The sequence below is a fragment of the Teleopsis dalmanni genome, chromosome X (assembly GCF_002237135.1).
Source record: "Teleopsis dalmanni isolate 2A chromosome X, ASM223713v2, whole genome shotgun sequence".
NCBI classification, from domain to species: domain Eukaryota; kingdom Metazoa; phylum Arthropoda; class Insecta; order Diptera; family Diopsidae; genus Teleopsis; species Teleopsis dalmanni.
The window spans coordinates 48,104,137-48,174,331 of record NC_051848.1 but is presented as its reverse complement, the minus strand read 5'-3'; the positions used below and the strand labels follow the sequence as shown (position 1 = coordinate 48,174,331).

At 29.6% G+C, this 70,195-nt stretch overlaps 1 protein-coding gene across 3 annotated transcripts; it reads left to right on the top strand.

Annotated features, from left to right (window-relative positions):
- The first annotated feature begins 10,210 nt into the window (after positions 1-10,210).
- Positions 10,211-63,798, top strand: LOC119687336 (probable phospholipid-transporting ATPase VA). 3 transcript variants are annotated; one of them, XM_038101618.1, is made up of 17 exons: positions 10,211-10,257; positions 21,529-22,698; positions 55,172-55,352; positions 55,449-55,628; positions 56,818-56,942; positions 57,012-57,694; positions 57,752-58,139; positions 58,240-58,562; positions 58,661-59,033; positions 59,122-59,280; positions 59,348-59,516; positions 60,915-61,085; positions 61,159-61,344; positions 61,517-61,717; positions 61,775-61,962; positions 62,120-62,260; positions 63,395-63,798. In XM_038101618.1, exons 2-17 carry the CDS (start codon positions 21,641-21,643, stop codon positions 63,441-63,443), a joined length of 4,575 nt encoding a protein of 1,524 aa, XP_037957546.1. In that variant the 5' UTR covers positions 10,211-10,257; positions 21,529-21,640; the 3' UTR covers positions 63,444-63,798. The 3 variants fall into 3 exon arrangements, with proteins under 3 accessions (XP_037957546.1, XP_037957548.1, XP_037957549.1); XM_038101620.1 differs by having other exon boundaries at positions 57,785-58,139; positions 63,395-63,796; XM_038101621.1 differs by having other exon boundaries at positions 62,120-62,205; positions 63,395-63,796.
- The last annotated feature ends 6,397 nt before the right edge of the window (positions 63,799-70,195 follow it).

Sequence of the window (70,195 nt, the reverse complement as noted above, 5' to 3'; positions counted from 1 at the left end):
TTATTTATTATTATTATTATTGAGTAAGGGATCGTGCATTGCGACCTAAAAGATCTATTGTGTCCCTTTGTCGGGTTAGAGTATTTTTCCAAGTCCGATTTCTTTAATGAAAGACAGTATGGATCCTATCTTCCCCAGTCTTGAATCCTTATGATCCATGAAATACCCTCCTAGGTGTTTCTTTCGCTTATGCATCAGTGCCGGGCACTCCCCAAGCACATGGTATGCCGTTTCTCTCTCTTTCCTGCAGTATCTGCAATCTGAGTTGGATTGAATTCCTAACTTCGATAGGTGATTATTCAATCTGCAGTGACCGTTCAGTAATCCCGTAATAATTCTTATGTTAGTTTTTGATTGTACTATGCAATCTTTAAAGCGTTTTAGGTTGTAAGTCCCTAAAAGCATTTTAGATTGTGAGAGTCTTGGTAGCATTAACCAATAGAGTTCTCTCTCTTTTTTCTCTGCGTCATTCATGATAATGGATAGAGCTCCTTTGCCAAGACCACAGAATGGTTCTGGGCCTATCATTCTTGATGCCGCGCCTCTTCTTGCAAGTTTGTCTGCTATTTCATTACCTTGGATACCAGTATGTCCCGGAATCCATAAAAGGTGCACCTGATTGATCCCACCGAGTGTGTTCAGCTTGTCAATGCATTCCCATACCAGTTTGGATGTTACCTGGTAAGATATGAGTGCCATTATAGCTGCCTGGCTGTCAGTCAGTATTGCAATTTTACGGTTCCGGTAGTTACGTTCAATATTGAAACTGGCGCATCTATCTATCGCGTATATTTCCGCTTGAAAGATGGTTGTATTGTTTCCTAATGCTTCCCAGTATTTTTTGCCTGGTCCATAAACACCAGCTCCAGCTCCCTCATTGGTGAGAGAGCCGTCTGTATACCATGTTATCATGGTTTCTTTTATTTTTGGGATGTTAGATAAACCTTCCCAGTTCTTTTTGTTGCCAAGTTCAGTTTTGAAGTTTTTTGTAAAGTTATGCTTTACAATCATCCTGTCCATTGGCATTTCAATTTCTGGGATTTGTGCAGCCAAAATATCAAGTTTTTTGCTATTGGCTTCAAGACCAGTCACCTTATTTGTATTTACTCTTAGAGCAGCCCTCTTCGCCTGTGATTGCACATAGATATGAAGAGGAGTAAGTTCCAGGAGTACTTCAATTGATGACGTGGGACATGTTCTCATTGCTCCTGTTATGCTTACACATGCAAGTCGTTGTACCTTGTTGAGTGTGTTGATAACGCTTTGTTGATTTGTGCAGTTCTGCCAGACTATTGATCAGTAGGTGATCATTGGTCTGATTACTGCTGTGTATATCCATCGCAGTGACTTTGGTGTACATCCCCAATTCTTACCTGCGATGGATCTACATGTCATAAAGGCTTTGGTTGCCTTTTTTGTCACTTCTTGGATATGAGATTTCCATGTTAATTTTTGGTCTAAAATTATACCCAAAAATTTTACCTCCTTTTGTAGTTTTATTTCAAACCCATCTAAGCGGATGGGTTTAAGGTTTTTTATTTTGTATTTCTTAGTGAATAGCACAATGGTTGTTTTTGCTGGATTTATTTTCAGCCCAACCGAATTGCACCATTCTTTAGTTAGTTTTAAGCCTAACTGGATTCTTTCGCACAGAGTATTTTCAAATTTTCCTCTGCAGATAATTACCACATATGGAAGCCATTCCTGTCCAGTTTTACTAATAATTCATCCACTACCATACTCCACATTAGGGGTGATAATACTCCACCTTGTGGGCACCCTCGCGAAGTATTTGCAAAAATATTACCATTACTGGTCGGAATTTCTACTCTCCTGGTGCGAAGCATATTGCTCATCCAGCGTGAGAGTGTGCCATTGATTCCTCTTTTAGAAATAGTTGAGTTTATAACCTCATGTGAAGTGTTATCAAAGGCTCCTTCAATGTCTAGGAAAGCGCAAATTGCTATCTCTTTCTTATCTATGCTGTCCTGAATCGTGTTACTTAGTTGATGCAGGGCTGTTTCTGTCGACTGCCCTGCCCTATAGGCATGTTGGCGACTGTATAGTGGAGTTACTTTCAGTGTAGTATTCCTGATATAGTTGTCCACAACTTTTTCTACTACTTTAAGTAGGAAGGATGTGAGGCAGATTGGTCTGAAGGATTTCGGGTGAGTAGGATCTCTTTTGCCCGCCTTCGGAATAAAGACCACTTTTGCCCTTCTCCACATGTTTGGTATGTATCCCAATGCAATACTGACTCTGGCTATTCTAGTTATTGGACCTAGTAGCTGTTCAATTCCTTTTTGAAGTAATGCCGGAAAGACACCATCAATACCTGGAGATTTCAGTGGCTTGAGCGAATTTACCGCCCACCTGATTTTAGGCATTGTGATTATATTTTTGGCAAATTTCCAATCATCCTTCTTTACTGTTTTAGGGGGTTCAGTGTGTTCTGATTCCGTCCCTAGAGTTGGAGAGGATCCTGGGAAGTGTACGTCCAGAAGTAGTTGTATCTTCTCTTCTTCACCTTCGGTGAAATTTCCATCTTCTCGCTTGAGATTTGTGGAGGTGAGGCTGCTGCTTTTTGCAAGTACCTTGTAGAGTCTTGATACCTCCGTAGTGCTTTCTATGCTTTCGCAGAATTTTTTAAAGCTTCTGCGTTTAGAGGCCCTAATTTCTCTATTGTACAAAGTAAGTTTTTTCCTATATTCTGACCAGTCTCCTGTTCGCTTTGAGTAGTTAAAAAGTCCTCTAACAGTGTTTCTTAGGTTTTTAAGGTCATTGTTCCACCAAGGCACATCCTTGGTGGAGTTAATCAGGCTTAATGGACAGCTATCCTCATATGCATTTAGTATGGCCCCATTAAGGTTTTCTAGGTAATTTTCTAATTGAATTTCATTCTGAATGATTTCATCTAGCCCTAATTGGACAAGATTGTCTTTCAGATTTTCCGTGTAGTTCTCCCAATTTGTTTTTCTTGGGTTCCTTAAAATTTTTTGTTAATTGGTGAACCTTCAATGTCGAACCTTAGAATTCTATGATCAGACATAGATGGTTCACTGGATACTCTCCAGTTTTTCACAAGCTCACAACCTCGAGTATTTCCTATAGTAATATCTAGGACCTCTTTGCGTGAGATAGTTACAAATGGTGTATTACCTGCATTACATATTTCTAATTTTTTACTAGTTATAAATTCTAAAAGGTACGCACCTCTTATATTGGTGTTAGTGCTTCCCCAAACTTCGTTGTGTGCGTTGGAGTCGCAACCGAGTATAAGAGGCAATTTCATTCTCTCGCAGTAGTTTACCAGTTTATCGACCTCTGCAGATGGTACCTGAGTGTCGTCTCCTGGTAGATAACCTGTAGCTACGACTACGTTCCGTAGAACTCCGTTGATGTTGGCCGGAATCTGTATGGCAACGAGGTCCCTGGAGAGAAATTCTGAAAGACAGATAAAGTTGATATTAATATTCAATAAAATGCAGGTTCTTGGTTTATCACATCTTACATCCCAAATTGTCTGCATATTCTTTGCAGTCAAACCACAGATTCGACCCCTGTAAATCCAGGGTTCTTGGACCAGCACTATGCTCAGGTTCGATTTGAGCGTAGCCCTTGCAATAACTGCCGACGCAGCTTTTGCATGGTGGATAAGGCATATTCAATTTCGATGTTAAGGCATATTCAATTTAAAAATGACCTTCGAAAGTACAATCAGTTAAGCTTCTCTGTTACAAGTACCTCATCTGCTCTTTACTGTCGTACGCCTTCACTATTGGAAAAAACCCAATTTTTTGAGCGTAAGATCCACTGAGGTTGCACAAACTGCAAACACAAGCCTGATGGCAATAATTTCTTCAACTCTATTCTCTACAATTCTCTATTCTCTCTACAGATTATTCGCATCGATAAGTACATCATAACGCTTGCTTGGTAGTAACTTATCCGGTTGCATAACCTACCATTCATAGTTTCACCCCTAGCACTCTTTTTTATAATAATTTATAATAATATAATATATATTATAATAATACATAATTTTAAGCAAAGTTAAGCTGCTCTTCTATAATCAACTTATACGCCCCCTACTCACCTATGCCTTCCCCATTTGATCTGCAATCTCTTCCGCCCAAATGGAATATCAACCTGTTTGAGCGGAAACTTCTTCGGGATTGCACCAACTATAAGTGCAACCCTGACGGCAAGCAATTCTCCATCTCTGTCCTCTACGACAATGCCAAGATCACTCGCATTGACAAGTACCTTTTGACACTCGACGGAGACAATTCACCCACTTCCATTACCTTCCCCCAGATGTTTTTATTTCCAATACCTTCCTTAAAGCCCTTGCGCTTTAAACCCCCCCAATATCTGTCTTACTAATTCGGTGAAAGGGACCGTAACCTCCACACCATTCCGCTATATAACGACGGTTTTCGTGACCCCACAAAGTTTATCGTTGATCTTCCCCGCTAACTAGCCGTAACCCCACCTGCTTTAATATCACCCATTCTACAATATTCATGCCCTTGTTTTCTGGCTTAGATGAATTTAGTTCACTAGGTATTAAGTCTATCTACTCTCATCTTACTCTCCTGATTATTGGAATGAAGTTTCCACATTGTTCCATTCATTCGCCATTCATTCCTAAGAGGTGGTTTTAGTGGGTTCAAGTCTCACACTGATTTTCGATGTTTTCCACCTACAAAAAAAAAACAAGATATATACTGAAAAAAAGTCTTAAGCATAAGGTTTACGTGTAGAAAGTGTATTTATATCATATGTAAGGATGAAAACAGTTATCAGATAACAGATATGCATAGTGTACTGAAAGTTTTGATGGAACATTTGATCAAACTGCCATCTGGTGACGATAACATCTATTCTGGATCTAAGGAAGACTCAGAGTCCCCAATAGAAATTATGAAATTCAAATTTTACCACCTAGCCCTAACGATTTGTCTATTGTTACATAGCGTATTGAGAACAACAATATAACTATGTACTTACCGCGATTAACAAGGCTTGCAACTATGTAATGATAGAGAGCATGTGTTGGCTTATCTACATACCATGATTGAATGAAAGTACGCTTGTTCTAAATAAAGGGAATCTGATAATCCGCGCCAACTGTTGCGCGATCAGTCTAATATTTGTCTCCTACACGATCCTTTCAAGTTTTAGATCTGGTCACACCACCATTGACTATATATATATTGTAGGAAAGCTGAATATCGCGTTGGGAGAATTTGGTGCTATATACTACCATGCTTCTTACTATGCGTCTTAGACTGTTGTTAATGAAGAGTTCCTTGATGCTAAATTTCCTGACAGACTGAAAATTCCTCGGAAATTAGTGTGATGTTAAGGAAAATTTTGATATTAGTAAGATTTTTTTTACTGGTATGATTCGCAGGACTTTATTTATGTCTCTTGCTAACTACAAAACCGCATCCGAATTAATGCATGGCAGTAGATATCACAACTTGCTTTTCTACAGCTTGCCTGTCCTGACCATCTCGTTTTCTGAATACGCAATGTACCCTCCAATACCTTTCCTATACAGGGTTCGGGCATTTTATTGTTGTAATTGGTACAAGAAAAATAATTTTCAATGTTATGAATTATAACTTTCAAGGCTTCAAACTATTAATTTTGTTAATAAATTTAATGAATTTAATGTTTTGTTGACCAGTCATTGAGAGTGCAGAAAGAAGCATGGTCTGAATTGATTTGACACAAAAACAATCGATAGGGCGTTCAATAAAGAGTATAAGAAAATTTTATCGTAGTACATAGCAATGTTCTTCTGAGAGAGAAAGAAGAGGCTGATATGGCTAATGTCACAATTTTAGGAAGTCGCAAGGACTTCAGTTTCAATATCGCATTTGAAGGGACCTTTAAAAATGACAGATCTAGAAATCCCAAACTGACTAACTGGGGGAATTTCAAAAAGTTTTTAGAGTGCAGTACTTTTATATCCTTTCGCAAGACTTCATAGTAAAATCCAAACCCCCTTAGCAGAGTAAGAAGTTTGAAGATATTAGTAAAGGGGTCAGAGAGTTTTTCAAAGTAGATGTTAGAACATATAATATACGTCCATATTAAGACAAAACTTAAGGCAAAAATACTATCGGTAGATACAGCGTTACATAGCGTTGTAAGACAGATAAAAAAGGCGTTGCATCACATTGAACATGCTATGGTGATATTTTTAGATATAACAGAAAACTTCAATAATAGTTCAGACGAGATTAGATAGGTAGTATTTTACCACTCTGAATGGAGAGTATCGACTGAATGGAGAGTAACTTATACGATGAAACTGGTCGGTCAAAGGGACGCTGCTTGTTGTTTGATGCCAAAATCACGAAACTCACTTAATATGCAGATGAAATCAAAGTCTTAGTAAGCAGAAGATGTCCAAGAACCCTCGGGTCTGCAATGAATCGAACACAATATTATTAGGAAGTCGGCATTCAAAGATCAACTTAAAGCAAATGTAAAAAAAAACACATAAACCTTTCAATACATAAACCTTAATTAAGAGGAATTACACTGATGCTGAAAATACATACCAAATACTAGGTTGTGATGATAGTCGGCAAGCTGTTACGGTAGCTTATTGTGGAAGAGAAGGCGAAGAAATCCTTAAAGCCTCTCTATGCATGTAACAGAATATTGAGTAGTACCTAAGTACTGTCTTCTTCATTAAGACATTAGGTTTTCGGTTCAGTTATTATGTAGTGTTTCATGGGGTATTGGATAATAGCAAGCAAGAAAATTCTAAGGGGAATAATAGACGACGTAGTCGCATGTCTATACTTTGAAAGGGGTCTGGACGTCGTAATTGCGACGGATAGCTGACGTAAGGGTTTTTAGAGTATAACAAAAAACAACAAAAATTATTCAACAAGTAAGTGCGACCAAATCACAGAAAAATCTTTTAAGCAAAGCTTGATCTACTGGATGCCGACACATAAAGGCATAGAGGGTAACAAAATTGTGGATAAGCTGGTCAAGTAAAGGGTTATATCAAAAGTCTTGCTTAACCGAAACATAAAAGTGCAAGGAAACCAAGGTCAGTTATGACTCGTACAACGTAAAAGTTGAGAGTATTTAAAGCTTCATATTCTCACTGTGACGAATAGACTGTAGGATGCAAATAGGCCTGCTCAGGAGGCATTGTCTGCTATCACCGAATGTGCAAAATTGGAATTGATCGACGACGAAATGCTGAAAATGTGAAATACTGAACTTATTAGACACGATGGAGCATGTTATCTACCAGTGTTCAGCATCGATGATGATTGATCAAGGCAAAAGTATCTAGACGATCTATAGCTCACGGGTCTAAATGGCGCCATGGAAAAAAAAGTTGCCCAACTACTGCAATATGTTAAAAATATTCCAATATTATATGAGAAGCTTATGCCAATACGTTCGGAAATTGTTGTTTTTCTACCCCTGATAACACTAACAGCTTAGTTGGTCTACGAGATTGCACATAACTTTTGGATTACGTAACTGTAGTTTGATGCCAATTTCTGATAGAAGACAGAGGATATAGAACAGAATTATACTTATTCTATCTTACACAGCAAATCAGACAACTGCAATTAGTATTGAACTCTCGAGTCATATTCGTGTATTGGTTGGATTTTACTTAAAATGCCTCTGACTTTTTTTTCGTATGCTTAACTCTATCTGACTCATGCATAAAACTTAAAGTACTTATAATGACTTATACTCTTCTCATATGATACTTACTACTACTCATACTAGACACAAATATAAAACAAGTGGTTTAAGAATTGTTTATAAGTAATGCGCCAAGGCGAAAAAGTGTTTTACGAAAAACACTGCGAAAAAGGGGAGCATTTAAAAATTGATATAATTTATTTATTGTTATTAACTTTTAACTGTTATTCAAAAATTATAAATATGTTATTACTAAATATTATTTTAACCTAAAATAATCTCTAATTTAATGCATAACACCAAAACACAAAAAGAATAACATCACAATTTTTTTGCTCAGCAACCAACAGCGCTCACACAAAATTTATGCAATATTTGTACGAATGTCTAAACTGACCAACACCGCAATTATTACCTTCATTCATTGTTGATATGTACACTCATTGATTCATACTATTCGAGTATATGATAATCAGAGTTCGTATTTGCCTACATAATCATAATAATAATAATTTACTTCATAATCAGTTTTAGTGTAGTACTACACCTTGAAAACATATGTCAAATAAATTTTAAAATGCCGGCGATAGCAGTTTTTCGTTTTGTTTTAGACAATCCTTTAAGAACTTAAAAAATAATTTCATAGCACGTTTACACTGTCTCATTTAGGCCACAAATGAGGATGATTTACCATACAAAGTGCTTTTATATAAATGAGCTTATTATCAATAAATTATTATCAGTATCAATAAATCGAAAAAAAAAATAAAAAAAACACTCATTTAAGGCGAAAAATGAAGAATGCAAATAAATTTCCCGCAAGGGAAATTTAGAAATTATTTCAGCATACACGCTATGTCCATAAAAATACTATATTCATGTGATTTGAATGTTCATTTTTATAATACAAATCAGCTGTTTCGACTTTACTTGAATTTTAACTGAGAAAATTATTGAAGTAAAATTTAAACAAAGTTTGTGAGATACGAAATGGCAAACTCTCTCACCTTGCTTGATTTTAAGTACGGAAACAGAAAATAATAAAATCCAAGTAAAAATTACAAATACATATTAGAAAAGACCTGATATTAAAATTTGCATTCAAAATTCGATAGCATTTAATAATATAGGAAGTATTTTACGCATACTGTAATATAAAATATATAATATTTATATGAATAAAATAAAAGATTAATATACAATATACTTAGGATTAAAATTAATAAAGAATAAATATGAATTAAAAGTAGTTATTTTTCATTTAAGCAAAAGTGCCAGTGGGTATGAAAAATCTGATTTACTAAATTTTGGTTAGATAGCGTTTTTGTGTTTTCAATTGGAACTCATTTGTAACTTTTTTACCATGTTTTTCACTAATTACTTAGTAAGTTAACCTCTCCATTAACATAAGTCACATTTCATAATTGGGAAAAAAGAAAAATTTCAGTGTTTTATTTTGAAATTTTCAACATTTTTACCATTCCTTTTAATTCTGTATTAATTTTAATTTCCAATTAATGTTAATTATTTATTTTTATACAAAATGTGATTTGCTTGCATTATATCACATATGCAAGATTTGCTGTTTGTCAAAACATAACACTTGACAGATTGCAACAGTGATGCCAATGCTCACGTAGCGAATATACACCTGCATGCATTTTTTGCCATACTTGTGAGCCGCCGAAAAAGACTTTTATTAATTTACTGTAAGTACGTACAACTACTATTTCTATTACTACTATTTTTTGTTGTGATAAATAATAAGATTTGAATAATATCAAAGAATATTCTTTCAATTAAACAAACTTAAAAAAATAGGAAATCTAATGCATCAGTTAATACTTTTTTGACATATATTTCTTATAGTTTATGTTTTTAAACAAAAAATTAGTAAAATACAAGTAATATTTATTTATTTGATAACTGTAGGTACGTACAACTATTACTACTACTATTTTTTGTTTTAATATATAACAAGATTTGAATGTCGTAATATCAAAGAATATTCTTTCAATTAAATAAACTTACGAAGAATAGGAAAGCCAACGCATCAGTTAATACTTTTTTGACATAATGTGGTGGTAACACTGTTTTGGAATTTTTGAAACGGCTGTGCAAATATGATGCAGTTGACGTTTTGCTCGTGTCGTGTGAAGTGTGTACGGTGAGGTATTATGGTTTTTAAAACTTCACACTAGACTAGTTTGTGGTTGTAACAAATATTATCATTTAAAATTATTAAAATATATGCATGTTTTAAATGAAGTCTTCTAATACATATTTATAATAATTTATAAAAAGTGCTTCAATAATTTTATTTGTTTTAAACGGTACATGCAAAATTGTTAAAATTGGGGACAGGAAATGGAGCAGCATCACGTTCAATAATAAAAAGAATTCGTTTGTTATTTTATATTTTATAAAAGCACAAGTGATAAAAATTTATAATTATTTTTAATAATATGAATAAATATATATAGTGATTGTTCGGGAATGTGTTTGTTGAAAATATATAAATAAATAGTGATACCAATTAAAAGCATTTTTAAGGTAATTTATTATCAAGCGAATTTTAAAAAATAGATAAATTATTTTTCACACTGCTCGATGAAGTGAATTGAGCTAAATTCCCAACGAAAGCAGAACCAGTTGATTTTGTTGTTGTTGTTGTTGCTGTGGCTGTCGCTGTTACTATTATTCTTAAGTTGCTAATGTTGATTTCGCTGATGATGTTTGTTTCTTGCACTTTGTTCAACTGCAATTCTTATGTTATTTTTTGTTATTTTTTGTTTGCTTTTGTTTTGGGGTTTAGTATATACTTTTTATATATCTATTTTAATTATTTCTGTTATGCAAAATTGTTTGGGTTTGTGTTTTTCCAGTTCTGAGATTTCCTTACCGTGTCTCTTTGTTTTATTTTATATTTATTTATATAAATTTTTCGCCTGAATATGAACTTGAGTGTCTTCTACAATAACGTTAAACAATTTTTTTAATGGACCTTGGATTCGAAAACATGCCAATATCGCAAACAAGTATCTCACATACTTAAATTCGACTTGCTTCTCAAAATTTCGGTAAAATGAAAAACTTTAAAGTACCATGACTACAATGAACTGCTTATTCTGCATTCATCTAATGGAAAAGATCAACTGATTTTATTGGTATTAGTTTTATGGCTGCTTTAATAATAACAAAGGCTTTAAATAAGTTGAAATCGATAAAACCAGTGTAAAAAACCTTGATCTTTTAGGGAAGTAAAAAGTGAGTCAACAACACTCAAATAATTATTTTTAAGAATTTTTTCTCAGTATTTATAGCATATAACTGAAGTCAGATGTATATTCAGACTTAAATTAATATTTATATTTAATACCCATTTTTATTATTTTGCTATAAAACTCTAAATTAATATTAAAAATTTTAAGAACTAATACAAAATAAGTCTTTTATTAGCTACATTTTAATAATTCTATTATTCGAATCAAAGATAGTACTTCGGAAATGGTGCCTTATAGTTCCGTACTACTTTTATAAATATCTAACACCTAAATTATCTATATATATATATATATATATATATATTTCAAAAATAAACGAACTGAGTGCCACATACAAGTTACGTTAAAAGATAACTCTAAAACAGAATAATATTAAAATTTAATAATTAAAAATAAAAATATAATTAAGTTATTCAATTATTCTACAGCTGGTTTATGATTTCGTTCTAATATAAACACAGCAAGTAAATTTGTTAATTAAACTTTAACAGTAAAATTAACAAAACTCCAGAAAAATGTGCGAACATAAAAATCAAGTACGACTTTGGGTCAATTGGTTAAGAAGCACTGACTCTAAGCTTCAAATTTGGCAACACACGAGTTCGATTCCTAGTACTTGCAGTCTCAAAAAATTATTTACAAATAATTAAATACAAAAATAATTTCCAAGACCACTAATGATAGGTATTATGGGCAATACTCGAAACAGCTATGTTGTCAGTCAAAAATTCAATTATTTAAAATAATATAAAAAGAATTTTTGTTGTTGTAATTCACTACTATTGGAAAAAAAACTTATCTAAATGATATAGATAATTGTTTGAATTCCTTTCTGATATTAATTTTATGTTAAACAAAGTGTGAGTATGATTTAAATGAAGTTATGTGTAATCTGACAAATAAAACTCATTTCATGTGTTTTAAGAAAGTAGTGTTCTTTTAGCAATGCAAGCAGTGTCTGAAAACAGACTTGAACTTACTATAACCCCCTCTAAGGAGTGCAAAATAGACAAATTTCTGCAATTGCATCGTAGAGGTTAAAAGCTTAAATTAATCATTCTAGTAATTTAGAAAAAAGCAGATGTTAGAATATAGAAGGCTTAGTTTATAGATAACCAATATATCTAATCCAAAATTGGAAAGAAGTGGGGATAGGAAGGGAGAATGTTTTTTCTAGGTAGAGTAATTAAATGAATAGCATCGGACGCTACAGACTTAAAGTTACCATAACCAATCTTAGGAGTGCAAAATAGACAAATTTCAGGAATTGCATCGTAGAGGTTAAAAGCTGAAACCTCATTCTAGTCATTAAGAAAAAAGCAGACGTTATAATACAGAAGACTTAGTTTATAGACAATAAATATATCTAATCTAAAATTGGAAAGAAGTGAGAATAGGAAGGAAGAATGTTTTTGCTAGGTAGTAATTACCAAAAGTGAAGTCTATGCCAGCGATTACTGTAATTACGACTGCAAAATAGTATTACAGAAGAAACGCAGACGATAGCGTTTAACTTGTTTAATTTACTAAACGACAAAAACTAGCGTTAAAACGTGATAAACATATGGTAAGTCTAAGTAGACTAGAAATATGGAAGAAATCAGTATATATAAAATCGTCTATGCAGTAATAATTAAACTGATAATCTAGATACATTATACATTCGATAGACCTAAAATTTATCATAAATATTAATATTTACCATAAATATTAACTAAATTATTGAACCACCTAAATTTAAGACTTAGGACAAAAATGATTAAATTTATTATAGATATTAATGTATATTTTCTTGTCACTATTACATTTTTATATTGTTAAGCGTAGAAATATGTTTTATAATGTTTTATACGTACCATTACCGTATTTAACGCACCGTTACTATGTCGTCACAATAGTGGTATGCCCTGCGTCCAGGGCCCCTTTTGATTGATTTATTTCTCTATTCGTTGTAAGTTTTCGAGAACATGTTTTCTCCATATTAGTATGATCGTCCAGTTTTCTTCGAATAGCATAATCTTTGAGGTTTATATCATCGATTATTGTTTTCAGTTATGTTGTTTTGATGTTTGAATTCTTGCATCTCAAGATGGTGTGTTCAGATTTGTGAGAATAATTTATTATATTTTTATATATAGGTATTTTTTGTAATTATATGCTTTTATATTTTTAAATGTTTTAACTTTAATACGTAAAGTATTTTTATTTATTTTACGATTGTTTTCAAAATCAATCGCAGTCCTTTTAGTAGTTTTTTTTTTTGATGGCTAATTAGATATTTGTGTAGTCGGTATCGTTGCGATTGAGGCTAGAATAAGTAATAACGAGGAAAAAAAATGAAATAGTTTTTACAGTAATTTTTTTTGAACAAGGTATATATTTGTAGAGAAAATTAGGAACGGACTAACAGATAACTAATGTGCATTTAATTTAGCTAGCTATTTCGGTTAAATTGTAGGTAAATTCAAGAGATTATGTGCAATGAAAGTGTTATGCTCAACTTGCTTTAAAATATGTCATTTAAGTTAGGTATATTTAAGTATCGTTTAAGTAACGACGAATTCATGGTTTGTCTGATTATACGCGATTCTATTCTATATATGATATTATGGCATATGGCGATGTTATAATTTGTGGTGGTATGTGTCCAGTGGCGTAACTACAGGGAAGCGACTGGAAGCAACGCTTTTGGGCCCACGAATTTAGGGGGCCCCATTATAAATTTATGTATTCATTGTATTTATTTTTAATAAATTTTCAAAAGTGGTACGAAACGATTTGCCGTATAGTTGTGCTTCAATCCTCAATTTCTATCGGTGCTATATTTAAATCTGCATCTACTCCATATTGCAAAATAGTCCATTAACCATTAACATATACCAAATTTCATTGGCGTATCTTTATTAAAAACGGAGAAACCCCATATGCGGTTGTTAAGTTTATATGGCAGCTATAAGAAATAATAGTTTAATTTCAATTAAATCATATGGTGATCAGGGGCCGCTCTCAAAAAGTATGTATGTAAAGTTTCATTCGAAGAGTTCAAAAGCTGAGAGAGTAGTTTGAACTGAAAAGGTATATATATACTTTACTGATATATACTTTATAGTATTTGCGACGTTTCCTTTAATGCGTTACGAAAATCTGGACAAACTTTATATACCCTTTTTACACTTTTTCGTGTAAAGGGTATAAAAAGATGTTAGTAGGGGCCCCTTAGTTAGTAGTTGCTTATAGGCCTAAAAAATGTAGTTACGCCACTGTATGTGTCGCTTTCCCTCTGTTGTTAATCGCTTTTTAATATATGGACTATCATTGGATTTTTAGTTTTAAATAAAAAGTTCCATTTAGGAAATGTGTAATATAAAAAATTTCGATCAAAAAGTTGCAGCTCTACATTTTCCAATTCCAAAATAAATATATATATATATATATATATATATGTATATATTGCGTTTAACTATTGTGATTTAATTTTAATGTGAAATATTATACGAGTTCATGTTTCCAATCTGTTTTCGAAGACCAGTATTATTTCTATAAGTGGGGTTTGTGATTTCAACTTTCTCCACTAAGTGGTGTTTATCCACTAATAAAAATATAATACTGGCCTTCGAAAACAGTTTGGAATCATGAACCCATATAATATTTCACATTAAAATTAAATCAAAATAGTTAAACGTAATAGTGCCCTTTATATACACATTTTTCTTCTAACATGAATCTAAAATACTAACGGTAAGCACTATAGTGCTACAATCTACCACTGTTTGTTTTTTCATGTGTTTCAATGAAAAAATTATATGAATTTCAAGTGCTTATGGTAAGCACTATAGTGCTATAATCTACCACTGTTTGTTTTTTCATGTGTTTCAATGAAAAAATTACATGAATTTAAAGTGCTTATGGTAAGCACTATAGTGCTACAATCTACCACTATTTGTGTTTTTCACGTGATTCAATGAAAAAATTATTTTTTTATCGTGTTTTCAAGCGCAAAATTAAAAATAAGAGACCTATAAAATTTACGAATCTCAAATTAAAAAAAAAACACATTTTATTTTATTTTGTAATAACTCAAAACTTTTGTTAAAATTTTAAAATGTAAAGTTTAAATTATAATAAATATAAACGCCCTATGTAAATATTTAATACTGAACATAAATAACATATTTTAATTATTAAATATAAGTTTATAAAATTAAAATATTTGAACAATTATAATTTTTATAATACATATTTGTTGTCTTTGGAAATAATTAAAATTGTGTTTTTTATATTCTCTACAAAATAAAATAAACCAGTTTTAGCATTATAAATTTTAATTATAAGAACAGATATGGAGAAGAGGAGTAAGAACACCTGAGGTAATGAAGAAACTTTTTAACAAAATGCAATTTAATATTTTAACTTGAGAGCACAGAGGAATCACAGTTTATAAAAAAATGGTTGGTTGATATAGAAGTTAAATGGAGACCATAAAAAGGGCTATCACCCTTCACTTGCTTCAGGTAGTTAATAATAAGTAGAAGTCACTTATAACATGTGGAATAACCGTATCGCCTCGACTTTTTTACATTAAGTTCAGATCCTACAAACTGTTTCAAATATACTGAATTAAAATTGTGACACTAATTAAAGTTGAGAATTGAGACAAAGAAAAAGCAATTCAGCATTTTCACCTTAACTGCCCAGCTTTTATTTTACATTTTGTTACAAATTGCACTCCCCTGATTTTATTTTATGCTTAAATGATTGATGATTTAATATAATAATGCGTATTTTGGGATCACAATAGTTTGAAAAAGTTCTGTGATTTTTATGGATTGCGTTTACAATGTTTTTTGTATAGTGATTAATTCAATATAAATATAATCTGATTATATTATTCTCGGTAATAAGGTAAACGAGCATAGATCTAGAATTCTAGAGAGAAGGGTTGCGAGTTAGATGTTGTCTGGGATAAATATTAATTATTGTTATGGAACAATTAATTTAATATGAAAAAAAAGTTGTTAAATTAAAACAATAATATAATAGAAAAATTAAATTTTGATTCTATAATTTTAATTTTATAAGAGTTTAATATATTAGTCTCTTATATATATTTTAGATACATTAGATAGCTGTAAGGAGTCTTTTTTGGTCAGAATGTAAACATGTGAAATAACAAATATATATAAAATTTTGATATTATTGTCTCTAGTTATTATTGTTGTTGTAACCCGTAAGGATTTGTCTGGGCGCTAAAATCGACGAGTGGTACTGGCGCGTAGACCTAGTCGTTCTTAAAACCTTTTGTCCTAAGTCGCAATAGTTTAAAAAAAACTTAAATTTTTAGAAATATCCTTATGTTATGGAAGTTCATACAAAGTATGTCTAAAATTTTTAATCAGCTGTCAAATGTCGATGTATATATACAAACTATACTACAAAAAAATAAAATAAGAATTGGAGAATAGAAAACGGATGTTTGAATAATGGATGATAACTATTTTTCAATAAAGTTCATGCTGGTTTTTTTATATTTTAGACAAAAAATCAATAAAACAATATTTAAAATAGAATCGAAAACTAATTGTCAAAACAAATTGTTTTACAAATTTTGGTAATGATGAAAATAGCTATAATTTAGACCAGGCCTTCTCAATGGCCGTTCCACACTATTAACATCGTGTGATATTATATTTTCGCCTTTAACGATCTTAATGTTTGATAAAAATATTGGTACTGATTCCTGCAAGAGATAATAAATATTTTTCAAGTCCGCAATACGTTTTAGGTTTCCAAACCATTATTATTAAAATGAAGAACTACAGCTATTATAAAAACATATGGTTGCTATTCTCGAGCCAAGACTGCTTGTGATAGTTAATATTTAACTACTAAAACTATATTGATAATTAAAAATAATTGTAACTTTTAGTTCGTGTTTTAATTGCAATTTTGTATATTTTAGTATAAATAATTAATAAATATATACATAAATAAATACATAAGTAAATACATAAATAAATACATAACTACTTTGTACTTGATTGCCGAGTTCGAAGCTGCTATCTACTAATATAGTCAGATTTTCTGAATCATTTTCTCAATATTTTTACTAATAGTAGTAATTCGTAAAAATATATAAACTTTGTCGCCTATCAAATTAACTATTAGACTTCATTTATGAGTTCAATATTCCAGCTCGTAACTAAAATGGATGATGTGGTAATCGGTACTATCTGCTTATCAATAACTTCGTAGAAACCATTTAAAAAGTACGAGCAATACTACAAATATGTGGTGATGTTGTTGTTTAATTGTTTTTATTTGTGGTTATGAAAAATATATTTATTTAGACACCCATTTTAGTACCTCCATGTTTATACAATTGTACTGTATTTTAATTATTATCTGCTTATTTTGCATTTGTATTGCAACATTTTAAATTGTATTAACTTCTGTTTCTGTAATATATATATATTTTATAAATGATAAATAATAAAAGTCAAGTATAAAGTTGTTTCGAAATGCCTTGAAGAAATAAAAGGTGGTCTTATGTCGTTCTCTTCTTTCATTGATCAGTCATGTTTATTATAATTGTTTCATTAGTAACACATTTTTTTTTAAGTTTTTAAACTCACACATTAAAGATTAAACTTCTTTAAAATACTAAATAAATAGTTATTTGTAACCGATTCGGGCCACAAATTTTTTGTGTAAACATGGAAATTCCTTCATTGCAATGAATTGTTAAGATAACGTTTTTTCTTCGTCGATAAGAAAACGTTTCGTATGAACCATAAAACAATTATTAATAACTGATTGAATCTATCATGAATATTTTTGTGATAGTTTGCTTAACTTTGGTGCTGACCACACATAACAAATACATCAGATATCAAAATTGTCAAAATATTGATTTAATATTGCGTATTTTAAAAGAAATTATTTACTCTTTTAGTCTAAGAACAAATTCCATTAAGTTTATTATATATAAACTGTTAAAAATTTAGTAATCTTGATTTAGGAGCAATGTTTTAGTGATATATTGATGAATAGAACTGATCTGTGTGACCTTTACGAATTTTGTCAGTGAGCAAAGTGCGGCCACGATTAAAATGATTGTACCAAAGGATGGATCTTCGTCGCCAAATGTGGAAATACTCGTAAGTTGATCGATGCACTCTTGTCTTGTTAATCCATGTCCACGTCGAAAGTCGTGATAAGTATCGCACGAAATTTTTCTCGCGTTAATTCCAATTTCTCGCGAACAATCAATTTATAAATCACTCTAAATAACACAAGTAACGTTCTTTTGACAAAAAGTCTGAAGTATGTTAGGTTATGTTTAATAATGTCAAACTTTCGTATGAAAACGTTAGATGACACCTGACACCAAACAGTATGATAGACAGAAATAGTTGGTATTTGTCTTATAATAAACGAATATATTTTTACTAAAAACCCAAAAGCCAGTATGTAAAAAATCTGGAACAAATCGAAAACAAGTAAATGACGAAATGACTCGTTAGGAGAGTGACTCGGGGCTACTTTTATCTGTCTGCTGTTCCAGATACAGTAATCCTAATATACTTATCGAACCTATCAATACCTATTTGCAACTAATTTAATATTATGTAGATTTTATTACCCGTATTTAAAATTCTTTTACAACTTTGAATTTAGTTGTTTATTATGCTATATAGCACTATCTCTAATAAACAAGAAGTTATTAAATGTTTCTGTAATTTTATAGTAGTTTCACAACTAATCTAAAATAAAAAGTTATTAAATTTTAAAATGACTTGCAACTGCATTATAAATATTATATAGTATATGAATATTTAGGAACAAGTATGTGCATTTTTTATGAAGATAATAGTAGGTAGCACGCTTCAAAGGATAATTGCCTGAAAGTGGCTGGTGATAGAAAAATGTTATATTTAAAAATATTTACAAGAGAATAAGATCTTGATATGCGATAAACAAAGTTTAGTAAAAATTTCTAGGAAAACTGTATATCTACACATAACACATTGATTCTATTGATTATTTAGTATATCGATAAAAGTGATGAAAACGGTTCACTAAATCTCTAAAACGGTAAGTTTCATGGTTAGTAAACCATATGCAAAGCCATATGGAATTCTCCGCTGGGTGTCACTTATACTCACCACGTCACTGACATGGTCTTATTTTGTCTGTTTTATTCTCCTGTATTGAATGCTTATCATATATTGATAAGATAATTTTTACAGCAACATTTCCATTGATAATTTTATATTGTTTTTAAACTCATAATTTACAATCACCAAAGTTGTAAGATAAGTATCTATATATTTATACTCATAGAAGTAATATAAACAATATATTTTTCTTAAAGCACTTGCGAAAAATTTTATTTTTATTTAATTTTATTGTATATATTGTTTGGTAAAATATTACCGATAATGTGAAATAATTATAAGGAAAATCGTACCATAACAACTTTAATAATATAGGTCAATTCTGCGAATTATAAAAATTTTGATTCTACTATGGTATATGATTTAATTTTAATTTCTTCATGTCATTACAATAAGCACTTCTATTTTAGAGCTTTTAAAATAGATTTATATTTAGAATATTGTTATTGATTAGTTTGATTTTTTGAAAGACAGCGCATATCACCTTTTTACAAGTAATATTACTCAGCTATTTAACGTTTAAGTTCAAGTAGAGTTAACAATTTAAAACAAATTATGGACCAGTCTCGAGGTTCGTTTTCACGCAATTTTTGAGTAAAAGAAGATTTTTTATTTCATTCACGTTTAAGATACGTTAGAATTATTATTGTTTATTATCAAAATTTTTGACGTGAAACAGTCGGTACTGCGGTCAGAAGATTTCTATTTTTTTAATTATGCTATTGATTACACAAACCACTTTATAGCTTTGTGAACAAAGTCCAGAACTAAATCTAGAGAAGAGCTCTTAATCTGTTCTGGAGACAGAAATTCCATATGAAATAACTTACTTCTGTTCTCTGTTAAAGCTGGACAGTCACAAAGAATATACATTCCCTTATCTTCGAGAAATAATCTGCATTCCAAATTAGCAGATAATCACAGAAGGTAATATTTCAGACCATAATGTCCCGTAATGAAACCTGTTCCCAACCTTAAATTAACTTTTGAGAATTTAAGAATGTTTTTATTGGAGTACGTTAGAATTAAAAACTAAAAAAGACAATGCGTATGATTCAATATGACTCCAATAGTCTACTCAATGAAGACATCAAACAAAAAAAATATTTAAAAATAAATCCATTTGGACATGCAATCATCTGTACTGGACTGTTAGCATATATTATAGTAATATTGTGTATAATATATCATAAGCAATGAGAAGAAATACTTATTTTCCGATGTTTTCAACCTAAAAACTATACTCTTACTTCTCCATAATATTTTCCAGCATAAATTTTCCACAATCATCTCTTTCAATTTTTTTAACATTTGTACCTGGAGCATAATCCTTAAAATTTTTAGTATTCAAGCGCATGGTCATATTTCACAATTTTCTTCTGGAGAAGATAAAATTATTTTTCTTGTAATAGAGCATAAGTTAAAATAAAATTAACTTTAGACACTGATGAACTTTTGTATTCACTTAGGGTTCTGGTAGTGCAAAAATTAACACTGTCCATTATTATAATCTATACATATACCATACATATGTAGGATTAATTTAATTAAAAATTAATTAATGATTTATAAAAGAATCAAATATGATCGACTTGCTCCGTCGACGTCTTTCTTTCTACTGCTTTTCAGTTCACAGCATTGCTAACGCCACACATATATAAATTTATTAGTTTCTTTTTTGGACCAAATGGATCCCTAAATCACTGAATCCATCCGCAAAATATTTATACAGTCTAATCTTTATATGAGCTCACCGAATATTGACTATAATTTTCTTAATTTTTGTTCCAACAATGTTTTAAATTAGCGTTAATATAATATAAAAGACCAGTCACTCTATAAGACCAGTCTGGTGATGTAATGGTAAAAGTTCTCACTTTAGAAACTATCAGATGAAGTGATTCTGTGCCGTTTATGCATATTAAAAAAGTTCATTCAATGTTTCATGGTGTGATTAAAGCGAAATTGAAGTAGTGAAAATATCTAAAAATTTTTGCAATTATTTTTTTAAATTTTTGTTAAAAGTTCTTCCACACTTTTCTCCAAAACATTTGAACTGTTTTCAATCCAAAACAATTTAAATTGCCTCTCTCGGTTGCATTGCGTTTGCTTTACATTTTTGAATGTAGACAGGTAGTATAAATTCAAAAGATAGTGTAAACAACAACGATCGTAAAAGTTGCCTTCTTCAAGGCAATAGATATTGTTTAAGAGATATTGTTTTCTCAGTATCTATATGTGATTGATATTAGTCGGATAACTATTTCAATTTATATATAAACTGAAACTACTTTTTATTTAAAAAAAATTTTTTTTTGATGTAAAAAATAAAATTAAATTTAAAATTATTTTTTTTTTTACAGGCATCACTCTGCCAATATCAGTATAGCATATGTATTTAATGTCAATACAGTAGTAGTTACCTACCAGCATTACTGTAGCATAGGATTAAACTAATGTTGGTTGTTTGTAACAATGCCGTCTGCGAATTCCGACGATCTGCGGCGAAAGTTTGCCGTCGTACAACAACAGAGATCGGCACCACCCACATTAACAGTTACCGGCTTTGCAGCAAACAGAACAAGACATACAACTTACGATCCGCTACATGCTGCTGCAATGCCATTAAGAAGTACAGTGGGTACATCGGTAGCAGCAGTTCAATCACTACCATTACAGGAACCCGAACGAACCTATGTATTTCCAGGTTCAAATGCTGTAGGTGTTGTTGGTGGAAACGTTATCGGTAGTACGATGCCAGGTATACCAGGTGTTGCAATAGTAACACCAGTAACGAACACTTTAATGACTGGACGGGGTCATGCGCGATCAGTTAGTCATGGTGGTGGTGTTATTTTAGGAACAAATGGTCGACCAATTAAATCAGCAATGAAAGGACACCAACGGGCATTTTCTCAAGGGCAAATAACTGATTCACCAAATTCAGCAGCAGCATCACGTGGTCATAGCCGCGTTGGTTCAAAAACTGACTTTATTTTACCACCGGGTCATAAAGATGAGACATTGGCGCGTGATTTTGGACCTTCAATATCATCATCATCGAACGCACGTGGCCATTCGCGACAAGCATCACGTTCCGAATCAATTTACACACTCCGGCGATCGGAAGCGCCACCATGGTGGAAGCGTATTGGCATATGTCGTACGGAAAACTCAGATGAACGAAATTATCGTATTGTTGTGCCAAATCATACTGTGCCACCTAAAACACCTAAGCGTGATCATCCCAACGGACATTTTGTGGCTAATAAAATACGTACAACCAAATATACATTGCTTTCGTTTATACCAAAAAATTTACTCGAGCAATTTCACCGTGTAGCGAATTTATATTTCATTTTTATTGTTCTATTAAATTGGTTTCCTGCGATAAATGCATTTGGAAAAGAAGTAGCGATGATACCAGTGTTATTTGTACTTGGCGTAACAGCAGTTAAAGATCTGTTTGAAGACAGGCGACGTAGATCATCCGATAAACGTATTAATAATACAACTTGTCGTGTATATGATGGGTAAGTTTCATATTTTATAAAAAAATTATTATTATTCCTATGTATTTCTATTAATTACGTTTTTTGCAATAGTCTATTGTTTTGATTGTTTTGTATAATAAACTATTTTTATAAAGATTCTATCTCGCTATAAAAAAGTTAAATTTGTTTATAACCAGTAAACGCTACATATTGTACAAAGAGTATAGATAGTACTTGGCTTCGTTTTCTTCAGATTCGAGTACCATGCCATAATTTGCACTGCAATACTATCTTTTTTTTGTATATAAAGTTCATGTCCAATGCTAACCACGATTTTGAAAGTTCTTTCGAACAGTTTTATATAAAACAGTTTTTAACGCATCATAATTTATTCGAAAAGTTCAACTTTTGTGATTTACTCTCTGAATACATATGCACTCTCTATCTCTCTCTCTCTATTTCTCTTGTGTGGAAGAGAGGGAACTTGTTTTTACGTTTCTATTCTCTTCTTATTGTTATATATATATATGCAACATAAAACACCGTTCTTGTTCTACGGTTTAAAACAGACTCAATTTATTATATTTACGTTTATACAGAATAGTGTTCTTACGTGGGAGAGATTGAGATTGAGTGGGAGAGATTATTTACATACATATCATCTGTATGTGTTCTTTAACTTATAGCATAAGTGAGAATGACGCTGAGCTGTTGTAGATTGAACGGCGATCGCTCGGTCAATTTTGAAAACTTTAGTGGATATTAATTTGGTATGACGTTGGGCATCTATACATAATCTGGTGATAAATAGATAGTTCGGGTTAACAGTTTTTTTTGCTCTGAAACAGAATTTTAAGTTTTCGTCTGATATTCTTTTTTAAGAAAAATATAGAAAAGTAATTATTATTACATTAATTTAAAAGAGATGCTATATCTATTGATAAACTGTGGTCTTACTACTATTATTACAAATATGTTAACGAGTACTACAAACATGTTTTCTATAAACAAAAGTCATTTCTTGCATCTGATTGTTCATTTATTTATTTAACATTTTTATTAATTTTATACGCTCGACACACTCACTAACAATAGGTGTGTTCCCACAAGCGTTTGGAATAAACTCGCTTTCCATTAACGCAATTTCAAGCGAATCGCAGTCAACTTCTCTTACAAAATAAACGTCAGACAAAACTGCCTGATTCATAGTGTGAACACTTTACAACCTAAAATGACAAATTTAAAATCGAGCCAATTTCGACCGCATTCATTTAATTATTTAAAATTGATTTCTTAACTTGATCTTGACAAACTGAAAAAAACAAGTACTTGTATCTACTACTTGCTATCGTAGATACAACAATAGCGAAGAGCAAAACAACTTTTTTCTGCCATTTTGGGGTATTAAAATCGGCTTGAGCTGCAAGCATACAGTGAACCAAAATCCATTAATTTATTTGCTATTCGCAATTAATTTGTTACAATTATTTCAGTATGGTGTAGTAGGTAGCACTACTGAGAAAACCTTGGTACGCTAAGTAAAATATCTTTGCGATTTGAAGTGTTTGCCATGTTCACAAACTGATAGTTTGCTGATCACTTTTAGTTTTACAATTTGCCTTACAATTTGTTTCAACGGCTGCCTTAATTCTTTCATTAAAAATGGACTATATCTTATGGTCCTATTATAGAATGAACGGTAATATTTTGAAACAGTTGGAATATACCTAATGATGGAAATTTTAATTTTTTATTTTGTTGCTCTTTCGCACTCCACTCGGCCAGTCCCGTTTTCCAAATCCTTTACTTGATAATAATATGATCATTTAATAACTTTTTTAGATGAAATGGTTTACACTTAAAACTTAATTTTTAGCAGTTCTTGCATATACTTTTTGTGTTATCTGATCTTTTGGTTACAAACTCCTTTCGGATAGAATCTAGCACATAAAAGTTAATTTATATAGGGTATTTTTTTTGTAGCTGTATGAGAACTTGAAATGATAATACAAGACAGAAGTATTGTTGAAATATAATTTTTTTTATTATAATCTGATACATAATGTCATGGCATTTATTTTTGAATATGATTAACGGTATATGTCCCTCGAATGGTTCATTCGATCAGCCCGATTTTTGCCTATTTTTTTTTGCAATAAATGTGAACGTATGACATCAAGGGTGGTATGAACATTGGCTTTCAATGCTTCAAGAGTTGCTGGTTTATCGGTTGTCGGCATATAAACCTATGACTTAAAATAGACCCATCCCTATAACAAGTTATCGAGAGCGGCGTTAAATCGCACGAACAAATCGGTCAGTTAACAGAACTACTTCTGGAAATAAAGTTGTTACCAAATTAATTTCGCAATAAATCGATTGTTAAGTGCGCTATATGGCAAGTTCTGTCGTCTTATTGGAAGCAAATATTTAAATATCGTTTTGGGAAATTGCTGACAAATATTCAGTCAGCATAACTCGGTTAGGATAGCGCTCGCCATTCACCGTAGCGACAGCTACTTTCTTATTTCGAAAGAAATAAGGACGGATGATACCACCAGCGTGTAAACTGCAGACATTTAACCAGAAATAAGCTTCATCACTTCACCACTGTACGAAGCGCTCTATGAATTTCGCGAACACATTTATTTTTTCAAAGTAAATTTCCACAATTTGATAACGTTGGAAATTCCAACCATAACATAGCTGACACAACTTTCAAACCATAGTTACCGATATCGATAGTTCTCATGCAGCTAAAGAAACACTTTTGTAAAAATATTTAATTTATTGTGAAATAAATAAATAATCAAAAAGATTAATCTTACCACCCATTGTTCATTAAAATAACTGTTACTATTTGTCATAATGACGTAAAAAGTATCAAAAATCGCATCTCTTTTTGGTCTTGTCATACATTTAAAAAAAGATATTCATACATTTATGCTGAATGAGAAAAATATTCATTGATATTTCTAGAATACTAATGTCTCAGGATTGTCAGAAGTTAACGTAAACGTTGCCTCAGTATTGTACAAAAAACAATTCTAAATAATCTCATCTTAAATTTCCGCAAAATTTTTATAAATGCTGACTGAGGAAAACATTATATATCCATATCTTTATATATCGCGATGTTGTTATTGTCGTCGAATCACGCAAAATATCCCTAACATTAACTGAGATAAAAATTTTCCTTTCACATATTTAATTTTATTACCTTTTGTTTTTAACACTGCAATTAAACCCATATCCGCCCAACTTTCGATTAATCGAACAGCAAATTTTATCACTTTTCATGGATTTTTTGTTTATATTAGAAAAACTTTAGAGTTTATATATATCATTACTTTGAATGTATGAAGCTTTAGCTTCACAAAAATATTTGTGACTTCACTCCACACCCCCCTCCCACTCCTTACTGTAAGCTTTAAAAAACATTTTGACCAATAATTCCAAAAAAAAAAAATCCTTGGGCGGATATGGTTTAAGGTAACTCAAGATACATTGCTCTTTGTTCTTTCTATGCATTTGCTCTTGCTTGAATATAGGTATACTTGAATATATATAAATAAATACAAACTAAAATCGCATTTACCAAAACTACAGTTACAGTTAAATTTGTCTCATATAAACAAGCTTATTCACCTTTTCATTCAAATCTTTTAGAGTTGGATTTTAATTATAAATAGTGTATGTATTCACAAAAAAATTTCAGTTGGTAGTGGTTATCGAAAGAATTATAATATAAAAAAAGCTACTAAAAAGGAAACTAATGAGTTCAGCTATTGTCATATTCCCTTTTTAGGGTTTTCTAGGTTGTTTAGTTTATACGAGAAAGGACATCAGCGAAACGCGCTACATATACTGAATTTCCCTAATAGTTGTCGTGCTTAACAAGTTCATAGTAACCAACTTCGCTACCTATATAGTATGTACTCTATAACTATTTGTAACATTATGATAACGTAGTGCTATTACAATATTAAAAAATAACAGTGCACTGCAATGCAAGTATAATGACGTCGTAAAATAAAAATACACCGGCACATATTACTTTTTTTTATAACATAAAGATAAACACTCATTGTTGCATTCACTACTGATTTATAAAATGTTCAGTTCTTATACTCATCATCGTTACAATACGTGCAAGTTTTCGAAGAAGAACTATTATTGCAAACATATTTAAATTTGGCCATAGTAATTAGTTAAATTAAGATCCTAACAACATAAATTTCACCTAGGTAAAACCATAAATAATTTCTCATAACATGCTAAATTCTCTGGGTGTGCCATTGCAGTATGCGATCTGCTTAATAATTGTAGGCACAATAATATGTTAAAGGCACTTAAATAAAGACTACTCATGAGGTAAGTGCTAAAAACATGTAATTAACAATAGGTGACCTACTGCTGTCTGTGCGATTCCAGTATAGACTTTGAAAAATAAACCATACATGTATATGTGCAAATAATATAAATCTGCATTTGGATTGTGTTCTACAGCATTTACTCGAAATGAAGCATACAGCTCACATAAAGACCACAATTAACTGAAATAATTTGAATATATGCCATAAAAACGAACACTTAGGTTAGGTTAGGTTATACCGGCGATCCCAAGGGATCCACTTAGGCCTGTGCTACTCATCTCATCGGCACGGGTCGAATAAGATCGGAGATTACGAGTTTTATCGAGTTTTTCTATCTAGATCTATTATGATGTTCTGTTATGTCGACGTGATAGTCAACATGAAGAACAGGTTCAATTCGAGTAAGATGTGATAAAATATCACGCATCATGATATTGATATGGCAAAGGCTTAAGTTATTTACTTACTGCAAATATATTACTGTATTACTGTAAATCCAAAAAAAACCGGACACTTAAATAACACCAAAATTAGTAAAGCCCTTCCTGTTATATATCATTTTAATACATAAGCTTAAAGAGAATTTGATCTTTTCAATTGTTTTTTTATTGCAAATGACCAATGCCAAGTTAATATTATAAACTATTATTATTATTGTAAACTGACTATGCAAACATGGAGAAACGGGGTAATGGCATGATCGTCTATCTTATCGCATGCAAAATTGTTATTTGTTTATTCCAAGCGTGACATGTAGTATTACTAATGAGCATTGCTGATTGGATTTTTGTAAAAATAAATAATGAAAATGTAAAGGGTTAGAATTTTATTCTAATATTAATATAATAATTTCGTGATTAATTGGAACGTAAAATCAAATGAAGTGAATTAAATCAAGATTTTAAAATTAGTTGGGTACCACATAATATTCCTCTCTATTCATTGCTTTCATCAATATTTACCGTCGACATACATCTTATCTGTTCAATTGTTTCATAGTTCACACTGATCTGAATCCAGTTGACCTCCATCTTCGCTTCACCGCGATGAAAAAGTTTTTGATTCCTGATAATGTTATATTTAAATTTTACTTGTCTTCCCTCACCTTTGTCTTATTACATTCTTTCTTTCAAAATCTTTCTCCTTGATTTGCCCTCCTTGTACATATCGTATAGTTTATTTCTATTTCTTGGTGACAAAACAGAATTATATGTTCTTGATCTACCCTTGTTGATCATATCGTCTAGTTTATTTCTATTTCTTGATGACAAAACAGAATTATATGTTTTATCTTATTTACAACTTTGTGATTACATCTTTTCTTTATGAACCTTGTGTCTAATGATGGTTCAATACAGTATGAGTCCTATTTACATGGCACAAAGATTTTGTTTGATCAATTTCTACATTAGCAGAAAAACGGGATCAGGATTTAAAAAATGTTGTTTATTCTTACACATTTAAATTCATAAAAACATAAAAAAAATCTAATGATCTAATGAGAGCAAATATTAAAATTTATAAAATGAAATATTACATGAATAATATTTTAAGAAAACAAATATTTGTGTAATCGTATAAAAAAATATATTTTTTTTTATAAGGGTTTTCGAATAACAAAGAAAGAAATAAAGGACAAACACAAAAATTTATTTTTTTAATTTTATTGAAATTTGGCTGACCATACAACGCTGTTTCGAGTATTGCCAAGTACTCTTCATCAGTGGTCTTTGGGAATAATCGAATTTTATTTAATTAGTTTTTTTTTATTAAATCGAACATAAAAGGACTGTTCATTTAAAGAGAAATTACTATTACTATATACTATTATTTTTATATCATTTCATATATTAACAAAATTATATATCGGTTGAGCGCACTGTTGATTCAAATATCAAATCCATCATCAGTGTAGTTTAAAATATTCATTGGCATAATTTTTGAACTGGAAGGTCTGTCAAACCCTGTCAAATTTCAAATACAGACTCGCAAGTTAACAGATCTAGCCAGGTTTGCACTGATATTGCGTTTGTCGATGTAAAAATTTTGGCTTACATCTTACTGGCGTTTCATAATTTTACATTTATATTTATAAAAATAAATTTTTAAAACATCGATGATATTGTTATAGATTAGGGCTGGCCAACGGGTTACATACGGCCCGCGCCTCTTTTTTCTCCGACCCGGAAAATGTTTCTAATCTTCCACAATTACATTATTTTATTTTTATGGTATCCCAAATAAATAAATTAAAATGTTTAAATAATTTATTACATTTCACGTTAATATAATTATATAGACTTTGGTATATATTTCTTTGCACAACTGGTTGAAAAAACTCGAATCCAGTGTCGTAGCTCATTACAATTAAAATAAAATATTTTTCGTATTACAACAAATAATATTAATAATATTGATATTGATAGAATTGTAAAAGATAAATTAATGAAGAAACTATGCATCTATTTTTGCGGCCCTCCAACTTATTCCGTAATTCGATTTGGCAAGCGATACTATCTGCTCTGAACAACACTGTTATAGATAGATAACAATTAAATAAAATAAAAATTAGGGTGAAGGATCTTTCAGTTCAGTTCCTTATTCTTTAGTTAATTTTAAAATTGATTTTAATAAATAAATAAATAGAATAAAATCTCTCTCTCTCTCTCCTAAAATTGAAACAAAAAATAAAAGTCCAACTTTTAAGTTTATTGGTCAGATAATCTGACTCAGATTCACAGAAGAGCATTTAATAATAAAAATTAAAAAAAAAACCATTTTTTTTAAGAATTGAAAGACATTTCATTTTCTCACTTTAAGATTGATTATTTGTAGTTTGTAGGTCTTGTATATATATTATATATAACAGACAGTCTTCATTTGGAGCTACAAAAAAATAGAACTTGCAAATAGTGTTGCCATATTAGGTAATATATAAGTTTTGTTTTTGTATTGGATTTATAGTTCCTATTGACCAAAAAAGAAATAAGTTTTTATATGTAAATATAGTTCATTAGATCCGATAGATCACTATAAACGGATTCATATTAAATTAATAAGTTTACTAATATTTAATAAAAATTAAGTGAGTACTTTTTGTTTTTCAGTTTAGTCATAATTTCGTTTAAAACAGGTTCGTTTTAAGTGAAAAGTACTGCATTTATTATTTATAACTAAAATATTTTTTTTAACTATATCTACAAATTTATTTTTTACTTAAAATCCAAGTCACATTCTACAGTTGTTTTTGTATGTGCGCTATCTGACCGATAACAGCGTGCCCACATGCAATTTTTTTGGATCTTTTTCTTTGTTCTCTTCACTGTGTAGATTGTTTAAGTCAGACCACTTGAAATAACATTTTGCGAAGTAACATTGCCTTTTTTTTTAGTGAAAGTGTGGCAATCTTTTTTTTTTCGCTCTCATTTTTTGTAGTCTTAGATTTTATTTTAATTTGGCTATGCGATTTTTTCTTTCTGTATTTATTAATAATGTATATATAATAATAATAATTTAATAATCCAATCTTTTTACTCAAATGTTGTGGTCTAGCGCAGAGCTAAAGCATGGTCCATTGGCCTATGCGGCCTGCGGTTATCAATTTTTGTAGTTTTAGATTTTATTTTAATTTGGTTATGCGATTTTTTCTTTCTGTATTTAATAATAATGTATATATAATAATAATAATTTAATAATCCAATATTTTTATTCAATTGTTGTGGTCTAGCGCAGAGCTATCTAAAGCATGGTCTATGGGCCTATGCGGCCTGCGGTATCATTTTTTGTAGTCTTAGATTTTATTTTAATTTTGCTATGCGTTTTTTTCTTTCTGTATTTAATAATAATGTATATATAATAATAATAATTTAATAATCAAATCTTTTTACTCAAATGTTGTGATCTAGCGCAGAGCTAAAGCATGGTCCATGGGCCTATGCGGCCTGCGGGTAATATTTGTGCGGGCCGCAACTAATTTACCATATAATAATAGTATAATAGAATTGTAAAATATAAATTAATGAAGAACCAATAAAATTTAATTTAATATTATCGCCCTATTTTAATTTTTCTCCAGTAAAATTATGAACATATGTATTTATTTCTGCGTCCATTCAACCTATTCAGTGATTTGAATTGGCCCGTGGTCCTATCTGGTCTGGATAGCTTTGGTCTAGAGCGTTGTTGCTCATCTATTGGTAAATAATTTGGAGAAGTTGCAACCTTTTATTTATATATACACGCCTTTTTTTTCATTATAACTTCAAATTAAAATCAGTGCGCTTCCTGTTTGAATTTCTTAACCTTTTCTATATATGTTATATATATTTTTTTTATTTCTATTTTATTTATTTTTTAGGAAGCTACTCTCTCTTATGTCGAGGTGGTAGCTTAAGCGGCTACTAGGAAGAGAGATGAGATATGATTTGTTGGATTGTTCTTAGATTGGTGCTCAATTTTGACCTTACTGGCTTGGTAAACTTAATTAGAGAGAGAGCTACACTGACTCCAGGATTCTTTTTCAAACTAATTGTCTTATTAATCACTTTCTTTATAACAAGCTTGCATTTTTTTTAACATAACTTTTAAATCCAATTCAATCATAGGAAATATTTTTTCAAAAAATTGAAACACAAATGCTTCCACACAGCTTCTACAAATGCTTCGTTTTGCTGATGTGGCTTTGTACCTAAGATATTAAGTATTGTTTATTTATTCAAAATACAGTTTTGTTGTTGTTCCTAAAGTTTTAGTTTTAGAAACAATAATTGTAGGCCATAGTCACTGATGTATAGAAACCTACACTGAGAAACTGTGCATTCCTTTTAATACTCAGTGCAGAATTTGTGAATCTTGCAGGAAAAATAAACTATTATATATTTTCTCTGTGAATGTCCGGCTCTGGCGTCCAGAAGAATAGGTTTTTTGAGAAGTATTTTTTTGACAGCTTATCAGACTGTTCATATATAATGACGAAAAAGCAATTAAATAATATAAAAGAAAAAATAATTTAATAATCTAAGAATAATCTACTAATCTAAAAAGCTATTACATATTTTCTCTGTTAATGTCCTGCTCTGGCCTCCAGAAGAATAGGTTTTTAGAGAAGTATTTTTTTGAAAGCAATTAAATAATCTTAATTCAACGGAATGGATGTTATCTGCCTTTTTCTATCTTAAGGTTTCTTAAGAAACCGCCGAAAAATCGCTCATTGAAAGCTATTTTTGACCTATCAATGCAACCAAATATTAATAATAATATATAGTCTTACATCTATGTTATATGATATAACCGGTAAATTAAGTCAAATTGTTGCCCCACATAGCAACTTTATTAATGCATGATTAATCGACTGTTTTTATATTTTAATTTTATAATAAGTATATTATTTATAAGAAAGATCGTCATATAATGTATGTACAGATGTATGTTCATTATAATGTTCACATTTATTTTCACTTAATCTGTTCTTTTCACACCCAGTTCGCGCTAACATTTTAGGAATACAAAAATCTAAACAGTAAAATACTTTTTAAAATTAATTAGAAAATAGATGTGATGTTTACAGTATTCATTTGACAAATTTGTGTGATATTATTTAAAATTCGAGTAATTTGACCTATATTATATTCATTTTGTTGACTGTACGTTATTGATGATGAGCTAATTTTTAATATGTTATTATAAAATATATTTGAGTAATGTACATTCATCAACATGGTTCATGTTGATATCAAGAGAGTCGATAAACATTTCAAAATAAAAGTTAATAATGTTTGGAAACATTCTTATATCTACTTCTGACATCACACACAGTTATGACAAATAATTAATCCAGTTTCGTGCATTTGATTTTTATTTAAATGTTCGGTACCCTACATACTTGGATAAAATGTAATTGTTTTCAGCGAATTGCCAAGCCAAACACTGTCAACTGACTATATGGTCTATTATTATTCTGCTTTGGTTCATGTTGATATCAAGAGAGTCGATAAACATTTCAAAATAAAAGTTAATAATGTTTGGAAACATTCTTATATCTACTTCTGACATCACACACAGTTATGACAAATAATTAATCCAGTTTCGTGCATTTGATTTTTATTAAAATGTTCGGTACCCTACATACTTTAATAAAATGTAATTGTTTTCAGCGAATTGCCAAACCAAACGCTGTCAACAGACTATATGGTCTATTATTATTCTGCTTTGGTTCATGTTGATATCAAGAGAGTCGATAAATATTTCAAAATAAAAGTTAATAATGTTTGGAAACATTCTTATATCTACTTCTGACATCACACACAGTTATGACAAATAATTAATCCAGTTTCGTGCATTTGATTTTTATTTAAATGTTCGGTACCCTACATACTTGGATAAAATGTAATTGTTTTCAGCGAATTGCCAAGCCAAACGCTGTCAACAAGACTATATGGTCTATTATTATTCTGCTTTGGTTCATGTTGATATCAAGAGAGTCGATAAATATTTCAAAATAAAAGTTAATAATGTTTGGAAACATTCTTATATCTACTTCTGACATCACACACAGTTATGACAAATAATTAATCCAGTTTCGTGCATTTGATTTTTATTTAAATGTTCGGTACCCTACATACTTGGATAAAATGTAATTGTTTTGAGCGAATTGCCAAATCAAACGCTGTCAACAGACTATATGGTCTATTATTATTCTGCTTTGGTTCATGTTGATATCAAGAGAGTCGATAAACATTTCAAAATAAAAGTTAATAATGTTTGGAAACATTCTTATATCTACTTCTGACATCACACACAGTTATGACAAATAATTAATCCAGTTTCGTGCATTTGATTTTTATTTAAATGTTCGGTACCCTACACACTTTAATAAAATGTAATTGTTCTGAGCGAATTGCCAAGTCAAACGCTGCCAACAAAACTATATGGTCTATTATTATTCTGCTTTGGTTCATGTTGATATCAAGAGAGTCGATAAACATTTCAAAATAAAAGTTAATAATGTTTGGAAACATTCTTATATCTACTTCTGACATCACACACAGTTATGACAAATAATTAATCCAGTTTCGTGCATTTGATTTTTATTTAAATGTTCGGTACCCTACACACTTTAATAAAATGTAATTGTTTTGAGCGAATTGCCAAACCAAACGCTGTCAACAGACTATATAGTCTATTATTATTCTGCTTTGGTTCATGTTGATATCAAGAGAGTCGATAAACATTTCAAAATAAAAGTTAATAATGTTTGGAAACATTCTTATATCTACTTCTGACATCACACACAGTTATGACAAATAATTAATCCAGTTTCGTGCATTTGATTTTTATTTAAATGTTCGGTACCCTACATACTTGGATAAAATGTAATTGTTTTCAGCGAATTGCCAAGCCAAACGCTGTCAACAAGACTATATGGTCTATTATTATTCTGCTTTGGTTCATGTTGATATCAAGAGACTCGATAAACGTTTAAAAATAAAAGTTAATAATGTTTGGAAACATTCTTATATCTACTTCTGACATCACACACAGTTATGACAAATAATTAATCCAGTTTCGTGCATTTGATTTTTATTTAAATGTTCGGTACCCTACATACTTGGATAAAATGTAATTGTTTTGAGCGAATTGCCAAATCAAACGCTGTCAACAGACTATATGGTCTATTATTATTCTGCTTTGGTTCATGTTGATATCAAGAGAGTAATAAACTATTATATATTTTCTCTGTGAATGTCCGGCTCTGGCGTCCAGAAGAATAGGTTTTTTGAGAAGTATTTTTTTGACAGCTTATCAGACTGTTCATATATAATGACGAAAAAGCAATTAAATAATATAAAAGAAAAAATAATTTAATAATCTAAGAATAATCTACTAATCTAAAAAGCTATTACATATTTTCTCTGTTAATGTCCTGCTCTGGCCTCCAGAAGAATAGGTTTTTAGAGAAGTATTTTTTTGAAAGCAATTAAATAATCTTAATTCAACGGAATGGATGTTATCTGCCTTTTTCTATCTTAAGGTTTCTTAAGAAACCGCCGAAAAATCGCTCATTGAAAGCTATTTTTGACCTATCAATGCAACCAAATATTAATAATAATATATAGTCTTACATCTATGTTATATGATATAACCGGTAAATTAAGTCAAATTGTTGCCCCACATAGCAACTTTATTAATGCATGATTAATCGACTGTTTTTATATTTTAATTTTATAATAAGTATATTATTTATAAGAAAGATCGTCATATAATGTATGTACAGATGTATGTTCATTATAATGTTCACATTTATTTTCACTTAATCTGTTCTTTTCACACCCAGTTCGCGCTAACATTTTAGGAATACAAAAATCTAAACAGTAAAATACTTTTTAAAATTAATTAGAAAATAGATGTGATGTTTACAGTATTCATTTGACAAATTTGTGTGATATTATTTAAAATTCGAGTAATTTGACCTATATTATATTCATTTTGTTGACTGTACGTTATTGATGATGAGCTAATTTTTAATATGTTATTATAAAATATATTTGAGTAATGTACATTCATCAACATGGTTCATGTTGATATCAAGAGAGTCGATAAACATTTCAAAATAAAAGTTAATAATGTTTGGAAACATTCTTATATCTACTTCTGACATCACACACAGTTATGACAAATAATTAATCCAGTTTCGTGCATTTGATTTTTATTTAAATGTTCGGTACCCTACATACTTGGATAAAATGTAATTGTTTTCAGCGAATTGCCAAGCCAAACGCTGTCAACTGACTATATGGTCTATTATTATTCTGCTTTGGTTCATGTTGATATCAAGAGAGTCGATAAACATTTCAAAATAAAAGTTAATAATGTTTGGAAACATTCTTATATCTACTTCTGACATCACACACAGTTATGACAAATAATTAATCCAGTTTCGTGCATTTGATTTTTATTAAAATGTTCGGTACCCTACATACTTTAATAAAATGTAATTGTTTTCAGCGAATTGCCAAACCAAACGCTGTCAACAGACTATATGGTCTATTATTATTCTGCTTTGGTTCATGTTGATATCAAGAGAGTCGATAAATATTTCAAAATAAAAGTTAATAATGTTTGGAAACATTCTTATATCTACTTCTGACATCACACACAGTTATGACAAATAATTAATCCAGTTTCGTGCATTTGATTTTTATTTAAATGTTCGGTACCCTACATACTTGGATAAAATGTAATTGTTTTCAGCGAATTGCCAAGCCAAACGCTGTCAACAAGACTATATGGTCTATTATTATTCTGCTTTGGTTCATGTTGATATCAAGAGACTCGATAAACGTTTAAAAATAAAAGTTAATAATGTTTGGAAACATTCTTATATCTACTTCTGACATCACACACAGTTATGACAAATAATTAATCCAGTTTCGTGCATTTGATTTTTATTTAAATGTTCGGTACCCTACATACTTGGATAAAATGTAATTGTTTTGAGCGAATTGCCAAGTCAAACGCTGTCAACAGACTATATGGTCTATTATTATTCTGCTTTGGTTCATGTTGATATCAAGAGAGTCGATAAACATTTCAAAATAAAAGTTAATAATGTTTGGAAACATTCTTATATCTACTTCTGACATCACACACAGTTATGACAAATAATTAATCCAGTTTCGTGCATTTGATTTTTATTTAAATGTTCGGTACCCTACACACTTTAATAAAATGTAATTGTTTTGAGCGAATTGCCAAACCAAACGCTGTCAACAGACTATATAGTCTATTATTATTCTGCTTTGGTTCATGTTGATATCAAGAGAGTCGATAAACATTTCAAAATAAAAGTTAATAATGTTTGGAAACATTCTTATATCTACTTCTGACATCACACACAGTTATGACAAATAATTAATCCAGTTTCGTGCATTTGATTTTTATTTAAATGTTCGGTACCCTACATACTTGGATAAAATGTAATTGTTTTCAGCGAATTGCCAAGCCAAACGCTGTCAACAAGACTATATGGTCTATTATTATTCTGCTTTGGTTCATGTTGATATCAAGAGACTCGATAAACGTTTAAAAATAAAAGTTAATAATGTTTGGAAACATTCTTATATCTACTTCTGACATCACACACAGTTATGACAAATAATTAATCCAGTTTCGTGCATTTGATTTTTATTTAAATGTTCGGTACCCTACATACTTGGATAAAATGTAATTGTTTTGAGCGAATTGCCAAGTCAAACGCTGTCAACAGACTATATGGTCTATTATTATTCTGCTTTGGTTCATGTTGATATCAAGAGAGTCGATAAACGTTTCAAAATAAAAGTTAATAATGTTTGGAAACATTCTTATATCTACTTCTGACATCACACACAGTTATGACAAATAATTAATCCAGTTTCGTGCATTTGATTTTTATTTAAATGTTCGGTACCCTACATACTTGGATAAAATGTAATTGTTTTGAGCGAATTGCCAAATCAAACGCTGTCAACAGACTATATGGTCTATTATTATTCTGCTTTGGTTCATGTTGATATCAAGAGAGTAATAAACTATTATATATTTTCTCTGTGAATGTCCGGCTCTGGCGTCCAGAAGAATAGGTTTTTTGAGAAGTATTTTTTTGACAGCTTATCAGACTGTTCATATATAATGACGAAAAAGCAATTAAATAATATAAAAGAAAAAATAATTTAATAATCTAAGAATAATCTACTAATCTAAAAAGCTATTACATATTTTCTCTGTTAATGTCCTGCTCTGGCCTCCAGAAGAATAGGTTTTTAGAGAAGTATTTTTTTGAAAGCAATTAAATAATCTTAATTCAACGGAATGGATGTTATCTGCCTTTTTCTATCTTAAGGTTTCTTAAGAAACCGCCGAAAAATCGCTCATTGAAAGCTATTTTTGACCTATCAATGCAACCAAATATTAATAATAATATATAGTCTTACATCTATGTTATATGATATAACCGGTAAATTAAGTCAAATTGTTGCCCCACATAGCAACTTTATTAATGCATGATTAATCGACTGTTTTTATATTTTAATTTTATAATAAGTATATTATTTATAAGAAAGATCGTCATATAATGTATGTACAGATGTATGTTCATTATAATGTTCACATTTATTTTCACTTAATCTGTTCTTTTCACACCCAGTTCGCGCTAACATTTTAGGAATACAAAAATCTAAACAGTAAAATACTTTTTAAAATTAATTAGAAAATAGATGTGATGTTTACAGTATTCATTTGACAAATTTGTGTGATATTATTTAAAATTCGAGTAATTTGACCTATATTATATTCATTTTGTTGACTGTACGTTATTGATGATGAGCTAATTTTTAATATGTTATTATAAAATATATTTGAGTAATGTACATTCATCAACATGGTTCATGTTGATATCAAGAGAGTCGATAAACATTTCAAAATAAAAGTTAATAATGTTTGGAAACATTCTTATATCTACTTCTGACATCACACACAGTTATGACAAATAATTAATCCAGTTTCGTGCATTTGATTTTTATTTAAATGTTCGGTACCCTACATACTTGGATAAAATGTAATTGTTTTCAGCGAATTGCCAAGCCAAACGCTGTCAACAAGACTATATGGTCTATTATTATTCTGCTTTGGTTCATGTTGATATCAAGAGAGTCGATAAATATTTCAAAATAAAAGTTAATAATGTTTGGAAACATTCTTATATCTACTTCTGACATCACACACAGTTATGACAAATAATTAATCCAGTTTCGTGCATTTGATTTTTATTAAAATGTTCGGTACCCTACATACTTTAATAAAATGTAATTGTTTTGAGCGAATTGCCAAACCAAACGCTGTCAACAGACTATATGGTCTATTATTATTCTGCTTTGGTTCATGTTGATATCAAGAGAGTCGATAAATATTTCAAAATAAAAGTTAATAATGTTTGGAAACATTCTTATATCTACTTCTGACATCACACACAGTTATGACAAATAATTAATCCAGTTTCGTGCATTTGATTTTTATTTAAATGTTCGGTACCCTACATACTTGGATAAAATGTAATTGTTTTCAGCGAATTGCCAAGCCAAACGCTGTCAACAAGACTATATGGTCTATTATTATTCTGCTTTGGTTCATGTTGATATCAAGAGAGTCGATAAATATTTCAAAATAAAAGTTAATAATGTTTGGAAACATTCTTATATCTACTTCTGACATCACACACAGTTATGACAAATAATTAATCCAGTTTCGTGCATTTGATTTTTATTTAAATGTTCGGTACCCTACATACTTGGATAAAATGTAATTGTTTTGAGCGAATTGCCAAATCAAACGCTGTCAACAGACTATATGGTCTATTATTATTCTGCTTTGGTTCATGTTGATATCAAGAGAGTCGATAAATATTTCAAAATAAAAGTTAATAATGTTTGGAAACATTCTTATATCTACTTCTGACATCACACACAGTTATGACAAATAATTAATCCAGTTTCGTGCATTTGATTTTTATTAAAATGTTCGGTACCCTACATACTTTAATAAAATGTAATTGTTTTGAGCGAATTGCCAAACCAAACGCTGTCAACAGACTATATGGTCTATTATTATTCTGCTTTGGTTCATGTTGATATCAAGAGAGTCGATAAATATTTCAAAATAAAAGTTAATAATGTTTGGAAACATTCTTATATCTACTTCTGACATCACACACAGTTATGACAAATAATTAATCCAGTTTCGTGCATTTGATTTTTATTTAAATGTTCGGTACCCTACATACTTGGATAAAATGTAATTGTTTTCAGCGAATTGCCAAGCCAAACGCTGTCAACAAGACTATATGGTCTATTATTATTCTGCTTTGGTTCATGTTGATATCAAGAGACTCGATAAACGTTTAAAAATAAAAGTTAATAATGTTTGGAAACATTCTTATATCTACTTCTGACATCACACACAGTTATGACAAATAATTAATCCAGTTTCGTGCATTTGATTTTTATTTAAATGTTCGGTACCCTACACACTTTAATAAAATGTAATTGTTTTGAGCGAATTGCCAAACCAAACGCTGTCAACAGACTATATGGTCTATTATTATTCTGCTTTGTTTTGTTTTATATTGATTTCTTAGCTTTTAGCGTATTTATTTGTTTTTATATTTCGTTTTACCATTTTTACCATTATTACCTGTTATTAATATTTAAGAACTGCTTGGAAAGACAACGTATTGCCAATATTAGCCAGTTTTATTGTGTCGATATATTGTAGTTCTACATTATATTAGCAGCAATACTAATGTGTGTTCTTAGATACTTTGCTAAGCTTGAATTTATCTTTCTTTCATTGAATTTACATATTCATACAATAAATATTTGTAAATGTGTGCATCTGTTGGATTGTATGTATGCTTTGCAAAAAAAAAAATCTAACTCAGATTTTAATATGTTAAGGCGGGCGTATACTGTATTATACATATACTGCTATGAATCTGAGTATCTAAACTTTGTTATAACATAATAATAAAAAATTTTTTTAATTTATTATACAAAACTCCGAAGCCCTTAGATATTTTAGTGAAGGGTGTCTTATATAGGCTCATAGGTTCAGTATTCCATTAAAAACTAGTTTTTGTTTTTATGAATGAGTTTTATACCATAAATAATATTAGCATCTTATATTGTTAACTGAGTTTTCAATGTCATATTTAAGTTGCTTTTGATTATTAAACTGAAGGTAATTTGTAAAAGATTTCACTAATATAAATCTTGTATCTTTTTTTGTTTTCCAATCTATACAAAGTTCTAATGAAATGGAATTGAACACGTTGACAGAAATAATATTTTACTTTTCTTGTATTATCTATTATCTATTATTGGATATGTTCACTCTTAAACTTTGCTTTACTTGGGTTCATTGCTTTCTGGGTTTGGGTGCGCATTGTATAAAAACTATTTTATAGTTTTATGAACATACTTTAAGTTTTTCTTAGTATATTTAGTTTTTTTGTTATTTGGTTTTTTGTATTTTTTTTTTTGTATTTTTATTAACATACATACACATGTATATATATATATATATATACATTTTAAATTCAAGGTTAGTTATTAACTAATACAAGCATTTAATATTTTTATCTTGAAGTTTTTTATTTTGATTATGTAGAAGTATAATATATGTATGTAAGATGTATTTTAATACGAAGTTAATTGATTTTTCAATTTACAATAAAACAAATCATATCATACTTTATAATTATAATTAATATCTTATTCAATTGATACAAAAGTTGATATAAAAGTTTTAAAATAAAATTGTAATAAAAAGTATGTATAAGAGTTATTATTCATTGGTTTCAGTTCAATCGTGGGATGAAAGTTTTTATATTAATATTGGAATAATGAATCAATTAATTGTAAATAAGTTTTTGGAATAAATTAAACAATACTCGCTTAATTTAATTTACATTTCATAGATATTTTGTTGTCAGTTATTTCACACGCTCGAATCTAGCTCGACACTATTTGTATTTATATATTTGCTATACATGTATCTTCACTGATGAGAAATTTAAGTTTGGCTTATACTAATACAATCAGTTATTTTTAGTTCTGTCGTAGTTTTCTATTTTCTATGCGAGTACTTGATAACAGGATGATAAAACTTTGTTTATATTCTGACCTGTGTAATTCCAAAGTCCTTAGAGAAAATTAACAAATAGAAAACTAAAAGAGGTTACTGAATATCAAGAAATACAGAATAATTAATGCAAAAATGAATAAATTGTGATGTAGTCATTAATAGTAAATGATGAGAAAGATGTCGATTTTATAAGCTGACATCTCTGTCATGTCGGTAAGAAAAGAGGCCCCGAAGATATTAAAACTTTGACAAATTAGGTAGAGTACAGTTTCCTTCTGATCTGCAAAGCCACAAACAACACAAAAGTTATCATAGGTTAGACCCAGTCTTATAACATGTCTTCTTCCTGGTATGTAGGGACTACGACTGAAGGCGAACTTAAAACAATTTTTTGCGACAGGCAAAAATGGAATGGGGTAATACTTCCTTTGCAGGTTGGTCAAGGGCTACATAGTCAAACTATTCCAAATAAAAATCAGAAATATCTAGGCTAATATTTGTTTTAACTCGGCACTGGATTATAGAACGGCATGGGTTAAATCTTGGTTTACTCCGTATCTTCTTCTGTAGTACAGGTCCACAAACCCTCAAATAAAAGACACCACTATGTGTAAAAGACTATGTGCAGGCTTGTTTAGAACCAGGCTTAAACTTTTAGGTGCACACTCAGCGATATTTCAGTATCAGCATTGGCCGCACAGTCGTTGGTACTAACTTGACTATTCTTCCACCCATGATAACAAGGAATTGTGAAATCAAAATGGCTTTCTTATCTAATTGAGGAGGATTTATTCCTTCTTCCACTTCAAGTAACTATTTAACTACGTAGTCATCCGTCAGTAGTGCTGAGATGTCCCTGCATGCAAGTACCCATTTAAGCTGGACACTGATCTAGTCAGTGTGCGCTGAAAAATAATTAAACAGTTAGATGATATCATGTAGAGTAGATCTAAAATGGAAGTGCATGACAGTAAAAAATGGTCGAGTGGATATATAACGAACTACATTAGATAAACCCGCTGCACGAGAAGACAAAATTTTTTCCTAAGCGGGCTATCGGTCTGTAACGAAATTACAATATATGTTCAGTATTGATAGAGTGATCGATGTCCAATATGATAAATATTTTCCTATTTTTAATGTCAACAAAAAACTAAGATAAGATAAGATAAGATATTAATAAATGCAACAGATAGAGAGACATAATTAAATTAATTATTATTTGAATATGAATATACATTGCACCCAATAAGAAACTGTTTTAATAGTACCAAGTCTTTTATTATAACACGCACCTTAGATTTGATAGTTCGTAGGAATGCAAAATGCAATGATAATCGGTAGAAATTCGAACTGCCGAGTTTTAGCATTATTAAATTGATTGAGTTATTATTTTTATATACAATGGGAAGGAGAGAGTAGAGAGAGAGTACAGTGGTATGTGCAGAGCATTTCAACAGACTTTTAAGAACAAGACGCAAAACTTTGTATTGGGCGTAGAAGGGATGAAACTTTTAAAATCACTGATCAAGAATATGATTGCGCATGATAGCAGTGAAAGGTCAAAAATTCGATAATTTTGGCTACTAAAAAAAAGTGTTGGTCTATATGCGTCTTCCTCTTCACTTACTTTCCTGGTTTCAACTATGTAATTATACTGTCAGACTCATATATTTGGAATAATATATGAGCTAAGTTAAATACTTACAATGTGAGGGCTCTATTTACACTGAAAGTCTTGAAATGCTAGATGCTTCTTATCAGAATTCTCAGAATATATTTTTTTTATATAAGTATGTTTCTTTGAAAATTATGGGAAATAAAAAAATTGTGCACAAAAAGTAGCAGGAATTGTTTGCGATAATAATTTGAGTCACCGACTTCGACCTAATTTAATTTGATTGCAGTATTTTGACATTGTAAAATGTTAAATGAAGGCTACGTAAATATCGATAATACACCATTTTAGGTTTTAGTAACCTAATGAGCTAACATGATCGGGTAAGAAACTACAAATAGTGATGGGTATTCAAGTCACCTAATGATGCGATATGATATGATGTGATGTGAGTCCGCTCCAAATAAGTGAGAAATATCTATCGAAGCTAAGATAGACATCTCAACTTAGGAGATAAGCAAATATTTATAATTAGAACTGCGATTTCAAGCAAGATCATTGCGGTTTAACTATAACGTTTTACATTGAATTGCATGTAATTACAGTTATTGCAGCAAAATTATGCAATATTACCATAATTTGCGCTATTCTATATAATGAATAATGGTCAGACTAGGCGTCGATTGGCATTCATTGAAATGAGTCGGGAAGAACAATTTATTGAATGACAACAAGCAACCGAATATGTTGAACTTAAATATCTATTGTTACGCAAACAAAAACAGTTCGCTTATATTGAAACCAGACACGACACAGTGCCAAAAAGAAGGGACCGTGATTACATTCAATGTTTATCATTACAATTAAAAAAAGGAAGATTGTCGATACTTAAATTAGGAAGAGTGCATAAAACAAATTAGTTTAAAGCACCATATACCTAATTTGTTCGATATCTCAGTGAACGATTGATTAGTGAATTGCAGCGGATTATTGGTGTTAACCTGTGCCTACGGAACCTGGCGCTAACACTCGTTGTTGAACTTATGCTTATATTAAAACCAGATATGGCATAATCCCAAAAAGAAGGGATCTCTTTACAGTTAGTTAGTTAGTTGTGGTGGAGGGAGGACGAATCCTCCTCAAATAGCTAAGGATGAAAGCCGTTTTGAGTCCACAAAAACCTCGTAATAGTAGGTAGTAGATAGAGGGTCAAACTAGAACCAACCAGAGGCATTAACAAAGGCAAGAATCTGGCTAATGCTGATGCTGGAGATATCGCTAAGTGAGTTGAAGAAAGGGGCCCCTAGAAACTTAAACCTAGTTCTGGCCAGACCTGGACAAAAACACATCAGATGTTCTGGTGTCATTTCTTCAAGTATTGGTAGACACGCACTACATGAGGTACCACAGGGAAGGCCAAGTCTAACTCCATGCCGTCCTATGGACCAGTGACCCGTAAAGACAGATATTAGCTTAGAAACCTCAGATTTGTTTCTACAGATTAAGTCAGAGGTTCTATATTTGGAATAGATGGGCCAAGCAGCCCTTGATCTGGCTGCTGAGACAGTAAGGGTCCACTCACTATTTGCCTGTCGCAAAAAATGGTCACAAATCAGCCTACGCCCGTAGCTGACAGGGGCAGGGATCGAAATAGGGGTATCCGTGGAAGATCTCTTTAAAGTACTATAGTTACATTCAATGCTTATTATTACGATTAAGAATAGGCAGATTGCAGATACTTGCTGCTTAGTGCATAAAGTAAATTAATGTATTATATAATGTATTATATATATAATATAACATATTATATATATAATATATAAAATTGTTCGATATCTTAGTGAACGATTAAGTTGTGAATTGCAATTGCAACTATACCTTACCTTTGTTTAAGTACAGTTCTTTGAATATTTCAGTGAGAATACATTAAAGAGAAATAATATTATTTAAATGTAAATAAAATAATTTTTAATGAATAAATATCTTAAGGTTTTTATACAAATAAATATAAATAATATGAATATGAATTATAGTAGGTAATGAGAAATAACAATCTGTTCTGACGTGTTTATGTGAAAGCGAAATTAAAACGAAGACACAATCCATACCAATTAGTTAAGTGTTGAAAATGTTGTTAAATAAAAATATATATATAAATATGTATGTATATAAATATGTGTTTAGAAATTATTTTTAAAGTGAAATTTCTTGAACATTATATTTTTGTATTTTAAATGCTTTTATAAATGCTGCAATAATTTTATTGCGTTATTATGCTAATTTTTTATGACACTGAAGCATTTATTCATAATTATAATTAATATTGAGTTTGCTTAATTAGTGAATGAGTAAAGAAAAACATTAATCTATATATGTTCTTCATGAGTTTATTGAGTCGAAACGCTGCAATGTTGTAAAAACAATATGTCATTTTTCCCTAGAAATTCATTTATCTCTAAAACGGAGTTGGAAGAAACAAAAATCATAACATTATGTGTATTCAGCAAAAAAATATGCTGATCCATATTAATTTGTTTAACAATTGTTTCGTCTTTTTCTTCAAGAAACTTCATTTTTTTAAATTTCTATAGAATTGCTACTTTTTGCGAGAATCAATGTCTTATTATCTTATAAATATATTTGCAAAAAAAACTTTCCTTTCCTATCATGCACTGTTTCCCTGTGGATGGCCTTTGAAGCGAGATACGCACAAACTTTTGGACTAATAGTCATGATATAGCAAAGTCATCTATTTTTTTACAAATAAACAATGTACAGTTCTTCAGAATTCATTCATAGTTTTAAAAATCTCAAAAGAGTGTTTTTTTCTTAATATAATATACGTTAATATTTAAGATTTTTGCAAATTTTTTCGAGGATTTTGCTTCGATGCAAGATATTTCGTTAAAGTGCTCAAAAAAAAAATGTTTAAATTGACATATTTTTTTTTATTTTACATTTTTAGTATAAAAATATAAACAAGAGCACTTCTGTGCATTATTATATCACTTATTAAGTTCGTAAAATAGCATACGATTTCTAGAAAGTGACAATCCATAAAATATATCTCTAGCTTAGTTAATAAATTACAGTGTTTTAGTGACGTTACGTCTGCAATTTCAATTTCCTGTATTCACTTGACCAAGTATTACTTTTTTAAAGTGATATAGAGATCCCACCATGGCTTGAAAAGTATTATGATAACTCTTCTTCATCGATAGTTGGTAGTTCTCGATAATACTGTTCGAACTTAGTAGTTTCGCTTAAAAAAAACAAAAAAGTCTACTATATCATTTTAAATTGGCATAAAGTTCATAAAAATATTAGAAAGGCAGAAAGGCATACACTAAGGCTCCTCACAATTTGCGTTAAATAATTTAAACTCATGTTAAATTATGAAAGTATTAAGGCCATGTTCAATAATTGGTATGCACTTTCAATATTTAATATTTTAACAAAAAACATGCCACAGGGCATGCTAAAATCAATTTGTTATATTTATTAAGTTCGATACAAAGAATATTTATATTCTTTAGTACATGATGTGTTGGCGTATTGGAAACTAATTCTCGAAAATCATTTTTGTCACATATTTCAAACTTTTCAAATTCTTAGCAATTTTAATTTAAAAATAGTAATCACATTTTCAATATCTTCTTCTTATTTGGCACTACAGCCAAGTGTGAACCTTAACCTCCCTCATGAACTGCCTTCTTCTGTCCCGATGCTCTGTTACTTTCTTCCAGTTCAGTACTTCAATCTTTCTTGCATCACCATAAACGTTATCATCCCATCTTGTTCTTGGTTTACCTCTGTGCCTGGTTGTCATCGGCTTTGCGTTGTATATGCAACTCAGCTTTCTCTCTGGCCCCATTCTTACTACATGAGACAAGGTTGTTATGTAAAAAAAATTTAACTATGTTGATTTAATTTTCAATTTTTATTTTTCATATAATTTGAAAATAACATATCTAATAACACGTATTCTAAATATTATATACTTATATTATATATAAGTATACTTATATATTATACTTATATACTTATATATTATAATAGACTGGTTTCGAAAAGTAGTAAACTACTACAACAAAAATTATTTTTATATTATTGTAATATATTGTCCTTTGTTGTTCGTAAATAATTTTTTTAGACTGCAAGTACCAGAGATTGCACTCGTGCCCTGTTAAATTTGAAGCTGAAAGTCAGCGCATCCTAACCAATTGACCCAAAGCCGTACTTGACCTTTACATTCGCACTTTTTTCTGCAGTTTTGTTATTTTGCTATGAAAGTTTTATTAGCAAATTCACTTGCTGTATTTTATATTAGAACGAAATCATTAACCATCTGTAGAATAATTGAATTAATTATATTTTTATTTTTAATTGTTAAATTTCAATACTATATTTTATATCAATATCAATACTATTTTTTAGAGGCATTATTTTTTATAGGATTTTTTTTCTTTCTTGTGCATAGAACTTAATCTAGGAACGTATTACGTGGAAAGCCATGCTAATATTACTCTACGATTCGTACTAGCCAGACTGTAAATGAATATATATATTTTTATTCATATTATTTCCATTATAATTCTATATTAAATTTGATTTTAACGTCAATATGCACGTGTACTTAATAAATTTTACTTAATTAATTAACTTAATTAATTTGACTTAATTAATTGATTAATTAAAATAATATAAATATAATTTTTGTTGTTGTAGTTTACTACTTTTCGAAATATTTCTATTATTTTAAATGTTTAACAAATAAATTTATAAAGAATAAATAATATAATAATAACAAAATAAAAAATAAAAATAATAACAAATAAATGAATTTGTTTTATTATTTTCTATTAATTTTAATAGTTTTCTTGAAGTTAACAAAAACCTTTGATAAATTTTTCTATTAAAAACTTTGACAATTTAAGACTTTACCTTACCTATTAAATATAGATCGTACATGAACGTATGATGTTGTAGGAAGCGTATTTGATATGTATATAGGTATTATGGACCAAAAACAAAAACATGGGGACGTTTCCGAGAAATTTTTGGATCTGTTGAGATGTCACTACACTTCAGAGTCAAATCAGCAAAAACGGACAGCTATCAGTGCGTGGTGCCAAAAGTAGGCAAATATGTTAATGTTACTTTGCTATAGTTTTGGCCTTCGTACCGGAGATGTGATCACTATTTTATTATCTCAATTATTGGTATTCATATTATTGAGCAAAACAGATACATTTGTTTTCAAATGTATATGAATATTCGTATAAATTGAACTTGGTCTAAAAGTTGTTGTTTTATTAGTCATCCTATGAGTATAATGAGTGCTGTCTTTTATCAAAATTTCAGTACTTTTAAAGACACCAACAAAAACATCTTTGAACAATTCACTGTTATTCACTGTTATAAATGCGTTATGTGATTCTTTTTGTCAATTTATTTACTACTCATTTCTAGCAATTACAATTTAGTTGTAGCGTTAAGGCCTAACTGAATCGTTTTATATTTCCATGTCTGTCTGTTTGTCTGTCTGTCTGTCTGTCTGTCTATGTCATTAGCCGCATTGACATTGAATGTTTTGTAAAAACTTGTTGAAGGACTGAAAACACTAAGCAGTTACCATATTTAATTGACGACATGCTTTTAAATATTTGCTATACCATACCATATATCTTGTTTTTCAATTTTGACATGATTATGAGCTAATGTTTTGAAATTACTTGAAGCTTGCCACAAGAAAGATATTTGCACGAAATTAATTGTATAATTTTATGTTAAATTAAAGATATAAATAAACATTAAAACAAATAAATTAGTAGATTGAATGTTTTTAACCGAATACTGAAATCTTGATTTTTTTATTGTCAAAGTGGTGATCATATTTTGCTATATCAAATTTTTTTTCGATCATTCCATATTGTTCTCGTTGTGCTCCAAAACAATGTACAATAATAAGATCAGTTGATGTTGAAAGTAATTTTGCTTGCATTGCTTTGAGTGACAACACGTCCGCTCGTACCAAGCGGATCTCTCAAGTAACCTCTGCAGAGCTGATTAACCATAGTACATAGCATATGTCAGAAACAAATTGTGTATGCAGAGGCTTATTTAAAAAGAGTTTTTAAAAACTAATTCGAAGTGCATATGAATACATTTTATTAAAATAAATCCATTATATACAAATATATATTTCCTCTAAAATAATTTCTTAATGAATACGAAAAGAAAGCATCTATCCATCGTTACGGTGGCTCACACCATCATCATCGGTGTCGCCTGCTTTCTGGTAGCCATTCGTATGTTTAAATATTCAACTAACCTCTCTGACAAGTAAACTTGATCATATTGTTTGTTTACATACTGCTCAATTACGAATGGTGACTCATCAGAAAAAAACCAAATTCGGCAACCCACTATCTTCGACCAAACGAATCAACATTTTGGCTTTTTCGACTTTAACTTTTTTTGTTTATCGGTGAGATCATGCACTTTGTTCAACTTCAATGGCTCTAGTCCGAGCTCATTTTTTAAAATGTGTTGTATCCATTCTCGCGATACGTTCAGCTCCTTTGCGATTTGATTGCAGCTGTGGCGTGAGTTATGCTTAATTCGCTTCTTTACTTCACGAATAATTTCTAATGTTGGTACTGTTTTCTTTGGTCCACTTCCTAGGCGTCGGGCGAGCTATGGTACGAGACAGAAATGATTTATAGGTCTCGAACGATAACCACTCTTGTTTTTCTAGTCAAATATAAAGCAATGATATTATCACGTTTGAGAACTCCATCATACACAGCTTCTTTTCTGAAACACAAAAATCAAAATGTCTTCCTACGCTTGTAAACAAGCCAATGAACTGTCAAATGAATTAATTTTGACCTTTCAAATGAATTATCTTGAGTTCTTATTCTAGACTATTGGGATATGTGCTTTTATGAAATTGTCAACATATTTAGAAATTTCTCGAGTTGAATACACTCTCTTGAGAGTGTGTTAATGGTATTCTTAAATGAAGTATCGAGCATATTGTTTACAATCTTTGGCAATAATAAGTTTTCTTTTGATATACTAAAAACCTGATTATAATATCTTTTGGTAATTAAAGTTGGCTAAAGTTGTTGCATTTGGCTCAATTATAACTATTGTTAAAAAATCATATCAGGATCATATCAGGGTGAAAAGTGAAAAAGAATCAAAAGGTAAAAAGTCTTTTTTTGCATATTCTATATCTTTGAATTGGTTTTTATATCCAAATTAAATTACTATATCACTGTTATTGTGGTGGGAAGTATTCGAATTTCTTAATTAGTTTATAGTCCGTATATAATTTGTTTGGACTGCAAGTGCCAGGCTTAGAACTCACGCCTATCAAATTAGTAGCGATGACTAATATATTTGTAGTTAGAGGATTTTTCATTCTGATCTAGAGATTAGTTAAGTTACCTTTTATAGTTTTAGAGTATTTCTTTAAGTCCGATTTTTTTGATAAATTAGAAAACTCTAAACTCTAGAGTCAAGTTTAAGAAGTAACAAAACAACAAAAAAAAAATAAACTATAATGTAAATAATGTATAATGTATTTAATAAAATAGCTATAGCAATGAAGCTTACTGGAGGGCACCAGGTTTCCGATTTCGCTATTTTGACTAATCTACTCCTCATTGAGTCCGATTTTTTCGATGAGTCCGATTAATATTATAAATTAATTTTATTTTACGGAATGAAGTCTAATTTAAGTCTACACATTTTTTAAAATTTTTTTTGTGGCTACAGATTTTTCCTCTTTTTGTTCAATATTCATATTGGTTAAAATATGAATATTGTCATGCCATGGTCTTTCAAAAAGTATAAAAATTTATATGTTATAAGTAATTATTATTTTGATATATGTTTTTAAGAACAAAATTTCATTTATCAATACAACGTATCAAATAACGTTAAAAATGACATATTGTCAACAAAAATGTCCTTGAGTCAAAAACATATTTATTTATCTTGAATCGTCCACACATGGATAAAACCAGTACTTAAAACTCAATCAATGATTGTATTAAAACTTAAGTAACACAACTTTTCAAAGTTTTCATACCAAAACGAAACTTTATCTTTAATCAGAAGTTGACATGCTAAATAATTTTGTTCTTAGAAGTAAAGGGGCAATACGAATAAGCATTTATAATGTATATAGTTGTTGTTAATGAAAGTAAACTCCTTGGCGATTACCAGTCATTAAATTGCCAACGTACAATAGTAATAATGCAGTACTCATACCCCAATCTGGTTTATTAGTTCTGTTGTACTAATTTGTGTTATTATTGGGAGTAGCAATGTCAACAGCAGCACATGCATCAGCCCAGTGCCGTATTTACTTTGTGACAATGGATTTGGTTTTTATAGTTAAATAGCTCTGCTATTATAACAACGTAAACACAACATGACATTTGTAAAGAAATGGAAAAAATGGAAAAGAACTCGTGACCTACATTGCCGCATGGATTTATTATGTCTCTTTAGTGAAATTCAATTAAATAGTTTAGTATGCGAAACTATCTTGGTATTAACATTACTATATTTATGGCTATGTCAATGTGTCTAGAAGTAATTTATATGGTTAAGGGTACGCATTGATCGATCATGCATGCTTTATTCGAAAATATTTGTACTCAAAATAGTTGTAATAAAGAAATAATTAACTGTGTGGTGTTTATGTAGTGTAATAAACGATGCATACTTTTTAGTATCCCTTTTAGATACGGATTTCTATTAAAATGGGATTTATACATTCTTAAAAACAATCACATATGTTAACTATTGAATTTACACATTTATTGCATTTATTATTTAACATTATTTTATTATTTAAATGCTCTTCTGATACTATATATACTATATACTAAGACGTTCGTCAAATTAGAGAACATATAAAAACTATGAACTTATAGGTGTTGACTTGATTATTTAATACGGATCTGCAGATTATGAGCACAGAACTGTTATTATGCCTTTTTATTATTCGAGATCATATATAGATCACTGCAATCTGAACTATGCGAATCATATCCAATGAACTTCGGTTTCTTAGGTGCTATGTTAAATCAATAACTATGTCAACCAAAAAGATTCTAAAAAATTTTAGAATTTTATTATATTTTTGCGCATTTTTTAGAACCCACATAAATAATTATTTTTTCGTTTATACCGGGGTTTCAGATTTCGCTACTTAGACTAATTTACCCCTCGGTCAATTTGTAATTGTTCCTCAAAGAGCTTATTTTAGTTGTGCGTCTTATTTGTATATTAATCTAATCCAGAGTGTTTTTTACTCCGCACAATCAGCGATCAAAAACTATATTAACCCCACAAGACTAAATATGTTGACCCTGCTGTGTAAATATTTTTGTAAAAAGTCTGACTGAAAAAGTTGGAAATTAAGAAAATTGTAACTAATAGAAGTTGGAACTAATAAAAGTTGGTCCGTTAGACTTTTTAGACAAATTCATCAAAAGTGCTGCGAAACTTCCAAATAATCTGCATAAGTGTATTATGCACGAGTAGTCATAGGTTGGGATAGAGTATAGTTGTGCAGATTGGAACTATACAATTTGTTCATGTGAAATCTAGCTACTTCTGAACAATGCACAGCCTACAGTAAAAGCGTCTAATAATTTTTCTTTAAATTTCCGTGCTAATACACAGCAAATGGAATGTTTTGTATTAAAAATGTTATAGTACTTTGTACGCATAAGTTTATTTCAATGAACCCAAAAAACACATGACCACGTTACAAATATCTAAACATAATTATCGGTAACATCTGTACACATAATAAGGATGAGTACTACGTAGGTAAAGACTACAATAATTTTGACCATGACATTCAATACTTATTGCTTTGTGGTATATGGCTATCTAATGATGTGTCTGTACTATGTATGTATAAATAGTGTTTTTGAAATTAAATATTTTCTTTAGTTAGTAGATACCACGCCTGCTTTACGTTGTAATTACAATGCACCGTTCGTGTTATTGAAGAGTAAACAATAATTGTCTAAAATACTTCAACATGGAAATTTCATTTCAGAATTGTAAATTCGTATTGTAGGTGCTGTTCTTCTATCACCATATGTGTCTTATATGTCGTGCCTTTATACATAATAAATGTAGGCCAAAAAGTCATCCACGCAACCGAATACTCACTCCTAAAAATTTAATAAACTTAAATGTTACAATTACTATAAGTCACACTATTTGTAATTAAAAGCACTACGCTTTTAGGTATGGAACAACACTGGAATGTACCCATTAAGAAAATATATCATAACATTAAAATTAAATATTTAGATTTACAATTTTGGTTTGATGAGATTCAGCTAACTTTGATTCGAACAAACAACCAATTTTAAAATAAAATTAAAAAAAATATATATCATATTAAAACATAGAATTTTTGAGAATTGTCTTAGGTTTACACGTTGAAACCTTAATTTTACATTTACAATGTCAATCCTTAAAACCCCATGGGTCCATATCTCCTAGAAAAAAAAAATCAAAAAAAATTTTTTCCGAGCTCATCAAAAAAACTTCAGCCAAATTGGAGATCATGAGGTTAAAAAGGTGTCCGATTTGTAAACAAATGACCGATATGATGTTTTTATTAAAATTAAACTTGATGAACAGACTTGAGAGTGTTTACCTGGGCCATATACTTATGTATATCGAAGTTAATTGACATTTGTTCGAATGATTAAATTTCTTGGAGTTGATCTACAACATGTTCAAAATAAATCTGCATGGATTTAAATAAAACTTATCAAAAATAATATATGGTAAACTTAAAATAGAATCAAGTGGTCAATTTTTTTTGCCAATCATGTGCAACATTCTTGAAATAAATCTGAACAGATTTAAATGAAACTTATAAAAAATATATGCTCTATTTTTAATATTTACCAAAATTCAAGGTATTGAAAAAATCCCAAAAAACAAAAAACTTTCTATATTTTAATGACAATGTATGCAAATAACATTGGATACATAATGGATATAATTGGATAGAAATAATGGATTATTAATCCATTAAATGTCTTTTTAACTAAATTGAACACGTTTTGTACAAGAAAAGGCTTAAAGTTTATAACTCTTTATAGTTAGTTTTTTTTTTTAATTTTTTCGATAAATTTTATAGTTAATCTTTAACTATCAATACCTTACGTTATCATTAGCTGTTTTTTCTCTATTGTGCTATTCTATTGACCCTTCAGGTGCTAATATTCAAAGAGTTTAAAGCTTATGATCGCTTATTTAAGAATTAATAGAACTTACTCTGCAGAATTTATCGAAGTGAGACTTTAATGATAGAATGGTGTGTCTACCGAAGCAGAAGACTAAGTAGAATAAGTATCAAATAGCATAGCTAACGATTTCCTATTATTTAACAATGGATAATCCAATCTTTATTATTTAACAAGATTTCTTGAGGAATTCAGAGACTATTTGACTTTTAAATAGAAATTTATGTGGTTTAGAGGGTTTAGAACTACTCGTTGTCTATTCACATAAGGATTACCACCTTATTCTCTTGTTGTTGTTTTTGTAACAAGGATTTGGCACTGAGATCGTCGGGTCTATTGTTCCCGCTTCTGGGTTTAGAGTAGGTCTCTAAATTCTGTTGTGTCAACAAAAAGTAGTATAGAACCTATTTTACAGAGTTTTATTGCTTCGTTTGTAAGAATATAAGAATGTATATATATACTATATATTTTATTATTCATCTAGATTTTAAATGAAGAATTTTAAGCTAACACATTTTCCAATTATATATTTTTAGAGAAACGGAGCGCTATCAAAAACTGAAATGGCAGGATGTGCATGTTGGTGATATAGTACACTTATCAAATAATGAAACAGTGCCAGCAGATATTTTACTGTTGCGTACTAGCGACCCCCATGGGGTTTGTTATATAGACACTTGTGATTTAGATGGTGAAACAAATCTCAAACGTAGAGAGGTGAGCAAAATTCTTGCAATAAAAAAAATGAAGTTATTAATTTATTTATATTAAATTTATATAAATATATATATATGTATAAACTTGTCATTATAGGTTGTACGGGGTTTCACTGATAAACAAAACATCTTTACACCTAGTAAATTTGTGAGTCGTGTTGAAGCTGATGCGCCAACCACAAAATTATATAGATTTCACGGTGCCTTGATACACTCAACAGGAGAACGCGTACCTATATCAACTGAGAATTTATTACTCCGGGAAAGTAGGCTTAAGGTAAATAACTTCATTCAAATAAAAAAAGTGAAATGTATACTCACTCCGTTCTTTCTTTCATTCGTGATTAATAAAAATTGAGTTAATTTAAAAAACATGACAATACAAACTAAATAAATATAACAAATTAGATATCTGGATCGGTTAATGCTAAGTCTCCACTACGCAAATTTAACATGTTAAATAAAAAAAGAGGTTTAAGCTTAAGAATGACATTTAAATGACTCAAATCGTTGTAGATCACCTGAAAGCATTGTGTACTGTGTATGGCGCAATGGATCAAGACAAATTATGTTGCCCATTTTTGTATACACAGCAGCATTGGAGTTTATTTCGCTTACCTTTCCAATGTTATTGACCGACCCACAATTTCATTAAGATCTCTTCAAATATCTATATTTGAAAATTTTGATTAAATAATTTGTGTTTAAAAGTTCATCAAATCTATATTTAATTGTTTATGTTTCATAGTTTAGTTAAGGTTAAACAACATAATAATTGTTGTAATTAACAATTTTTAAAGAGCTTTTCACAGAACCTTGCCTCAAACCTGATTAATATCGAGTTAAATTATTTATCTCTGTAAATAGCGATTTATCGGGAGCAATATTTAATATGTTAAACTGCATAGTTCAGACATGAATTCGATCTTAAAATAGCTTTAGAAATTAAATGTAAAAATGTATATAAACATTTCGAATGTCAAATAAGTATCAGAATTCTCCTTCACATCCACAACAAACAAACATAATCTTCACTACAAATAATTCCCAAATTATTCCATGAATGATTAACTCTTATAGCTCATTTGTGCCTTTCTTTTAATCAAAAGGTATTTGACATTTTTTAGTCAAAATAAAAAATTTTTTTTAATTGAAAAACAGTTTTCTGGACTCAAATATTGCCCTTTTTATTGTAAAATTCTAAAGTAATGACGTAGGCCAGGCCTTTCGTGGTAACAAGGTGTTAGTGAAGACACTGTATGCGACCCAACGTTGTCACAATAAAAAATTCCCCATCTTTCGTTTTGACAACTCTGACCTCTTTTGTCTAATTTCTTCCCTAATCCAAGATAATTTCATTTTTTAAATAATTTGCTTAATGTTTGCAGAATACGTATATACGTATATAAGTTATTATTGTGTTTATGTGATATTATAATTGTCTAAAAACATTTATTTATTTTTAGAATACTGACTACGTTGAAGGAATCGTTGTCTATGCAGGACATGAAACCAAGTCAATGTTAAATAATAGTGGGCCCCGTTATAAACGTTCTCAGGTTGAGCAGCAAATGAATATTGATGTGATATGGTGAATAATTATCTAACATTTTAAAAACTTGAATATAATTATTTTTGTTTCTCTCTAATTGTGTTATAGGTGTGTGATAATTTTATTAGTACTATGTGTAGTTGGTGCAGTTGGCAGTAAAATGTGGTTAAGTTCGTTTAAACATTTTCCTGTGCCATTTTTGCCCTTTAAAGTTGATCCCGATTATGAAGGTTTATTGACCTTTTGGACTTATATTATAATACTTCAGGTTATGATACCATTGTCACTTTATGTTACAATTGAACTATGTAAAATACTCCAAGTATATCACATACATAATAATGTTGATCTCTTCGACTATGATACAAATAAAAAAACCGAATGTCGAGCAATGAATATCACAGAAGAACTAGGACAAATACAACATATATTTTCTGATAAAACAGGGACACTTACAGAAAATAAAATGCTCTTTAGACGCTGTGTTGTAAATGGCACTGATTATAACCATCCACCATCGGAGTTGGAAAAAATGTATTCAAGACCTGGTTCGCCAGCTCCACCTTTAATAGCAAATACAACACTCTTAGATGATATGTCCCACTTTTTAAATTCTGGACAGTATTTATCAAATAATAGCCAACGCATACAAGAATTTCTTCTAGTTTTGGCAATATGTAATACGGTAATAGTAAGTGCAGCACCCCATAGGGATTTAATGAATGCTAGCGGCATAATTGAGGTGCAAAGTGCGAATAATGTGGTCCCAGAGTGCTCAGCTACATTAAAAGGTATTTGTTTTTGTGTGTTTATATATCTTAAATTTGTGATGTATACTTTTTTCGAAGGTGTTGATAAGCAACAAAATTTGATCTTTGCAGAAGTAAATCTAAAATCAACAAACAATTCTACTGCTGCTACTACAAGTAAATTAGTATCGGCGATACCAGCTGATCGTTACACAAGATTAGCAGAATCACGTTCGGTGACACCATCGCCCCCACCTAATTCAGCATATGCACTACCAATGCAAACACATGTTCCTTCTCTGTCGCCTATCAGCAGTTCGGCAGAAACAACACCTACTTCGGAATCACCACCTTTGAAAATGAAATCAATTTCGAATAGTGTGTCTCCAACAGGCCGAGCAAAAGCGGTTATCAACTCCAAAATTATAAGTTTAACATCGTTTCTTAATAATAAAACGCAATCAAAAAGACTAGCAACAAAATTTTCGTAAGTAAATTGCAAGAGTCAGTGAGTTTTTATTTTTAATGATTTGATATTGCTTTATTTTTGCATTTAGAAATTAATAATTCATTAATATTTGTTTTAGACAATCAAAACAAACATATCGTACTGCTGATGGGCGGCCACTTTACGAAGCAGAAAGTCCGGATGAATTAGCATTAGTCAATGCAGCTTATAGCTACGACTGTTGTCTTATAAATCGGAGTCCAAATCATATATTAGTTAGTTTGCCCAACGTTGGCGTTACAGAATATGAAGTGCTAAAAATTTTGCCATTCGACTCAAGTCGTAAATGTATGTCCATAGTGATACGTCGTACTGGTACACAAGAAATTATTCTTTACACAAAAGGTGCTGATAGTTCAATTATGCCTGTTCTAACGCAGTGTAAACCAAACTCGATTGACAGTAAGCTTACAAAAAAAACAAAAACAAAAACAAAATAAAAATAAAAACAAAGAGAATAAAAATGATTTATTAAATTTTGTATTTATCCATCTCTAAAGGTTTACTACGTGAGAAAACACAGCAACAATTAGATCGTTATGCTCGCGAAGGTTTACGTATATTGGTTATGGCGAAGAGAAATCTTAATGCCGCAGAATACACTGATTGGTGGGCACATCATCAAGAAATCGAGATGTCTCTTGAGAATCGAGAACGTCGATTACGAGACTCTTTTGCCAAATTGGAAAGCAATCTGACATTGCTAGGTGCAACTGGGATTGAAGATCGTTTACAGGATGGTGTACCTGAAACAATTGCTTCATTGATGGCAGCTGGTATATCGATATGGGTGCTAACGGGTGATAAACCAGAAACTGCAATAAATATAGCATATTCCGCTAAATTATTTACACAACAAATGGAATTAATTAGGTGTTTATTAGTTTATTATTATTTAAAATAATTCTTTTAATGCAATTAATATTAAATAATGTTACTTTCTTTTGTTTATTGTATTCAGATTAGTAGCGCGATCACGTGATGCTGCAGAATCGGCTATCAATTTTTATTTGTCAGAATTTGATGAACAAAAAATTGCACACTTTGGCATGACTCCAAGACCTAAACAGAAAGCATTGGTAGTGGATGGCAAAACACTAACTTTTATTTTAGACATGCGGTATTTGAATTTTCCTTTATAAAAAATTTATTAATCGTAAATTAATTTTTATTTAAATTTTTTACAGGTCCAATCTAATACGTCCATTTTTAAAATTAGCTAAAAGCTGTGTTTCTGTATTGTGTTGTCGCTCAACGCCTTTACAAAAAGCTTATCTAGTTAAGATTGTAAAAGAAGAATTGAATTTGTGCACACTAGCAATTGGAGATGGTGCTAATGATGTTTCTATGATACAAGTAAGAAAAACCAAAAAAACTTTAATTTGAAAACAATATTTTTGTAATATATATTTTTTATATATTTTATATATGGCTACAGGTCACCTTTTTTTAAAATTAAAATTAAACGTTATAGTTATAGTTATATTATAGTAGATATAGTTATAGTTATATTTTTTAGTAGATTCTATATCACGACTCTGGCCATCATTAAGATCAGGATCTAAAATTATTAAACATTAATTGATATTGCTAAAATCTTTATCCATACGTCATGTTTTTGGTTCCGTTCTCTACATACACAGTGCAATATAGATTCACTGTTCACATATACAAAATTTAATAATTTTCTTAGTATTGTTTATCAAATTTTAAACAAATGCTTCAGACATAAATCCTTTATACCTCTTTACTTATTTAGTTGACCTTTGCAGACATATATCGTTCTTGTAACCGCGTCTAATAGCCTTCTTCAACTAGTCTTATCATATTATTAGTAAGGGACTTACTCTACCACGTTTTCAATCAGTGACTATTAAATGCTTTGTGTGTTTTCATCACTATTGGTTTTTGTCCAAGTCTCTGCACCTTACAGCAGTGTGGTTGTTTTTACGAATCATATACAAAACCCTAGCAAACACATCAGCTCGACTCCTATTGATATATGTATGTGATCTGTTGAGATGGCAAGATTCGTCCAGCTTAGCTCATAGTATTTAATTTTCTTACTCAATTCTATCATACTATTTTTAAAATGATCGTCTTTGTGCCGATTGTTCTTAACTTGCCAAAAACTATTTTCTGAAAAGCCATCGAAAAGTAACTCTCAAATATCCGTTACTGTAAGACATTAAGTATATTTAAATTATGGTATATTACACAGCTATAACGGTAATGCATTAAAACTGATATACTATCTAAATCGCAAGCACAAGTGAATTTTATTTACGTTCTATTTTCGAAATCACAATGGATAACCATAGAGCAGCACAAAAGATCAACCATGATCGCAGTGTTCTGCTCCGTTGAAAGCTGGAACCCTGTTTATTCCTATTCCTATGGATAACCATGAATCTATTTGAATGTTAATAGTTTTGGACCTCTGTTAAAGGCGGTGTTTGTGTTTAATTCTTGAGAATTAAATTTTTTAGTTTGATGAAATTAATTATTTGAAATTAATGTACTTCCAAATAGTTCTATCGAAGCACGTTTATGAACGATGATCTACAATTTAATAACAATCAATATTTTAGTTTTCAAAGATTGTTAATATGCAACAAAAAATATATAAATAATTAAAATTAATATTACATATATTAGAAAGTCATTTGCGTGCAAATTTGACAGGTTCATAAGTTTTTTCAAAATTACAATTAATTTACTTAAACAGTTTTTAAATAACTTTTTCTTTTTCAGATGGCAGATGTTGGCGTAGGTATTTCAGGTCAAGAAGGTACCCAAGCCGTTATGGCTGCTGATTTTACAGTAGCCCGCTTCCGTTACTTAGAACGGTTGTTGTTAACACATGGTTTTTGGTGCTATGACCGATTATCGCGTATGATACTTTACTTTTTTTATAAAAATGCGGTAAGATTATTTAAAAGTTCTTACTTTAAAAGTATTTATTTAAAATTATATTTTTTTTTTTTTTTTTATTTAGGCATTTGTTTTTCTAATATTTTGGTACCAGCTTTACTGTGGTTTCTCAGGTTCTGTAATGATGGATCAAATGTATTTAATGTTGTATAATCTGATATTTACTTCCTTACCGCCACTTGCAATTGGCGTTTACGATAAGCGTGTGCCTGAGGATTTGCTTCTAAAATACCCTCATCTTTATAAAAATGTAAATAAAATTAATATTCGATAATTATGTTTTTATTAGTTTTATATCTATTATTTTTTTTTGTTTTATTGCACTTATAATGTAGCATAACTTCCTAGCTTTTTTTAATCAAAAAATGTAATATATAAAAGTATATTTATTTATAATATTTTTGTATAATTTTATATAAAAGGGTCGTCTAGGACTTGCTTATAAGCCGCATGACTTTTGGTTAATTTTATTGGACTCATTATATCAAAGTTTGGTAATATTTTTTGTTGCTTTGTGTTCATATGCCGAATCGGATGTCGGTATTTGGGAATTTGGTACCACTATAACTGCTTCTTGTCTTATGGCGAATTTGTTACATGGTGCATTTGAGATACGTTCTTGGGTAAGTTAAATATTTATTATTGTTTTATAAAAATTTAACATGTGTGCCTCTTTCCAGACTATTCTTCATGTGCTCTCTATTATTATCAGTTTTGTTTCATTTTATGCCTTCTCTATAGTATATAATTCTATCTGCGTTAATTGCTTCGGACTGCCTTCTAGTTATTGGGTGATATTTCATTGTTTTGCCTCTGCAGTACATTGGCTAGTTATAATTTTATCCACAGTAGTTGCCATATTTCCACGGTAAGTTTTTAAAATTTGCATATACAAATATTTTTAAATATTTTAAAATTATTTCTTTATGTAAAGAAATTTTCTACTGTATAATTCTGAAGCAATATTAATTTTTTTTTATATTATAATAAATAAATACTTTTGTATTTTTTGTATTTTTTTACAGTTTACTTTTTTCAACTCTAAAAACTTCTATACGTCCAGATGAATGCACTAAAGTTTTATTGCAAACTAAAGTCCAGCGCAGTAGAGGTGAGGGTTTATTAGTTACTTGGTCAAGGTCTACATCTGCATCATCAATTTATAGGTAAAACAACACACAACTAAAGTCAACATAAATTTAAAAACAATTTATAAATTTTGTGATTATTATTCCTTAATGCACTTTAAGCGAAATTAAAATTATACTTAAACATTAATAATTAATATGAATTTTTGGTATTTTATTTAATATTTTGATTTTTACAAGTTGATTTTTAAGTTGTGTGTTATTATTTATTTTTGCTGTTGCAGTTTTTATTATTAATTAATTCATTCTTTATTTCAATCCTAATTTTTTTTATTAAATCAATTTTTTTATAATATTATTAATTCGATGTATATATTATTAATTCGATATATATATATTTTAATATATTTTATATTATATATGTTTTAAATTATATGTTTAAATATTTTAAATTAATTCTAAAATTTTTTGAACAATTTTTAGACATCAAAATTTGTTTTGACATTGCTGCTTTATGCAATGTCCATCTTCTCATCTACAAAAACAAAAAAAAAATATCAATAGTTATCAGTGTGGGAATGACCCAACTATTTTTAGTTATATAAAGTATATTGATATTTCCGAAATGAGAAATTGTCTTCTTAACGTACTTATGTTACTAATAAATAAATAATAAATTAATCAAATTATATCTTTAAGTCTATCCTGTTTAGTGAAAATCACTTATTTAATATTCCACGCGTCAGGATAAGAAATTGTTTTATTTGACCGATATATATAAATAATAATGCATAATACGTATATTAGCACCGGTCAATTTGTTCGACAGAAGTAACTTTCATTTTAACGAAAATTTATAGCAAAATACAATTCTATACAGTATTATAAGCAAAAGTCATCAAGACACCATTTGTCTTATATGAATATAAGGTCTGTGAATAAGTAAGTCTTCAAAATTGATTGTGGACTTAGTTTTTCGCTACTACATAATCTACTATACTATTATTTGATTTAAGTAATATGCAAACTTTGTACAAATATTTTTATTTATTTTCTTCATTTCTTACTTGTAATTTTCTATTTATACTTTGTTTAATATATGTAAAAAAAATGTAAAAAAAAACAAAATCAATGTTTGTTATAAGCAGACTATAGCTTATAAAAAAAATAATAAATATAAAATGATCAAAAAATAATTTTTTTTCTTTTTAGAGTCGCCGATTATGGGTCTAAGAATCAAATTATAACCTCGATTACTTGATTACTAACGTCGACAGGTTGAATGATTGGCTTTAGAAGACTTTAACCAATTATCAAAAACTTTAACCAATCACTTAATACAGAAACAATTGCAAACATCTCTACGTTCACGACAACAAGAATTTTTGTTACACAAGAATATTAAATTATTAAAAACTGTATTATATTTTTCATATATAATTTATTTAAAATATTTGATTTTTAGTTGCGCATTATTTGCATGCGTTTCACACGCGCTTCAAATGCGTTTCACATGCGCTACATTTGCGTTTTAGATGCAGTTTGTGTATTAAGTAGAATACATATATTAGTATAGAGTTAGCGTATTTTAATTTTTGTAATATGTATATATTATATTTTAAAATGTTAATTAAGTTTATAAGAATTAATTAATTATGTTAATTCATTAAAGCAACTAAATAGGTTATTTATTGTGTTTTTAATATATTATCGAGCGCCTTATGACAATTGTATTAAGAATTTGTAAATTAGTAAATTTTTTATGTTTAGTTTAAATTATACATATATTGGCAAAAATACTTTTAAGCATATTCAGTATATTTAGTAATAGGTTTAAAAAAATTAGAAATTCAAGCAAAAATTATTTTTTGAGCACATCAATAAAGCGAAATTATTTTAGTAATGTCTTATTTATTTTTTTTTTTTGTATTTGCATTGCAAAAGAAAAATTTAACTTTTCAACTTATTCAATATATTTGTTTTATAGTAAACAATTTCTAAAATATTTTGATGTCTATAAATTTTTTTTAAAAAGTTCACACTTGCTGCACATCATAATATATTAGTTCTCTAATTTTTTTATACATTTAACTTTATTTCTTTTTTACTTAAATACTTAAAAGAAACATTTTTTATACCACACGGATAACACAAGAATTATTGAAATTGTGTCAAAAATTTTATTTTATAAATATTGTTTAAACTATTTTTATATAACATGTTGGCTCATATGCGTAATTTTAAGATATTAAATATTTAACTAAAAGCATTAGAAACTGTTTATTTACACAAATGAATGAATAAATTCATAAAAGGCTGTGATTGTACACTCTTGCAAATTATTTTAAAAGATAAAGGAAAGTTAAAACGTTACTAAAATAAAAAAAATATCCTGACAGAATTATTAAAACTTTATATAAAAAAGCATATATATATAAAATTTATATATTCCTAAAGGCAAGTAGTAAGAATTGTTAAATAAAATTTATTAATTTATACGAAAGCAAAAGAGAAACGAAAGAATATGAAAAACATTTAAAACTGTTTTTTAATTGACAACTAAAAACAACTAAAAATTATTAGACTTAGTATTACTTACCTTATAGTTCATTTACATTTCTACACAACTTGAATTTAAATTTTTATAAAAATGATGTATCATTTATTTAAATTTTATCTCAAAAAAAAAAAAAAAAATTAAACGTTAATATTAAACCTAGAGATTATTTTTATTTTTGTACCGTAGTAGGAATTTAGTTTTTTATAAATAAAATATTTTTTTGAATTTAAACACACATTTAAGTATTAAGTAAGTGTAAAGCACTTGCAAAGCAGTTCAGTAACAATTTTTGCTGTTTTGTAAAATAAATTATTAAAATTTACTTCATATTACTAAAAATGTTCTAAATTAGCATTTAGTAAAATGTAAACAAAGTAATTATACTAGAAATAATTTTAATATTAAAAATGTATGTTATTAAATTAAAACTATATATTGTTAATAATAAACGCGAACCAATTATTTTTAATTAAAGAACTCTTTTATTTTATTCAGCGTTATCTAGAAATTGCAGAAAATATTTAACACTAGTTTACAGCCAAAAACTCCCAAAGACCAGTAGTATTTTTATTGTATCATTTTCCACAACAGCCCCCCTAATAACAATTAGTTGGGTTTAAAAACTAATACAATACGAGTATAATTTGTATAAGACAAACTTTTAGAAACAATAAATTCAATAGCAGTATTGTGTTAAATATGCTAAGAACCACGATATCTGTGTGCTGACGGGCCACTGCGAAATAGAAAAGTATGCTATGAGATTGGGTCTACCCTACAACAACTTTTGTCGAGGTTGTAGCTCTGAGGACGAGGAGGAGACCGAGGTGTCAGTGCCCTTCTTTAGCTAGAAAAAGATCAAAAATCTTCGGATTTCTATTTCTCACCGATCTAGCTGAGCTGTCATCCTGTAATATTAGGACCTGGCCAAGTTTGTAGAACTGTCCGATTGATTTTTCTTTACCTAATAGGGAAGACGTTACCCTTTTCGGCGTTGAGTGTATACGGATTTAAATCTATGTACGTACAAATGCTGCTCCTGTGGTACTACAAAGGGCCATTATTTGAGCTCAAGTGGGCTTTTTTGGAAACAAAGCTACCAGTCCAACCTACATATCTACCTTGAGTTAAATATAACAGTCGCATACGATCCAATATGATATAATAGACTAATTTTTGAGTTTATCTTAATTTGCCTCAGTATCTAATCAAATTAATTCAAAATTAGTTCAATATGAGAACTTTACTTGTTTGTAGTGGTAGAACTTCTTTAAATAATACGATTATGATTACTGTTGCATGATGTCTCCAAGAATCTTACCTTTATTTTATTCTATACAACATTATCTATATCGCGGATAATCCCAACTGAAGATGCATATGAATGTGGTACTTTCGGATTATAACTTTAAATTTAATGCTTTTAATTTTGTTGTACAATAGTTTACAAAGTTCGACATTGACATAATTAAGCACATAAAAATTCAGCGGCTTCGCTGGCTTAGTCATTTCGTGCAAATCGGTACCCGAGATGAAAAACACGATAGAGGACGTCCACATATTCGGTGGAAGAACTAGGTGACTAATGATTTGGGGGCGCTCGGTACTACAAACTGGCGACAACAAGCAATTAATCGGGCTAGCTGGATGACTCATGTCTCTAATGGCCAACTAAGTAAGTAAGTAAGTAATAGTTCACAAAGTGCAAAGTCATTGTGTTTGACAGCACCACTTAAGCAATTTATTTATCGCGGATGGATAAGTTTTGTTCTCTGACTACAATTTCTATAAATTGCAATAAAAATAAAATACAATAATGAAAAAATAAATCTGAAGTTGGGTACAAAATAACATATGGGATATATATATAACAGAATAAATTTATAATAAGGATTTTATATCCTCTAATTAATAAACGTTTTGAACTAAACTAAAGAAATTTAACTTTCTTTCAGTGATTTGTTTTGCTTAGTACTTCTGATACAAATCGCAGAATATTGCATATTAGACGAGATCCATAGTTTTACATTACATGGACATTGTATTACCAAGCAAAAATAAATTTGGTTTAAAGTAGGATTACTGGAAAGTTTAAAGCACATGTTTAGCCTCTATTTATTATAATAATATTGACTTAATGATTCCATCGTTTAGTCAATGTTTTAAGTTTTTAAACAAGGTGTAAAACTTTACATACTACCATTTGATGGAGCTCTTGTGGGCAAATATAGTAATTTGGTGGTTATACAACTTTGATTACATTAGGTAAATCCTTTGTAGAAGCTTCTATAGGCGTGAAGGAACAGATACATCAACTAGAACGTTAGCTTGAAAAATGGATACAGTAAAGCCCGCCTAAAGAATGCTGTAAAACACAATAAAATTCTTTGTTTGTGTCTTGAACATATAATAATAAAGGCATTTTTAAGTCCCCCTGGATGTATGACGATATATAGTTTCCTTGTTATTGGGGACTATTAGCAACATAGAAATTTTGATGTGATTTCATTCAACAGTACTAAAAAAATATTTTAATCCTTTCTGGTTTATCTCTAACGAATCAATACACATCGATATATAAATCTCATATATTAAGTAAAAGATATGTATGCGATAGTTTTATGCTTACAGGCAATATTATTTTTCCAAAATCACTAAAAGAGTTGAAAGACATAATGTACTGGATCTGCCTTACAGAAGATAATACCTATAATAGGTATCATTGTGGTGCGATATTAGTATAGTGCATTACCAATTGATGCAGCTATATAATATAAAAAAAAACTATAATAACTGAACTCATTTGCTTAATATCAACAGAATGTTTATAAAAATATATTAAAAAAAAAATGAAAATGGTATATTATAAAAATGGTTCAACACGTTAAATTTACATATACATATTAAGATTTCTATTTACATAATTAGAGCTTAAAAGACCTCAGCACCTAACCTCCCTATAGTCACTCGAACATGTGTTATGAACTATAAATTTAATTTATTATTTTCTAAACAAAGATATGCCCAGTTTATGAATTATATATCTATTATATAATTCGTTGTTTTTTGACTAACACATCCGTCTGTCCATGCATATAGCAGGTGCTGATTTAAAAATGATGGTTCTGGAATATCAATCATACACATATAAAATGCAAATATTATTTATTTATTTATTTATTATAATTAATTACAAAATATAAAATCTTATAACTTAGATAAGAAAAAAACGAGCGCTAGCTGTCAGGGTCGTCAGCTCGGATATTATAAATTAAAATTTATTTACTAGTTTACAGGCTTTAATGTATTTATACATTAAAAGTATATTCTCAACAGTAATTGTTTTTAACAGGCTTGTAGGTAAGATATTAGGAAAGATATTACTACGAATAGAATCCTAAGAAGGGCAATCGTTAAGTATATGATCTATGGCTGGTGTACTATTACAGAATGGACAGTTTAATGTCTGATCACCACTCAAAAGATATTCATGAAAAAGCTTTGAAAGTCCCATTCGCAATCGAATAAAAATCTAACATTGTTGACGAGTGCATAATAGTGGATATATAGCTTTTAAACCACTGGTATTGATCGATTTGTAGCGATGGTTGTACATTGACCATTCCATAGCCCATTCGTCTTCCATATGTTTGTTTATAAATCTGCGTGCCCCGGAATCCACATGATTTTAATTTTGTTTGAAAAACGTATGCAGTTGTTTTTGATACCACAAAATTTATTCGGTGTTATAATTGATATTTTTTACAGCTTCAATTGTAAATTTACTGTCGGTACATATCAGAAATTTGCCTTTGTTGCATGCAAATAAAAATGCAAATAATTGCAGGAATTTATGGGCTACGAAAATGTCTTCGATAATATTGAACACAGAATTTAATAAATTTTGCCAAAACAAAAATTTTCAGAGCAATGTTTACTACTGTAACTGTAAATAATGTGTGTACGTCTATGTTTACACCTATTTCCGGGTGTTACCATGAATACAATTATAAAAATACTTCTTTGTATAATAAAACTTTTAATATATAAAAACAATATCATCATAAAGATATGTCGAGTTTTATTAATATACAAATCACTACCCTTAGATATAAGAGGGGACATAGTTCTTGAAAGAATTCAATATCTATTATTTATAATACTAATTAAATAACTTCAAGAAATTATCATCAAGAAATTAAATAAATTCCGATCGAATAAGAGTTATATATTTATATATAAAATTATGTTCAAAATATAGAAATAATTTTGTTTTAAGCTTGATTCATCAGTAACACGATTGTATTGTGAGATCATTAATTTGTTTTTGGTTTATTAAAGTAAAGTCATGACTTAACATAATACTGAAGAAAAAAGTAAAATGGAGTTATATATCATGATCTAGAGGTACACTTCACACTTCAATGTTCGAGATAACACGAACATTGGACCCTTTTTCTACAATTTTGCTTATTTACGATTCAGTTCTGAGGATGATTTTTCTATAAAATAATAAATCTGATTCAAAATGTTCTAAAACCGAATCTGCAAAAACTTTAAGCAATAAATTATCATTTTATGAATTACAAATCTAAAATTGTATAAAGAACTTTAAAAAAAAAAATAAATAAATAAAATAAAACAAAATTTAAAAAAAAAAAATAAAACAATACAAAAAAAATTAAAAAAAAAAAAATAAAAAAAAATTAAAAAAAAAAAAAATAAAACAAAATTAAAAAAAAAAAATAAAACAATACAAAAAAACAACATTTTATCATTTATCATTTATTTTATTATTTATTTTATCATTGTCTGCGTCCTGCTTTAATAATTTATAAAAAATGTATAAAAGTATTACATTAAATATTCTCAATCCTTTATAGTAATTTAGTGATAACATTTTCTTTTGCTTAAAACTAGTTAATAAGATTTAAAACTGTGTGTAATTCCTGAGAATTGCTTACATTATTTCATTTATGTGGCATATGTTTTATTAATTTCGTTAAAAATAGTTAACGTTGCAATTACATTATATTTAAAACTAAAATTCAATTTTTTCAAAATATTTTTTTTTTTATAATACAATCGAAAACTTTAAATTCATTTAACTAATGCTACGATAAATTTATTGCAATACATTACTTATCATTATGTATAAACATATAACTTAATTAGCAAATATTACAAATATTCAGTACGGATTAATATTAATTTTAATTTAAAAAATTTTGTAATCAGTAAAATAAATAAATATCGAATTAAGAAAAAAAATATCAGCAACTTTATATTTATTTACAGGTATATATATTTACAGATGTATTGAAAATATTGCTTATTTAATTTAAAATTTGCTTATTACTGAAGTACTAAACAGATAGCAGCTTTATAACAGCACTTTATAAAATAATGCGCGCACGCGATTTATAATATCAAAATACACATAAATGCAAAAA

Bases quoted from the DNA above. Each gene is read 5' to 3' on its own strand.
- LOC119687336 (XM_038101618.1), top strand. From the start codon at position 21,641: ATGCCGTCTGCGAATTCCGACGATCTGCGGCGAAAGTTTGCCGTCGTA. The intron at 22,699-55,171 runs GTAAGTTTCATA...ATATATTTTTAG, and splicing joins ACTTGTCGTGTATATGATGG to AGAAACGGAGCGCTATCAAA. The intron at 55,629-56,817 runs GTAAATAACTTC...ATTTATTTTTAG, and splicing joins TCCGGGAAAGTAGGCTTAAG to AATACTGACTACGTTGAAGG.